This window comes from Notolepis coatsorum (assembly GCF_963971535.1).
Source record: "Notolepis coatsorum genome assembly, chromosome: 11".
Lineage (NCBI taxonomy): Eukaryota > Metazoa > Chordata > Actinopteri > Aulopiformes > Paralepididae > Notolepis > Notolepis coatsorum.
In genome coordinates this window covers 101063035-101135123 of record NC_140175.1, presented here as the reverse complement: position 1 = coordinate 101135123, position 72089 = coordinate 101063035, and the positions used below count along the sequence as shown (strand labels likewise).

The 72089-nt window shown below is 41.7% G+C and overlaps 3 protein-coding genes across 4 annotated transcripts in view; 1 reads left to right on the top strand and 2 right to left on the bottom strand.

Annotated features, from left to right (window-relative positions):
- Positions 1-11457: 11457 nt before the first annotated feature.
- kctd9b (potassium channel tetramerization domain containing 9b) lies at positions 11458-36427 on the bottom strand. 2 transcript variants are annotated; one of them, XM_084325495.1, is made up of 12 exons: positions 36279-36427; positions 34650-34771; positions 34475-34518; positions 31355-31448; positions 31200-31258; positions 30354-30482; positions 27021-27088; positions 21748-21843; positions 16044-16193; positions 15670-15775; positions 14133-14266; positions 11458-12824 (listed from the first exon to the last, which is right to left on the bottom strand). In XM_084325495.1, the coding sequence occupies exons 1-12, from the start codon at positions 36327-36329 to the stop codon at positions 12708-12710; spliced, it is 1170 nt and encodes a 389-aa protein (XP_084181621.1). In that variant the 5' UTR covers positions 36330-36427; the 3' UTR covers positions 11458-12707. The 2 variants fall into 2 exon arrangements, with proteins under 2 accessions (XP_084181621.1, XP_084181622.1); XM_084325496.1 differs by lacking the exon at positions 16044-16193.
- A 590-nt stretch (positions 36428-37017) lies between these two features.
- marchf5l (membrane-associated ring finger (C3HC4) 5, like) lies at positions 37018-52780 on the bottom strand. Its single transcript, XM_084325153.1, has 7 exons — positions 52663-52780; positions 51909-52000; positions 50119-50321; positions 44707-44837; positions 43078-43252; positions 40370-40536; positions 37018-37742 (listed from the first exon to the last, which is right to left on the bottom strand). The coding sequence occupies exons 2-7, from the start codon at positions 51935-51937 to the stop codon at positions 37563-37565; spliced, it is 885 nt and encodes a 294-aa protein (XP_084181279.1). The 5' UTR covers positions 51938-52000; positions 52663-52780; the 3' UTR covers positions 37018-37562.
- A 2577-nt stretch (positions 52781-55357) lies between these two features.
- actr1b (actin related protein 1B) overlaps positions 55358-72089 on the top strand; it is a 17907-nt gene continuing 1175 nt past the window's right edge. Inside the window, exons 1-11 of the mRNA XM_084324201.1 lie at positions 55358-55544; positions 57925-57989; positions 58128-58203; positions 60665-60790; positions 61659-61783; positions 64934-65150; positions 65901-65993; positions 69855-70029; positions 70713-70774; positions 71207-71247; positions 71708-72089. The exon at positions 71708-72089 is cut by the window's right edge and continues 1175 nt beyond it. Of these exons, the coding sequence (XP_084180327.1) occupies positions 55497-55544; positions 57925-57989; positions 58128-58203; positions 60665-60790; positions 61659-61783; positions 64934-65150; positions 65901-65993; positions 69855-70029; positions 70713-70774; positions 71207-71247; positions 71708-71810 (1131 nt within the window). The 5' untranslated portion in view covers positions 55358-55496 and the 3' untranslated portion in view covers positions 71811-72089. The remainder of the gene's footprint in view (positions 55545-57924; positions 57990-58127; positions 58204-60664; positions 60791-61658; positions 61784-64933; positions 65151-65900; positions 65994-69854; positions 70030-70712; positions 70775-71206; positions 71248-71707) is intronic.

Here is a 72089-nt window from a genome sequence, read left to right as displayed (position 1 = left end):
GCTTGATTGTGATTGGTCAATAGCCCATGACAGCGGTGAATTATTTTTCGATAACCACCGGTGATTATTGTTTTTCGCAGCTGGAGTAATCAAGCCCACTGACACACACTGTTTCAGTGCAATCAGACACAACTGCCGGCTGCCGGCGATAATAATAATCACTTTATTTGTTTGGGCTGACAGAGCCACAGAACAACTGCGTCTGCATTTGATCTCGTCTTGTCGATGGTGTAAAATGAATTAGGTATATTGTTAGTAAGTTAGCCTAGCCATGTAATAAGCGGGATAATGTATAGCTATACTCGGTCATTGTCGCAAAATAATTGACCTTCACTGACGTTTAAAACAGTTCTAAACTCTGTGTCGTCAATTATTTTGCGACAATGGCAGAGTATAGCTATACATTATCCCTTACATAGTGTGGTAGTGAAAGTGTTAACCTTCTATAGTGTGGTAGTAAAAGTGTTAACCTTCTATAGTGTGGCAGTGAAAGGGTTAACCTTCTATAGTGTGATAGTAAAAGGGTTAACCTATAATGTGGTAGTGAAAGGGTTAACATTCTATATTGTGGTAGTGAAAGGGTTAACCTATAGAGCGGTAGTGAAAGGGTTAACACAGTTACAGTGATCTCTATTCCTTTATAAAATAAACGTTCTTCCTTTCTTGCACATTACTGGACACTTGAAGGCCGAACACATTAACTGCTTAACTGCCACGCTTATATCCATCAATGTATGATCACTGCCACCAGTCTAAGCCTATGGAGATGTTTACCTTCTTTGCAGGGCTATAACTTTTTAAATTGTATTGCTAAATTGACATTACTATGGCCCATTCAACATCAATTATCTATCGTTCAGCATGTAGGAACGTTTTACTTTTTCATTCATAGATTCATACGAAAATACCTTCTAGAATATAAATATGTTTTTATCGTTTTCTGCAGTAATTCCTAGAACACTAGTTATAGGCATAAACGCATATAGATTATCAACTGCCGTTTGTTGGCGATACACGCTATATAAAAAATTTCAACTGTACATGATCCTAAACGTTATGACTTATCATGCGCGGATGAACGGGGGGGGGGGGGTCGTTTATAATTCCGTGATCGTCAGTAAATGCTTTATGTAGTATGGGTGATATATTGATCAGAGCAGTTTGCATGAATAATAATAAACAAACTTGCTGAAAATGACATCTGTGTCCTCTTACCGTTCGCCGATGAGACTAGAGGAAAAAGATCCCACTTATTTGACGGTGATCTCCTAGATCCTTTTCCGGTTTGTATAATCATAATAAACGCCCAAATCATATCGATTATTGTGTTATGGCAGCGATCGCTACACACGGACGTCTGTCTAGAGTCCCGCAACAATATGTGAGTGGCGGACGCATTTGCCAGATGCACGGAGATCTCCAGAGATCCATTTCCGGTTGCAACTCGCCGATCATCCACCAGGCGGCAGTATTGAAGCGTTGCAGAGTTGTGCAGGCTCCCACTGTATCAGACCAGGCTCCGTGAGGGAATAATGAATACCATGGCGAAAAAATGAAATATGATCTCAATAACGTTGTACGCCGTGGAATGGCAGAATTAGCATGAAATTGAATCACGTTGTACAACGTTTTTGGCGCAGGATGTGTTAACAATATAGATGTTCTCTTGGCATCCATACTGCTCCCTGCAAACAGAACCATTAATTACAGAGCCATCATCATCGTCAACAACAACAGCAATGCCACAGTGAGACTTGAGCGGGAATTCAGTCAGGGTCCAATTAGTTGGGTCAAGAACCTCAATTCTGTGACCATTCTCTGGCTAAGATGTTAGGTCTATTCTTAGGATGGCTCTCCCCCACTGTGTCAATATCTATTAGTGCTGGGTGTGAGTCTCTCTCTCTCTCTCTCTCTCTCTCTCTCTCTCTCTCTCTCTCTCTCTCTCTCTCTCTCTCTCTCTCTCTCTCTCTCTCTCTCTCTCTCGATTAATTTGACTTCTATGGACCTTTTATAAAAGATTTAGCCCCTGTGTCCATACATCGCTCTTGTCGACATGGGAATGATCAGGAGGATGGCAACTCCATCAGCAGAAGATCGGCAGACGCAAGATGGCACCCCATACAAGTGGTTGGACTATATCCACAAGGTGTCATCCATCATCCTTGCCCGCCATGGTGATGTTGACGGTATCCTCTGTGTAAATGACCCGTACGAAGCAGCATACTAGTCTAAAGATGACAGACGAGACCCCAACACCTACATGGAACTGGGCAACCCCTTCCCCTCTGCCAGAGTTCAAAACACTGCTGTGTAAAAGGTCATGTGCAGCTATCTCACCGACCTTGTTGCACAGGATGTAGATACAGAGATCATTAAATTAATCATAAAAATTCAAAAGCGAGCCATCAAATTTTATACACACCTCCAATCAAGTGACCCCCACTCCTACCACTACAAAGTCCTTCAGAGCCAAGAGATGAACCCAGATAAGAGTCCCCTCTGCCAGCTAGTCAGAAATCTCTGCCCACAAACACCAGGCTTCAGGACAGACACCAAGCAATCTGGCCCAACCAAATAATCTCAAAACAAAAAGAAAATTATATAGAATATTGGAACAAATCAACCAAATCTCAAAGTAAATTAGAATTCTATTTGACCCTAAACAGAGAGTACACAGTGGCAGAATACCTGACCATTGTGAATTATATAAAATTAAGAAAGACATTGACATGGTACAGACTGAGTGGACACAGTCTAGCCATAGAAACAGGCCGTCACAGGCAGAACTGGCTGCCCAGAGAGGCCAGGCTGTGTTCACTTTGTCATCAGGGGGATGTTGAGACAGAACCTCACTTCCTACTATACTGTGAGAAATATAAGGATCTAAGAGAAGTTTTCTTTGATAAAATAAATAAAATGTATCCACAGTTTATCCATCTCCCTGATCATCAAATGCTGTTATATATGTGTGGGGAGAAAAGTCAGTGTACAGCATTAGCTGCAAAATATGTAGATGGTTGTCACACAATAAGAGAACAAGCTTTGTAAATACATGTATCTGAGTGGCTACACTTGTAAAATGACTACCCGATTGTATGATTATTTTGTAATTGAATATGTTTATGTTGATTGTCTTTACTGTTATTACTAATATTATGGTATGTTATTGCTTAATATTAATATATATGTTATTGTTTGTATGTTGAACTTGCTTTGGCAATAATTAAGTATGTTAATATTTCATGCCAATAAAGCCTATTTGAATTGAATTGATCCTCTACTCCAGGGGTGGCCAACCCGCGGCTCGGTTGTTTATTTTATTTTTTTTTCCTTTTTTTTTTTTATGTCACTCATTCCATAAGGACGTAGAATAAACATTTACAATTTTTTTTTAAATGGTCCATTTGCATGTTCTTGGTATCTGAATCTAGGGACATATATGGATCAGTGTCAGAAATAGTGTGTCTGTTACTAGGCTTGAGTAAATTGTAATGAACCAAAGGAGAATATCAATTCTATTTAATTTTTTTTTTTATCTTTGACTGTAAATAACACCATGCTAAAATTGACCAGACCTGAAAAATCTAAGAAAATGAATAAAGGGAAGATGATTAAACAGAAGGTTTTGTAGATACAGTACTGAATTCTGCCATCTTTTTTATAATGTAAATTTCTCCACCATTTTTCATCATATTGCAACACCGTTTTTTGCAAGACGTTCACAGAAAGGTAGAGAAACTAACTACGTTCTGTTTTATGGCAATAACGTTCAGGTTTGTGGGAGATAATCCCAAAAAATAAGAGAAATTAAAAAGTAAATCCAGAAGTCAGATGATTGACAGGGGCTGGTGTGAGCTGGGTAGGGTAGTTTTTCAAAATTTGAAAGCCCTGAGTCTCTTCCTTCAAAAGACTACACTCACTTTTGGCTGTGCCACTTCCTCCTGTCAATATGCACCGGTTTCCGACTCAATGCCCTGAGATTTCTATAATCTTATATTTCACTAATAACAGTTAAAATAATTGGTAAACAAACGTAATGCTGAAAATATACACTTTTACTGTATATCTCGGGCTTAAGAGGTTAACCCTGTGAGGCCCAAATTAAAAATAAATTAGCAACTTCAGAGGCCAGAGGGTGGGACATATAAACACATTTACTATCAAATAGCATTGTGAGGCTGAACAACAGGACCAATTGACTATACATGTGCTTAAAGGGGAACTATCTTATAAATGGCTTTTTTCAGTGTTTACCATTGTTTCTTAGCTATGTGGACTTATATTAATAGGATATATGTCTCTAATTCTCATATTGGCGAATTCTTCCAATTCTCCTCTCACAATATTCACCCTCACTGAAGTGAGTCATCTGAAAATGTGCATATCTGTGATGTCAGAGATTTCTCAGCTGCATAATAATGTGGCAGTTGATGTGGCAGTTGGCACCAGGCCACACAGTGGTTGGAGCCCAGCCTCAAAACGGCTTAAGATCTTGAGGTAGAAAAATGCGGTTTTTAGTACTTGATTAGAAATACAAAACAATGCATTTTTTTTTTTTTTTAAACCTAGGTGTTCCATAGACTCACAGGAATTGTGTAAAAGTGCCCAAATAGTTAAAGAAATAGTAAAATAGTTCCCCTTTAACATTTTTTAAATAAACATTATTTTTTTAAATGGCTAAAAGTGATTTTGTAATTTTGCAACCGTGGGTCTCACAGGGTACTTTTAACCCTGTGAGGCCCAAATAAAAAAGACATTAGCAACTTCAGAGGCCAGAGGGTGAGACCTATAAACACATGAAGGGTGCCGTGACTGAAAAAAAAGGTTGAGAAACGCTGGTATATGGTGTGGCTCTTTGTGGTACCACAGTCATTTTTGTGGCTCTTAGTCTCTGACTGGTTGGCCACCCCTGCTCTACTCTGTTGGCTCTACTACAGCTTTGACCAGTCCGAGGCTGACACCATCTTCTTTTCTGCTTACACAGTTCTATGTGAGTCAGGCTACAGTGGCCCTGTTGTCATTGATGGAGCCGACGCCGATGCCTGTCGCGGCAGCGGTCATCTTGCAACATCTGCCCGGTATGCGCTGTATCAAGAGAAAGCAGGAGACTGTCTTCTGCTGTGGCCTGGTTACTGAGGAGATGGCAGACTGTATTGTGCCAGCTACATTGTATTACAGGCTTCTATGGCAGGGTAAGTTGTCGGTGTGTGACAAGGTGGCATAGAGCCCTGTGGCACGGCGGCTGCTCTCGCGGTGTGGCGATGGCCTTGACCTTGAGGAGGAGGTGGTAGAGGAGCTCTTTGAGTTCACATGACATGTTATGGCGACAAGAAGAGTAGCACCATGGCTGAGGCCCGTGCCACAAGGTGGAAGAGAATGAAGAACGCCACTCGGACATGGCTGGGAGCTGGTGGTTGGTCGCTGTCGTCCTGTCTGCCACACACAACCTGCTCTCCCAACACATCTACCTGCACCAGGGCCAGAGGAGGATGGTGATGAGGAGGGAGATGATGATGTACAGAGGAGGAGGAGGGGGGATTCATTGGAATCTGATGATTCAGAATCTAGTGAGGCAGAATGCTCTGATTCGGACTGATCATGACATGTTTAAAGTGGTTTCATTCTTAACCTGTTCAAGTTACAGCTATTAAAGAGAGTGCATTTAGAAGTATAATTAGTTATCTTGTCATACTGTACATTCATCAATTATTTTACTGAGGCCCTTATGAAGGGAGTTTGTTTAAAGTACAGCAGTACCATGGTACATTCGGTTTTGACATTAAAAGTTACAATTTCACTCTACTGGCTAAGATGTTAGGTCTATTCTTAGGATGGCTCTCCCCCACTGTGTCAATATCTATTAGTTCTGGGTGTGAGTCTCTCTCTCTCTCTCTCTCATCTTGGATTTATGGGTCAAAATTATGTCATAACGTCAAACTGAGAATCGGAATCCTCATGGTCGACTTACACAAAAAAGTGTATTCATACATGATTCTAGGTGCTCTGGTTAAAAAGGAATTTTTTCAAGATGGCGCCAGCAGGTATTTTTGATTTGGCCATCTGACAAAAAATGCCTGGCTTTTTGGGAGGGACACAGGGGCAAAATCTTTTATAAAAGGTCCATAGAAGTCAAATCAATAATCAAAACATCTTAGCCAGAGGATGGTCACGGAATTGAGGTTCTTGACCAAACTAAGTTAATGGCATAATCACTGATCTCATTGTAATGCAAGATTGCTGTTTTACTTTCAAAGCTTGTTTTACAGCCCCTATGAAAGTCTAAAGAGTAAATCAGGTGGAGAAGATTGTGAGATGGCAGCCAAGTCGGAAATGTCCCATGTTGGTTCGCTTATGATTTGATCAGCAGACACTGGTCTGGCAAAGCTTTAAGCCTGAGGAGAAAGATGGAGCACAAACTAAATTCTACAGAACACAGTCGCTTTGATTCACGGCCATACTGCCATCTAGTGGCTAGTTGTTTAAACTACAGTGAAAATAGTTTATTTTTTATTTGCCACATGGAAGCAATACAAATTATACAATCATACAGTTTTCATACAAAATCATAAATACAGTTCTACCATGGGCAAAAGGAGCAGGAAGAAGAATAAATCGTATGGTTACCTGCCCCCTATTCCTAAACTAAACAAGTGTCAGTTTCAGTTTAATTTATTCATTTCAAACCATACAATACAAGACAACCACAAAACAGCTCAACAACCACCACAAAACAGCAACAACAGACAACACCCAATGGTCCGAAAAGGGGGATGGAAGAAGCCAAGCCTTTTTCAGGGGGTGGTTCAAATGTCAAGGTCAGCAGTAGCCTACTAGGTAGGGCTGACCTTCGAATTCTTTTTTTGGCATTTGAAGCTTCGGGCTGAGATTCGATTTTAATTCAAAGCTTCGAGATAAAAAGAAAAATATATATATATATATATTTAATGTTGTGGGATTTGTACAGCACTTTGTTCAACGATTTTGCAGGTAAAAAAAGAATATATAGATTTTTTTTTTAATATATATTAGAATTCTTTTCCCCCATTCGAATCCCATGCCTATCGAACGAAGCATTTAAGACAGCCCTACTACTAGGTCACACATACAATTGCCATACATCACTGGAAAACTGGGACCCTAAGGAATCATTTGAGATGCAGCTCAACACTATGTCAATCTTTTGTGTCTATTAGTATGCAATAAACATTGTGTTTAATCTCACCTATTCACATTGTGAAAATTCTGTGTTTAAGATCGAGTGTATAGAGACCTGGGACACCTGCTGATAGCCGTGCTTAATTTTGTCCAATAAATTAAATGCCTACTCAAGATCTTGATTGTTAATCCTACAAACATGAACATACAGTGTATGTAAAGACCTCTGCAAGGCAGAATGTTATTCAACATATCAATGACCGAAGAGCAAAACCTCCTATCTGCATACAAAAGTGGGGGAAAACCTCCAATCTGTGAGGCACTAATAATACCTGGTCATTATTGTTAACACATAATATAGTAATATAGTCCAAAAACAGTGTATTGTATAGGGTATCCTTAAAATATAACATTCTGCAAGAAAACAACACGAAAACAACACTTTTGCTCTTCAGCCATCGATATAAAGTTCTGAAGGTATTTATGCATGTGCCTGCCTGTGTATTACCTGTATGACTAGTGCTGCATGAAAAAGCAGTGCTGTCCACTACCGCCATCTGTAGGATGTGGAAGGACACAAGGAGAGGGGGGGGGGGGGGGGCGGTATGCTTTCCGCAACGCAGTTGTGTTTCCACGTTCCCGTTTTGCGCTCCGATTGGCCGAGCGTGCGCATGCGCATGAGCCGCGGTAAACCTCTCAGCCAGGCAGGAATACTAAACTCCGTTTAACGCAATTTATACAAATGGAAGTATTGATTTCGCCGTAACGAATCATTAAAAAAATATACCGTTAACTGGAATATGTTGTTTCTTTACACATATGTTGGATTATGTAATTGGTTTGTCATGACAAACCAATAAAAAATCACGAATTAACCGGTGGCTACAACAACACACAGTAACTACATGCATCATTGTTTACAATGAACGGTGGGGCTAATCGAAAGGACTGGACACGGACGCGTTAAACAGCAATCAATTAATTTAATATAACAGTCCGGTTCTGTGTTTGTTTGTGTCTGTAGATTGTTGGTGAACTAACTTTAGGTTAGTTTAACTTGTCCGTGTCCAGTCCTTTCGATTAGCCCCACCGTTCATTGTAAACAATGATGCATGTAGTTACTGTGTGTTGTTGTAGCCACCGGTTAATTCGCAATGTTTTATTGGTTTGTCATGACAAACCAATTACATAATCCAACATATGTGTAAAGAAACAACATATTCCAGTTAACGGTATATTTTTTTAATGATTCGTTACGGCGAAATCAATACTCCCATTTGTATAAATTTAGTATTCCTGCCTGGCTGAGAGGCTTACCGCGGCTCATGCACATGCGCTCGCTCGGCCAATCAGAGCGCAAAACGGGAACGCGGAAACACAACTGCGTTGCGGAAAGCATACACGCGCGGGGGAAAGGCTTCTGGAAAAACGTTTATTGTACATCATGATTTGGTGCTACAACAACAACAGCAGCAAAAGAAAGGACAAAGTCAGACACAAGGTTTCACGTCCACCATCATGGCCGTTTTGAAGGTGGTCCCACATAGACCAGTCTACACGTAGACCCAACCCCCTCCAATGTACAGTTTCCCCCCCACCCCACCTACCCAACCGCCTCCAATGTAGTTGCTTCCCCATCAAATGTTATACTCTTTTTAGAAACTCTGTCTATTAATCAGAGTTTCCAACGCCAGGGTCTATATGACAGGCTTGTACTCTTAAACAGTACTGTATATTTGTAGATCTGGTATGTCGTAAATGTCTGGATGTAACAGTACTGTCTATCTGTATGTCATGTATGTCATATATGTCATTATGAATTGAAAATGGGGGACCCTGATGTAAACAAGACGAAGGTCTTTGTCTGGTCTGCATTCCCTTAACAATTGTGTGTATTGAGCCGTACTGTATTGTACCCATTCTGCAATCTGTTAATAACGTTTTCAATCAATCAATTCAATCAATCACATTCATACGAGGCTCCTCCTGAGCCCCACTGGAGCGTGGATATACAGTACATTACTGGGACCAGATGGTAAAGAGAGTATTTACCTATAAAAGATGTGTACACCACGTTCCAGACATAGCTTTAGAATTGATAGAAAACAGAAGAATCACCTACAATAATGTGCTTTAGCTCAGCATCCACTACACTACAGTACACAGTGTACAGACGTCATCTGAAGTGAATGCACAACGGAAGAACAATGTGAGATATTGGTAACGGTTGGGAATGATTATTGATGAGGAAAAGAGGACTTCTATATGAGGGACATGGACCGGTGCCAGCAGCTGGAGAACTAACTAAAGCTCCAGAACGTTGGCAATGTCCGACTCGAAAACCTTGCAGACTCCAGCAGTGCGTTTGCACCTTTTTGTCTACGGTTTACTTTTATTGATATTTTATATTGTAATATGTCGTTCCCCGGAGGGGCAGGAACTAAAACAATGACATCGAATCAAATGAACGACCAAGTCAAATGATTGGAACGAGCAAGCTGTCTATCAAACCCTCTAGTGCAGCGTTTCCCAAACTCTGGGTCGCGACCAAAAATGGGTCGCGGACCCGTTTTTATTGGGTCACCAATAATTTTTTTTTTTTTTTAATTAATAAAAAAAACTGTAGATGTGTTGATTCAGTTTGGCACCACATACTTATGTGAATCTGGGTTTTCTACTCTAGCATACCTGAAAAACAAATACAGAAACAGACTAAATGCTCAGCATGACCTCAGAATAGCACTTTCAAAAACCAAGCCCAGAATAGATCTGCTGGTTGAAAACTTCAACCAGCCACATACCTCTCATTAGATTTCATTGTGCCATAGATGAAATATTATACCCCTTCTATCATGATGTCAGGTCAGTAGAATTTTAAAATAAGTCAGTACAAATTAATCAGAATGTTGCTCAATGTTGGGGTTTAAGGTTGAGGGACTGAGGGAGGGGGTAAGAAATGGAGAGTTGAAAAAGGGGTGAGAAATAGAAAGGAGAGTAGAACATGTTTGTTCATTTAAAAGTGTTACAAAATTGTATGTTATGAGGTGGTGAGCAACTTAACATTACACTCTGATTATTGCTGTGATGTACTTTTATAATTAAATAAATACATTTCATATAGATTTGAAATGCATGGTTTGTTGTGTTCTTTATCAGTAGTTTATATGTATGTTATGGCAATTCATGCTGTATTTTTGTAAGTTTGGGTCCCGGGGAAACACCAAATTTCGCTTTTGGGTCTCGAGCTGAAAAAGTTTGGGAACCCCTGCTCTAGTGACATGTTATGTGTAACGGTTGCACAAAGGCCTGCTGCGAACACATAGCTGCCTGCTAGCAGAAGCTGATGTGTTCTGATTGGGAAGGGCACTGTTGAATTCTGCCCCAAATCAACGGCCGCCTATAGGTTTATCACTAAATACTTTTGAAGCTGAATAATTTGAAGCTTCGGAGCCGAGATTCGATTTTAATTCGAAGCTTCGAGATAAAAAAATAAATAATTATAAGTATATATATATATATATTTTTTTTTTAATGTTGTGGAACTTGTACAGCACTCTGTTCAACTTTGTCAGTGCTGTAAAGTTTAAACCTTTTAAAATCTTAGACAAACGAAACACTTTGCTTTCATGAAATATTGTAAGCCATCATTTGAGGCTTTATAAAAGCAGCACAATGAACACAAATCTGTCAGTGCCGAGTCCGACCTCATCTTAAATAACAAACAGCATTGCTTGTTGTAGTTAACAAAGAGAGGCAGAGTTGATTTTGCCAATAATTTTTTTCGGTTTTTTTGTCTCTTGTGCCCCCGTAACAAGTTAGCAGAGTTATAATGCTAAGCAGGAAAGTGTTGCGTCAAGTTCAAGGACATATCATTTTTAATTTTTAATATTTAAAAAGAAAAAAATCTTTTCAGGAAGAGCACTAAGAGCATAACCTCAATATATCTGTAAAATATTACAAATATTTCCGAATTTTAACCACTTATCTTCCCGTTTGTTTGATAGTAAATCCCTTTTTATGACAAAAAAAACGCAGAAATGTGCATTTATTTCATATTTATACAAGTTTTCAACCCCATATTGCAGCGTGGAAAACATGCACCAAGTCCTTGTGAAAAAGAATCTGTCTTTATATTTACAAATGAATGACTAATTCGGTCAGAAATAGCTGAGACGCTAACGTTAGTAAGCACTGCTTATTGATTATTATATCCGCGGGGTTACAGTACACGTTCTCCCGGTACATTCTGAAGACATTTAACATAATGGATATATATCGAAAATGACCAAACTGACACAATTTCATGACATAATAATCAACACAGCCATCGTTGTACACAGAAACACAAAAGAATAGGCAAAAAACACAAAATAGTTGCTAAGGGAGCAGAAGAGTTCCAATTTTATTTTCATATTGGAATCCCATGCCCATCGAACGAAGCTTTGAAGTATTTAAGACAGCCCTACTAAATACAAAGAAAACAAACCAACAATAGCAATGTGAATTGACCTATCTCAAAAATTATTACCTATATTTATTGTCCTCCTACTACCCTGCCTGTACCCCACCCTGTGCTGCTATGACAACTGAATTGTCCCAAGGGGATCAATAAAGGAATATCTTATCTTTCTTGCAACCTAAGTTAGTTAATCTTATTTCAGAATGTTCCAGAAGTTCCAACATATATTCTCTAGCGTGTGTGCACTCCTCACGGTCATTTCACACTAGATGTCTTGTACTTCTCCTACCAGACAACGTTGGAAATGTGTTGTAGCCGTTTTGTTTAGCTTCAGACGCTCTCAGACACTGAAACATTCAATAATAGTCTCATGGCACATTAAATGCTTGAGGGGAGAATAAAGGCCAGTGAGAAGAATCTTCTTCATGCAACCATCAAATGAAGCATGATATCATGCGATTTGAGTCTGTAACCTTGTTGGTACATTTGTGAATCAGGTCGTTATATAACTGCAAAACATATAAAACAGCATGTTTACAGGGGGGACAGTGGTTTAAGGAACGGTTCAGACCAGCATGTTTACAGGGGGGACAGTGGTTTAAGGAACGGTTCAGACCAGCATGTTTACAGGGAGGACAGTGGTTTAAGGAACGGTTCAGACCAGCATGTTTACAGGGGGGACAGTGGTTTAAGGAACGGTTCAGACCAGCATGTTTACAGGGGGGACAGTGGTTTAAGGAACGGTTCAGACCAGCATGTTTACAGGGAGGACAGTGGTTTAAGGAACGGTTCAGACCAGCATGTTTACAGGGAGGACAGTGGTTTAAGGAACGGTTCAGACCAGCATGTTTACAGGGAGGACAGTGGTTTAAGGAACGGTTCAGACCAGCATGTTTACAGGGAGGACAGCGGCTCAGCGGACGCTCTGGGGGACAGGGAGGACTCAGCGGACGCTCTGGGACACAGGGAGGACTCAGCGGACGCTCTGGGGGACAGGGAGGACTCAGCGGACGCTGTGGGACACAGGGAGGACTCAGCGGACGCTCTGGGGGACAGGGAGGACTCAGCGGATGCTCTGGGACACAGGGAGGACTCAGCGGACGCTCTGGGACATGTGCAGGGGGGTCAGCATCTCCTCGAAGATGGCTCCCTTCACGTTGGAGCCGCGCAGATTAGCCTCCTGCAGGTCGCACCCCGACAGGTCACAGTTCTGGGGGACAGAGGACATCCGATCATCATCATCTCCCGTCCCACAGAGAGAGAGAGAGAGAGAGAGAGAGAGAGAGACACCCTCTTAACCCGTCCCACAGAGAGAGACACCCTCTTAACCCGTCCCACAGAGAGAGAGACACCCTCTTAACCCGTCCCACAGAGAGAGAGAGAGAGAGAGAGACACCCTCTTAACCCGTCCCACAGAGAGAGAGAGACACCCTCTTAACCCGTCCCACAGAGAGAGAGAGAGAGAGAGAGAGAGACACCCTCTTAACCCGTCCCAGAGAGAGAGAGAGAGAGAGAGAGAGACCCTCTTAACCCGTCCCACAGAGAGAGAGAGAGACACCCTCTTAACCCGTCCCACAGAGAGAGAGAGACACCCTCTTAACCCGTCCCACAGAGAGAGAGAGAGACACCCTCTTAACCCGTCCCACAGAGAGAGAGAGACACCCTCTTAACCCGTCCCACAGAGAGAGAGAGAGAGAGAGAGAGAGACACCCTCTTAACCCGTCCCACAGAGAGAGAGAGAGCAACCCTCTTAACCCGTCCCACAGAGAGAGAGAGAGAGACACCCTCTTAACCCGTCCCACAGAGAGAGAGAGACACCCTCTTAACCCGTCCCACAGAGAGAGAGAGACACCCTCTTAACCCGTCCCACAGAGAGAGAGAGAGAGAGAGAGAGAGAGACACCCTCTTAACCCGTCCCACAGAGAGAGAGAGACACCCTCTTAACCCGTCCCACAGAGAGAGAGAGACACCCTCTTAACCCGTCCCACAGAGAGAGAGAGACACCCTCTTAACCCGTCCCACAGAGAGAGAGAGACACCCTCTTAACCCGTCCCACAGAGAGAGAGACACCCTCTTAAAAGGACAGTGATTATTAACTACTCAGGGTTCCCACAGACATTGCTAAATGAAATTCAAGGACTTTTAAGTACTTTCCCAAGCACTATTTAAAAATGTTAAGGATACAATTCACTTTTAAATGCAGTCTTCTTTTTTTTATATATAAAAAAAAAATCTGATCCAATATTTAGGGCTTATAACCAATTTCCGACAATTATTTACCCTTTAGATACAAACATTTCATTTCTTGATTCAGAACAATTTAATCATGGATGAACAAAACTTTCAATGCGAATGGTTGATTTGAATTCCAAGGACTTTTTAAGCACCTTGTAATTATTTTTGCTGTTTTCAAGGAATTCCAGGCATCGACTTTTTCCCCTCACAAATCAAGCACTTTAAGGACCACGTGCCGAACCCTGTTAACTACTGTACGTGGATGTCTGTGCCATGCGTTCACCTCTAGATCCGTGCCCGCCAGGGTGGCTCCCCTCAGGTTGCAGTTCTTCAGCGTGGCGTTCTTCAGCGTGGCGACTCTCAGGTTGATGCCGGTCATCTGACTCCCCTCCATGTCGACGCCCTTCAGGTTGGCTCCTGAGAACAGACAGACGGACGGACTATGAGACGATGCTTACATTCAATTACTACTAGGGATGTCCCGATCCGATCACGTGATTTTCCGAAGATCGGGATCGGCAAAAAATAAATAAATAAAAAAGGGATTTTTTTTTATTCAACAAACATGACCATGTTCACGTTTTAAACTCATACTGAGGCCTTCGTTTTGGTTTTAAATTGCATATCATCATTCATTTATTTATTGTCACACAGAGCAGAAGAATTTTGCCAAAACAAACGCATTTCCTTTGATTTAATTATACATCAAATGATTTATGTCAAGGATTGCAATGCCTCGCTTGAATGAAGTTAACTTTTCACCTGGATAACGTCAACATTCAGGGTGAATTTAATGTGAGAAATTGGGATTAAAAAAAATAATAATAATACATTTAAATGTATGTAAAATTTGATCTGGACATCCCTAATTACTACCCCTCACCAAAAACAGAGCCATCACCACCCTGAACTCTAACATGCACTAATAATTCACCTTCCCTCTCCTCCCACACAGTGCAATACCCACCCACTACCGTCTGACACTGTGATTGTTACTATTGTGTATTGTTATTCTGTATATTGTTGTTATTTTGTATATTGTACAGGACTGTAAGATTGTCTTATTGTATTAGTATTTTATGTTTCTGTATAGTATTTTAAGTTTCTCTTTTATTACTTGTGATTTTATTACTGCACCTTAAGTTTGAGTCACAAATCTCTTATGCAAATATGACAATAAAGTACAATCTAATCTAACAATCTTAACCCTAATCCAGTCAACTATGTATGATAGCATGTACAATAATGCTGTATATATTTACTGCACATAGATATATATATATATCTGTCAGAATATACCTGCATATAATTCTTCTATATACCTACTTAATATACACCAGTATGACTTACTACCATAGTGTCTTTATATACCTGTATCGCTGTACATATTAATACTACAACTCTACATACATATGATTAGTACTATTACTCTGTAGTACCAATTTATATATTTTATACCCAGTTTAAATCACCTGTACATTGTACTTTACAGTTACATTTGCACTCTGGTTGGATGCCAAACTTATTTTCATTGTACTGTACTTGTGGTTTGTAGTCCGAGATGTGTCTCCATTGTCAAGTATAGTCAGGACACACACACACACACACACACACACACACACACACACACACACACACACACACACACACACACACACACACACACACACACACACACACACACACACACACACACACACACACACACACACACACACACACACACACACACACACACACACACACACACACACACACACACACACACACACACAATCCCTCTCTCTCCTATGAGAAGCTGAATGGTGTCTGTGCCTCACCCTCCAGGTTGGCCTTGACTCCAGCAGGGTCCTCAAAGTTACAGCCCCTCAGAGACGCGCCCTCAGCGTTAGTGCACAGCATCTTCACACCCTGCAGGTTGGCACCCTGGGAGACACACACACACACACACACGATCAAGTCTCAGGTCTTTAAAACACACACACACGATCAAGTCTCAGGTCTTTAAAACACACACACACAGACAGACACACACACATTAATGATCAAGTCTTAGGTCTTTAACACACACACACACACACACACACACACCTACACACACACACACACACACACACACACACACAAATGATCAAGTCTGAGGAGTCTGAGGTCTTTAAAACACACAAAACTCTCTCACACACAAACAGCTCACATCGAGGCATGCCAAGGACAGGTCTGCCCTCTCCAAGTTGGCACCGCTGAGATTAGCGTGGGTGAGGTTGGCAGCTCTGAGGTTGGCCATCTTAAAGTTGATATAGCGTAGATCCAGACGAGATAGATCCGCTCCGTTAAAGTTCAGGCCCTGTTATTAAAGACCATAAGCGGCACATTATGGTCTTTGTTTGCATCCTTCCGAGTGGTGACTGTGACTTGATTGAAAATTGTATTAACATATTTCAGAATGGGTACAGTACAGTACAGCTCAATACACACAATTGTTAAGGGGATGCAGACCAGAGAAAGACTTTCGTCTTGTTTACATCAGGGTCCCCCATTTTCAATTCATAACATTTATGACATACACAACATACAAATATACAGTACTGTTTCTTTACAGACAGAGTTTATTTTTTGTATCCACTTTTTCTCCTATTTTTAAATGTTTTCTCCCATCCCAATTTCGCTATGCCAATTCTCCCCTCCCCTGTCTTGAACGTTGCTCGCATATGCCCCCCACTGGCTGGTTGTAGGGAGGATAGAAGCCTTGCATCACGTGTCCCCTCCAATACACGAGGAGGCAGCCTGTCACATCTTTTCACCTGCCAGCAGACTCTCATTGGCGAGGTGTAACATGTGGGAGGCTCACACTACCCCCGCCATTTCCTGTCTCTGCTGTGCAGGCGTCCCCCAACCGACCTGTAGGAGTCGCTGTCCACAACGTCCAGATTACCACCCATCGACTTCCACCCGCTAACTCTGCCAATTGAGTTAGTATGACGGCCGGCCCAAGCCGGAGGCAACACAGACAGCCGGATTCGAACAGTCTCTTGGTGACAAGCGCAATGTCCGCTGCGCCACCCAGCCGCCCTACAGACAGAGTTTCTAAAAGGGAATATACATTTGAGGGGGAGGAAACTGTACATTGGGGGGGGGTGGGGGGGGTTGGACATTTACCGGGGCCAGTTTCGAATTGCGGCCTCCCGTAGGTGCTCTTTTAGAGCGGTTTTGGAGGTGGGTAGGGATTCACATTCCTTTATGGCTGTGGTTAGGGCGTTCCACATTGTTGTGGCATAATTGCGAAACGTGTTCAACTTCAGTGCTCAACAAGCACAAATTCACAATAGGATAGATAGATAGAGATCATTATTGATAATGAACATATACAAATATACATATAGAGAGGCCCACCATTATCAAAAGGATAAAAACACAAGAAAGCTTACAGCTTATTTCCATTGCGTCCTTCAGATGTCTGAGTAATATGTACTGGTGAGTGTCTGCCTGAATGTGTGTAGGTGTATGAGAGTAAGAGTGCACTTGTCAGAGCCTGTGGGTAAAGCGAGGGTGTGCCCACCACGCAGGGGGGGGGGGGGGGGGGGGGTACATAGGGAGATAAAATACAGTAAAAAATCAAATAAGACAATACAATAAAAGAATATACCCCTCAAAACCTAATAAAATACCTTAAAAATAAATAAAATCAACTAAGATAAATCAAATATAACCCCCTAAGATAAATTAAATATAACACCCCCTTTTAGCCAATTGGCATGAATGAACACACACACTTGACATTCATGCCAAATTTCAGCATCCTAGGGCAAAAACTGTGGTCGCTAGAGGGTGGAGACATTTTGTCGACTGACTGACTGACTGACTGACTGACTGACTGACTGACTGACAGAGTGACCTGGTTGCAGCCAAATAAAAAAGTGTGTTCTTCTGGACGGCATGAAGCTGGAGCTTGTCGTCGCCATAATGAAGCCCAGTCTGACGTCTGAAAAGGTGCAGTATATCGACAGTGCCACCACATGGATTCAAATGGAACTGCAGGAGAGATAGATCAGGTGAGGCGTTTCTCTAACCTTAACACTTCCAGTGCCACTGGTTAACATGGTAAAACGTGGTTGAATGCCGGCACCCACTTTAATGATAGCTGTTTTAAATTATGGCTATGTGTCTAATCTGCCTGTCGTTTATCAATGACTTGTTTGCAGTCAACATTGTCTAAACGGATTTTTTTTTTTTTTTTTTTTTTTTTTTTTTTTTATAATCGCTTCATTTCCGTTTTATAGCATTTTGAAAAGCCCTCGTTTTCAAGGGAAATATAAAGATTCCATGATAATCTGCATTTACTGGAATATTCTGGCATACACAAAAACTGAAATTTTTCGGCCTATTTATGAATCGTTTTCAAATAAACGCTAGATTATTGATAGTATGGCTATCGATATAATATACTATAATATACTATCGATAATCTAGCGTTTATTTGAAAACGATTAAGTGTACATATTATGTGTACTTATGCACGCTATAGAAGCGGGCTGAAATATCGATTCTCTCATTTCCTGATCGCACACACACACACGCATAGGGCAAACGCTGATATCTCTGTAAAAATAGCTCTGATTATCCTAAGACCAGGGGCGTATCTAGACCCAGCACTTCAGTAGGGCACAGAAGGGCACCAAAAACTATGAAGCGGCGAGCGTGTAGCGCGACCGCGAAAAAAATTTGGCCGGTTTTGGCCGGTTTGTGGGCGAAAATGGGTGGATTTTGTAACAATTTTTTTTTAACTTTATTTCGGTTTTAGGGTTAGGTTAGGGTTATGTTATTTAATTATTTTGGGGAGCCAGCCCCCCAAACTCCTGAAATGCATAGAAATCTATGAAATAAATAAAACAATCTGACATTTATATTAAAAAGAGCTAGCCACCCAAACCCCTAAAATACATAGAAATCTATGCATTTTGGAACAGTTACTATATATATAGTCAAGAAAGCATTTAGTCATACTTAAAGTTTAAAGTGCTTTACTTGCATTGAACATTGCATTGAACATTGAACATTGAGGAGACATCATTAGAAAGCACAATGTATGTTTCCATAGTTACGCAGATGACACACAATTGTACATCTCCGCTGAACCAAATGATCACACAGCTATAAACTCCATTTCCGCCTGTCTCTTAGCAATAAACAAATGGATGACGAACAACTTCCTAAAATTAAATGAGGGCAAAACTGAAATCCTACTAGTCGGTCCTATAACAAAAAGAGAAATGTTACAGAGCAATATGGGGCAATTTACTCCTTGGATCAAACCCGAAGTTACAAGTAAGTAACCTACACTGGCTTCTGGTAACATTTAGAATTGATTTCAAGGTCCTCCTCCTTATATACAAAGTATAAACATTGCGATCATCTACTACTGGTCTATTGAAGGTTCCAAGCCACAGTCTAAAGAAAATCAGGGATGCAGCCTTTGCTAACTATGCACCAAAGTTATGGAACACACTACCTATGGACATTAGGGAAGCTAGATCTCTTAATATTTTCAGAAATAAGCTAAAAACGTACCTCTTCACCATAGCCTTCTAATACACCCCGCTGTTGATTGTACTGTAGCACTATTTTACTCTGGCCATTCTATTGCATAATTTTACTATCTATTCTACTATTCTATTATTGCACTGTATTATTGGTGTGCAAACCAGTCAACTTACAAAAAAGAGCCTGTTGGAGGATTTCAACAAGATAAATGCAGTGTAAAATATTTCACTATAATATTTCAAAGCGAAGTAAAAAATATTAGAATAATTATTTGATCATGTTAAATGATCATTTGATCATGTTAAAAAAGGGAAAATAAAAAACATTTGTTAAAAAGATTTTTTTTTTTTTTTTTATCACTGGGGCACAGATGATCATCAGTAGGGCACGTGCCCTACTGATAGTGGTCTAAATACGCCGATGCCTAAGACTGGTAAAATAAATTCCTTACCTCAGATCAGATGTTATCCAAAAAGATTATTCCAATTCCTGATCGGCATTCCAAATATCGATCGCGTTTATTGATTCAGCGTTGGGTACTGTAAATACATAATCCACACGTTTTCCGGGCTGGCGATCACAATGGATTCTTCAGTTGGCTTGACGGAAAAGTAAAATGAGGAAACTGGCCCGCCCCCCCACCATCAGTCTAAACTAAAGGGGTGCAGTTACACAGGGAGAGACGATAGGGGGCGGTATCTTCCCAATTGAGCTCAGAGAGAGTCTGCAACACTAACCTGAGGCTCGATTGATGAAATATGAATTCAAATCGGCAATAAAAAAAAATACGACAAACAAACGCTATATAGCGTTGGCGGCACTCAACGGTCGGCATGAACTAACGACAAAACGCGTCGCTGGCACTCAGTGTTAATGTGAATTTAGAACCTGTGAATTTATTTTTCCGGTTTTCATCTCAGACAAAACTAAATCCACACAGGAATTTTGCTTAAGTCTTTCACTAGTAGAGTAGGCGGCAACTTACCCAAACGAGTGCCCATCCCTAATTTCTGTGTATGTTTATCAGTATGTTTATCTCAGAAACTCGGAAGCTCTCGTTAGAAACAGTGAAGTCAGGGGAGGAAGTTTGGGAGGGAAGTTTGACAGGAAGTCAAAGGTTGACATCATTGACGACACACTGATCATCATTTGGACTGAGTTGGTGACTTTTTTCTAGTGATGCACCGATCCGACTTTTTCAGTGCCGATACCGATACCTGGGTTTGGGTATCGGCCGATCCGATACCCATTGTCCAATTTGTTTTCTCCAAAAAAGTAAAAAAAAAAATAATAATTTAATCCACGTTTTTTTTTTATATATTAAAATATATATAGTTTTTAAGAATTGTAAAGGATCACAAGTGTGTTTTTGATTTGTTGTAAACAAAGACAGAAAATAAACTTCATTCATTCAATTAATAAACTGTATGCCTCACTGTCACATTCTTTTGTGCAAGGCAACATCAGGCTTGACTTATAACATTACTTTCCTAACTTAGTGAAACTAAATGTAACAAATTAACACAGATATAAATGTACTGAATGGTTTTTTTTTTTTTTTTTTTTATTTCCGATATATATATATTTTTTACCGATACCCGATCCAGCTATTTTACTGATATCGGCGGCCGATACCGATATCGGATCGGTGCATCCCTACTTTTTTCTCCCACAAGATGTTTGTTTTTGTTTTTTTAACAGGGTTCCCACAGACATTGCAAAATTTAATTCAAGGACTTTCAAGTACTTTTCCAAACACTATTTTTCATTTTAAAAGGGCATTTAATTAACTTTTAAATGCAATTTCTTGATTCAGAACATTTTATCATTAACAAAACTTTCAATGCGAATGGTTGATTTAAATTCAAGAACCTTTTAAGCACCTTGTTAAAAAAAATCTGTTTTCAAGGAATTCCAGGCATTGCCTTTTTTTTGTCAAAAATCAAGCACTTTAAGCACTTCAAGGACCTTGTGCGAACACTGTTTTAATCTGCAAGTGTCTGGGTGGTTTGTCGTTTCCGGTAAGTCGCTGCACGCCGAACGGGACCAAACTAAATCGGTTGGGTTTTCAAATGCCATGAAATCGGGGCACCTCATTCTTCGCAGTTTTTAACCCTTTCACTGCCACACTACAACAGGTTAACCCTTTACTATCACACTGCCACACGGTTACCGTCGGTAGTGTGACAGTAAAGGGTTAACCTTCTGTAGTGTGGCAGTGAAAGGGTTAACCTTCTGTGTATTGTCGCAGTGAAAGGGTTAACCGTTTGGTAGTGCGGCAGTGAAAGGGTTAAGATACCTTGCCACCAGGCTGTTGATAAATACAAGAGTCTTGAGCAGGAGAGTCATCTGTTACGTACCTGACAGCGTAGTTCTGCCTTGGTAGTCGTGGCCAACAGGAATCTGACGAACTCCTTCCGGGTCAGAGGGGAGTGGTCGTCCGCGGGCTGAGATGTCTGAGGTTATAGGAGACGGGTCATGAGGTCAGATACGAGGTCGCAACAGAAATTCACATCATACTAGGGCTGACGTCGACTAGTCGAATAGTCGACTAATCGAGCCGTAGTCAACTGCCAACCTCTTAAAGGGGAACTCCAACATTTTGGGAAATTAGCTTATTTAACATCTTCCATGGAGTTAGACAAGAAGATACATACCTTTTTTGTCTCTGTGCGTGCATTTTAGCTTTGGGAATAGACACTCCGTTAGCATAGCTTAGCTTCATCACTGGAAGTGAGGCAGGACAGTAGCCTTACAGTGCCTTACAGTGTATTGCAAGGTCTGACATTGACCAAACTTGATATGCATGACCTTGGTGGGCTCTAGGTCAACTCCTGAACAGGGGGTCAATGTCAGACTTTGCAATCAAAAGTTAGGGGGCTAATAACCCTTGCCATAATTTCAGTGCGCCCCCTAACTTTTGATTGCAAGGTCTGACATTGACCCCCTTTTCAGGAGTTGACCTAGAGCCCACCAAGGTCATGCATATCAAGTTTGGTCAATGTCAGACCTTGTAAGGCACTGTAAGGCTACTGTCCTGCCTCACTTCCAGTGATGAAGCTAAGCTATGCTAACGGAGCGTCTATTCCCAAAGCTAAAATGCACGCACAGAGACAAAAAAGGTATGTATCTTCTTGTCTAACTCCAGGGAAGATGTTAAATAAGCTAATTTCCCAAAATGTTGGAGTTCCCCTTTAAGTCGAATGCAACCAATTATAATATATAAAATTAAATATATATATATATATTAAAACATTTAAAAAAAATTATCATTCTTTCCAAAAGCAAGTCTAGAAGCGTGGCTAACGCTAATGGCGTGCATACCAGCGAGGCTAACTGCCTAAGAAAACGGGCACAGAGGCACTGAAAGAGGATTTCACCCGTCTAATGAACATACTACACAAATATCAAGATGTATCCATCAGTGGACCAATTGCATGCTTTCACAGAGGACAAGAAGCCTTCAGTCGACTCCTTCAGACATTAAGCACCCCCCACAGCCCAAATGGAATGATAAAAAAAAAATATATATATATATATATATTTATAATTATTTTTTCGACTAACTGCAAATTTTGGCCAATCAAAGTCGACTATCCAAATCTTTAGTCGGGGACAGGCCTACATCATACAGTATACTACATGTACATGACAGGCCTACATCATACAGTATACTACATGTACATGACAGGCCTACATCATACAGTATACTACATGTACATGACAGGCCTACATCATACAGTATACTACATGTACATGACAGGCCTACATCATACAGTATACTACATGTATAACAGGCCTACATCATACAGTATACTACATGTATACAGGCCTACATCATACAGTATACTACATGTACATGACAGGCCTACATCATACAGTATACTACATGTATAACAGGCCTACATCATACAGTATACTACATGTATAACAGGCCTACATCATACAGTATACTACATGTACATGACAGGCCTACATCATACAGTATACTACATGTATACAGGCCTACATCATACAGTATACTACATGTACATGACAGGCCTACATCATACAGTATACTACATGTATAACAGGCCTACATCATACAGTATACTACATGTATAACAGGCCTACATCATACAGTATACTACATGTATACAGGCCTACATCATACAGTATACTACATGTATACAGGCCTACATCATACAGTATACTACATGTATACAGGCCTACATCATACAGTATACTACATGTACATGACAGGCCTACATCATACAGTATACTACATGTACTTTCCCCACCGAGGAAATGTTCTAGTCAAGGTGCCACAGCTTCTGTCTGGATGCTTCATACACAAATTCACCAATTTACCTATCTCAAACCGTGCCCCCTTTCTTGATCCTCAAATCACACTTGTGGCTGAGAGAAGCAACAGTTGTGATTGGAGGATCAAGAAAAGAGGGCAGGGTTTGAGATAGGTCAATTCACATTGCTATTGTTGGTTTGTTTTCTTTGTATTTATAGTGATAAAACCCATTAGCGGCCGTTGGTTTGGGGCAGAATTCAACAGTGCCCTTCCTAATCAGAACGCATCAGCTTCTGCTAGCAGGCAGCTATGTGTTCGCAGCAGGCCTTTGTGTACGTGTGCAGCCGTTATGCGCATAACATGCACGTGTGTCACTAGAGGGTTTGATAGACGGCTCGCTCGTTCCAATCATTTGACTTATGACCAGTGATGCCACAGATTACTTGTAAAAGTAATCCGATTACTGATTACTGATTACTCCTTTAAAAAGTAATCCAAGTTACTTTACTGATTACTTGATTATCAGAGTAACTTAGTTACTTTGAAAGTAACTAGGTTACGAAGTCGTCGTCGTTCCCCCAACAGTTTTTTTTTAAACGCTTTATTGAAAGTGCATAAATTGTTTTTAACTTGTTTCTCTGCACATAACGTAAATTGTTAAACTAGTGCTTCAGCTTCTGTACCATCAAGTATGGTAAAGCAACAGTCTATGATGCTCACAGCATTAGAGCAGCCAGCCAGTGGTTTTACAAAACCAGTGTATCCATTCACATCTAACAAATGCAGGCTGAACTATTCAATTATAACAACTGTAACTATTAAATTGTTTTTATAAATGTCTCTCTATAAACATACAATCAGTCTCTCTTTAACATGTAAATTAACTGTAAATCTGGCAAATAAGAGCTTTTGCTCTGCCACCATCAAATATACATTAATCAAAAGGGAAAGAAACAATCTCTCTCTTTTGCTGTTTGGCTGGCCTCCGAGTCCTCCTGTACCTAGTCGAAGCGTCGGCTAGTGTTGTGATTCCAGATGCTTTCAATGCAATTGGATGTGCTGTTTTTAGCGGTAGACAGTATTTTGTTTCCTCCGCATATGCATAGACGAGCGTTTTGGGGTGGAAGTCTGAACAGAAACCGCAAAAGTCTTCTTTTAATTTTGCGTTTAGACAAGCGTTTTGGGGTGGAATTCTCAGACGAATGCAACGGAGCCCTGCTGTCACACGATTGGCGCATATGTCACATGACGTGCTGTGAAGACCCGCCCTACTCTGCCTCTGATTCGCAGACTGTGGATGGGGAATGTGATTGTACCAAAGCAGAGTCACTCACAGACAGAGTGTCCAGTCACGCCGCGGGACACATTCTTGTGTAACCCTTTCACTGCCACACTACGTCACTCCCAAATAAGAAAAACAGCTCAACATGTATTTTTGACTGTCGAAAACGAAATAAAATACTGCATTCCGCCTGCATTATGAATTTATGATGAGATAGTAACGAAATAGTAACGCACAGCCACTTGGACAAGTAACTGCAATCAGATTACTGGCTTTTAAAGATTAACGCGTTAGATTACTATTTTCGGGGGAAAGTAATCAGATTACAATAACGCGTTACTTAGTAACGCGTTACCGGCATCACTGCTTATGACATATGATGAAATGAAAATGGGGGACCCTGATGTAAACAAGATGAAAGTCTTTCTCTGGTCTGCATCCCCTTAACAATTGTGTGTATTGAGCCGTACTGTATTGTACCCCTTCTGCAATCTGTTAATCAAATGTTCAATCAATCAGTCGTTCATTTGATTCGATGTCATTGTTTTAGTTCCCGCCCCTCCGGGGAACATCATTTCGGTCTCAGAAGTCTTGTTTTTTTTTAGTACTATTGATTACTGTCGAGATCTAAGAAATCTAAACTGTTGCCAAAAACCTTTAATGTTATTGTGACCTGCTGTCGCTTCATCTCTAAATACAAATGTAATGTACTGTAATAGTAAACCTATTAAAAAAAAAATATATATATATATATACATTTTATATATATATATATATATATATATATATATATATATATATATATATATATATATATATATATATATATATATATATGTATAAATTATATTTATATATAACAAGAATGACACCATTCTTAGACAAGGTGCTGGAGTTCTTCTGGCAAGGTGTCACACCCAGCTCTGCTAATAAAGAACTAAATACCCAGCTCTGCTAATAAAGAACTAAATACCCAGCTCTGCTAATAAAGTACTAAACACCCAGCTCTGCTAATAAAGAACTAAATACCCAGCTCTGTAATAAAGAACTAAATACCCAGCTCTGTAATAAAGAACTAAATACCCAGCTCTGCTAATAAAGAACTAAACACCCAGCTCTGCTAATAAAGTACTAAACACCCAGCTCTGCTAATAAAGAACTAAACACCCAGCTCTGCTAATAAAGTACTAAACACCCAGCTCTGTAATAAAGTACTAAATACCCAGCTCTGCTAATAAAGAACTAAATACCCAGCTCTGCTAATAAAGAACTAAATACCCAGCTCTGCTAATAAAGAACTAAATACCCAGCTCTGTAATAAAGAACTAAATACCCAGCTCTGCTAATAGAGAACTAAACACCCAGCTCTGCTAATAAAGTACTAAACACCCAGCTCTGCTAATAAAGTACTAAACACACAGCTCTGCTAATAAAGTACTAAACACCCAGCTCTGCTAATAAAGAACTAAATACCCAGCTCTGCTAATAAAGAACTAAACACCCAGCTCTGCTAATAAAGTACTAAACACCCAGCTCTGCTAATAAAGAACTAAACACCCAGCTCTGCTAATAAAGAACTAAACACCCAGCTCTGCTAATAAAGTACTAAATACCCAGCTCTGCTAATAAAGTACTAAACACCCAGCTCTGTAATAAAGAACTAAACACCCAGCTCTGCTAATAAAGAACTAAACACCCAGCTCTGCTAATAAAGTACTAAATACCCAGCTCTGCTAATAAAGTACTAAATACCCAGTTCTGTAATAAAGTACTAAATACCCAGCTCTGCTAATAAAGTACTAAATACCCAGCTCTGCTAATAAAGTACTAAACACCCAGCTCTGTAATAAAGAACTAAACACCCAGTTCTGTAATAAAGTACTAAATACCCAGCTCTGCTAATAAAGAACTAAACACCCAGCTCTGCTAATAAAGAACTAAACACCCAGCTCTGCTAATAAAGTACTAAATACCCAGCTCTGTAATAAAGTACTAAATACCCAGTTCTGTAATAAAATACTAAACACCCAGTTCTGCAACAAACAAACGCCATAATGTAAACACACCTTTATGAGCACCTCCAGCTGTTCTGCCAACTGTTCAATACCAAAGAATCGAGCCTCTTCCAGCACACCTAGAGGGCGATGAGAGCAGCGCATCATGCATGGATCAATAATATGAATATGGAAATTCAACTGCATTGGATCTGTAAAGATCGAATCATTGATGATATGAATACAAATGTATATGTGTACTTATTCAAGTAATTCATTGATAAACATAATGGGTGTGAACTTGGTGGAAGGTTTTCATGGGGTATATTCAGCTCTTGCTAACTGAATTAGTCCCGTCATGTTTATAAGTCCGATTCATTTTTTAAGAGGCATCGCAATTTAGCATTGTTTCGTTAAACCCCTATTACAGTATGTTCAGATACAACACAAAACTACTAGTGTACGCAAATGCATACAAAGTCAATGGAAAGACGCTAACAGATGATGGCTAAACCTGTTCAGATGCAGACCGGTGCTGCTCAGATAGAGCTTTCACCAGGAGGCTCAGATAGACAACGTGCAGCATCACCATGACAACATGCAGCATCACCATGACAACATGCAGCATCACCATGACAACATGCAGCATCACCATGACAACATGTCAGCATCACACCATGACAACATGCAGCATCACCATGACAACATGCAGCATCACCATGACAACATGCAGCATCACCATGACAACATGCCAGCATCACCATGACAACATGTCAGCATCACCATGACAACATGTCAGCATCACCATGACAACATGCAGCATCACCATGACAACATGCAGCATCACCATGACAACATGCAGCATCACCATGACAACATGCAGCATCACCATGACAACATGCAGCATCACCATGACAACATGCCAGCATCACCATGACAACATGCAGCATCACCATGACAACATGCAGCATCACCATGACAACATGCAGCGTCACCATGACAACATGCAGCATCACCATGACAACATGCAGCATCACCATGACAACATGCAGCATCACCATGACAATGTGCCAGCATCACCATGACAATGTGCCAGCATCACCATGACAACATGCAGCGTCACCATGACAACATGCAGCATCACCATGACAACATGCAGCATCACCATGACAACATGCAGCATCACCATGACAATGTGCCAGCATCACCATGACAACAGCATCACCATGACAACATGCAGCATCACCATGACAACATGTCAGCATCACCATGGCAACATGTCAGCATCACCATGACAACATGCAGCATCACCATGACAACGTGCAGCATCACCATGACAACAGCATCACCATGACAACATGCAGCATCACCATGACAACATGCAGCATCACCATGACAACATGCAGCATCACCATGACAACATGCAGCATCACCATGACAACATGCAGCATCACCATGACAACATGTCAGCATCACCATGACAACATGTCAGCATCACCATGTGTATTTTTGCAGTAAAAGTTTGGGGCCAGCTTAGAAACAGACACATCACTGTCTAATATGCGATTGCTCTGTCCTCTGTTCCACTGTGTGCATCTGTGTGTGTTTTCGTGTTCAATGTTAAACTATTATGCAACCGTATACACTGTACTTAAATAAAAACTTGTTTGCTATTTTATTGAAATTGTGTTTTTAAGTTGCCAATTGTTTTGCCTCCTGGACCACCACCTAGTTGAAACTCAGCACCATCTAGTGTGAAGATCCTGGGGTTATGCCCTGTGCAGCTTGGAGAGGGTTCTCAGGGGTCCCAGACATTGCACAATGAAATTCAAGGACTTTCAAGTACTTTCCCCAAGCACTATTTTTCATTTTAAAAAGGGCATATAAAAGGATACAATTCACTTTTAAATGCTGTTTTAATTAGTGCTGTCAGGCGATTAAAAAAATGTATCTAATTAATTACAGGATTTGTAATTAATTAATCTAATTAATCGCATTTTAATCGCATAACCATTTTATGCCTGATATTCTATATTCATATTTCAAATGGCATGTGTCCAGATGGCAGAATTCAGTACTGCATCTACAAAACCTTCTGTTTAATCATCTTCCATCTATTAATTTGCTTAGATTTTTCAGGTCTGGTCAATTATTCACAGTCAAAGATAAAAAAATATTTATTGATATTCTCATTTGGTTCATTACAATTGACTCAAAATAAGATTTTCATTCAATCAATCACCGCGCAGATTGATTGATTGAATGAAAATGTTATTAACAGATTGCAGAATGGGTACAATACAGTACGGCTCAATACACACAATTGTTAAGGGGATGCAGACCAGAGAAAGACTTTCGTCTTGTTTACATCAGGGTCCCCCATTTTCAATTCATAATGAATTGTAAGTAAGGGTGCAACTTGCACCGTGCAATCCATTCTTTGTGGATCTAGCCCACAGTATTTCTGACACTGGGAATACATTCCCTGAGATTCATAGATGTCCCTAGAATCAGATACCAAGAACATGCAAGTGGACCATATTAAAAAAAAGTCTGTAAATGTGTATTCTACATTCTCATGGAATGAATGATACAAAAAAAATTATATATATATATTTTTAGTAATTAATTTTGAGTTAATTTTCATAATGCGATAATTTGCTGTGTAATTAATTAATCTAATTAACGTGATAAACTGACAGCCCTAGTTTTAATATAATATAATAATCAGATCCAATATGTATAGCTTAAAACCAATTTCCGACAATTAGTTACACTTTAGATAAAAAGAAAAAGTATTACTTGATTCAGACATTTTTGTCATGGATGAACAAAACTTTCAATGCGAATGGTTGATTTGAATTTCAAGGACTTTTTCCCCTCAAAATTAGCTGTTTAAGGATTTCCAGGCCTTGACTTTTTTTCGTCAAAATTCAAGCACTTCAAGGACCTTGTGCGAACCCTGGGGTTCTACTCTCTGACTCGTTAGCTCTACGGCTGTGTCCTGTGGGTGTGTGTCCTGTGGGTGTGTGTCCGTGTGTCCTGTGGGTGTGTGTCCGTGTGTCCTGTGGGTGTGTGTCCGTGTGTCCTGTGGGTGTGTGTCCTGTGGGTGTGTGTCCTGTGGGTGTGTGTCCTGTGTCCGTGTGTCCTGTGTCCGTGTGTCCTGTGGGTGTGTGTCCTGTGGGTGTGTGTCCTGTGGTTGTGTGTCCGTGTGTCCTGTGGGTGTGTGTCCTGTGGGTGTGTGTCCTGTGGGTGTGTGTCCTGTGGGTGTGTGTCCTGTGGTTGTGTGTCCGTGTGTCCTGTGGGTGTGTGTCCTGTGGGTGTGTGTCCTGTGGGTGTGTGTCCTGTGGGTGTGTGTCCTGTGGGTGTGTGTCCGTGTGTCCTGTGGGTGTGTGTCCAGTTTACCCAGCGGGTTGATGCCTTCGTTGATGATGAGCTGCCCGTGTCTCAGGTAGTTGAGAATGGGTTCAAAGTAGTCAGGACTGCGATCTATCAGGTAGGCTCCATGAGAATCCTGCTTGTTCCCCCAAACATCTAATCTCACACACACACACACACACATATATATATATATATATATATATATATATATATATATATATATATATATATATATATATATATATATAAAAACTAAAAAGATTAGGTAATGTGAGAGCATGATACATATAAGCGAAAAGGAGCATCAGAAGAGAAGAGTGGCAGGGGTGACAATAGCTCAGGAGGTAGAGCGGTCGTCTGGTAATCAGAAGGTTCTCGGTTCGATTCCGGCTCCTCCAGGGAACTGTGTTGAAGTGTCCTTGAGCAAGACACTTAAACCCCCAACTGCTCCAGATGAGCAGGTTGGCACCGTGAATGTGTGGCGAGTGATTCTGTGAATGTGAGGAATATGTTGCAAAACGCTTTGGATAAAAGCATTATATAAATGCAGTCCATCTATAAAAAAAGGCAGTCCATCTATATACATTTAGTCATTTAGCTGACGCTTTTATCCAAAGCGACTTACAAGTTCTGTACGACAAGTCATCAGGAAGGGCACAACTCTATCAGCTGAGTAACAATGTGCATCAAAGTGTTGAGCGGTAGAATATTAGGACAAGTGCATGACAGTAAGGTTAGTTCGGTTTAATTTTTATTTTTATAAATGGTTGAAGAAGTGTGTCTTTAGTCGACGGCGAAAGATTGGACGGGTTTCGGCTGTCCTGACTGTGGTGGGAAATGCAGTCCATCTATTCAGAAGGGAATGATCACCTTTGTCCTGGAACATGTGGGCCAGCATACTCTCCGGCTCCTTACTAACCAGCGTGCTCCTGGGAAGAGAACACCAACACACCAACACACACACAGTTAAAACTAAATACTCAACAAAGTGCTTGCAACAACTTCAAAGGGATCGTCATAGTTACCGTGTGGTGGTAAAGCAGTGGCCTCCGACGTTGAGCGTCAGCCAATCGGTGTGTGTCTGGCACTTTTCAGGGTCACAGGGGTCATCCTGAGGATCTACATACAGGCCAGGTCAAAAACAAACTGTTACTGGTGGGTTACTGGGAGGGCTCAGTTTGTTTATTGTATTTTCATTCAGCATTTATTTAATTAGTGTATCTGTATTACGTACCGAAGATGTGAGTTACATTTATTTAAAGTCATGTTTGTTTATTAATTTTAAATTTTTTTTGCATTTTTGTAATCCATCAGAGATGTAAGCCTTGGTCCTCTACACAGAATACTTTGTGCCTGTTTGTGTTGCTTTATATTTTTGTAATTTTTATTATTATTTTTTTTTGTATTCGTATTTCAATGTCAATCTTTCAATTTCAATGTATTTTTGTCGTTTGTTGTTTGTGTAAAAAAGGGGGAAAAAACAATAAAAATATCTTTAAGAAAATCTAAATAAAAACTGTTCACACACACCATTCCTGTATTGGACTAAAATGGCCACACTCAAAGAGATAGCGGAACCTTGTGGTTTGTACAAAGGCTTTATCATAGCCTATGACAACTTATTCAAAAGGGGAACTACACACAGTTTAAGAATTCCGATTATTTCTACGGACAAAGACAGACCAACATATTACTAGTGAACAAACAACTCTCTACCAAACTCGCACTCTTCATTTGTGATGTAATTCTGTATAAAGTCTGAAGTTGCTTCATAAACAATGAATTGGGAGAGATGGGTGAAGATGACACAGAGGGCACCCAGGGGAATGTTCCGAGTACGAGTACATTTTCTGTTTCAGAACTGAGAATGCTACTATAGAATAAAGCTAATTTGGGTATAAAAAAATCAAGGGTCCACAAAATTGAACAGTGACATCTCCTTAGCAAATGACCTCAATACCTTCTATGCGAGGTTTGATGCTGGTAATAACAACACCAGCTCACAAGCCACGGCAATGGGGGGGGGGGGGGTCGGCTGCTGATGGAGGCGCAGTGTTCAGGGTAACAGAGCATGAGGTGAGGCGGACCTTTAAAAAAGTAAATATCAGGAAGGCAGCAGGTCCGGACGGCATCCCCGGCCGCGTCCTAAAAGTCTGTGCCGACCAACTGGCCCCAGTATTCACTGACATATTTAACCTGTCCTTAAAACAGGCTGTCATCCCCACCTGCCTGAAGAAGTCCACTATTATCCCTGTACCCAAAAAATCCAAGCCTGCTTGCCTCAACGACTACCGCCCTGTAGCTCTCACCTCCATAGCCATGAAGTGCTTTGAGAAGCTAGTAAAGGGCTACATCTGCTCCTCCCTCCCCATCAACATGGACCCCCTGCAATTTGCATACCGCCCCAACAGGTCCACGGAGGACGCCATAGCCCATGTGCTGCACACAGCAGCATCACACCTGGACAAGAGGCAGGGGAACTATGTGAGAATGCTATTCATCGACTACAGCTCGGCATTCAATACCATAGTCCCCTCCATACTCATAGCCAAGCTCAGGGACCTGGGCTTGGGCTATGACCTCTGCCAGTGGGTCTTGGACTTCCTGACTGGCAGACCCCAGGTGGTGAGAGCAGGCAACTGCACCTCCTCATCCATCACCCTCAACATAGGGGCCCCCCAGGGCTGTGTTCTGAGTCCCCTCCTCTACTCCCTGTACACACACGACTGTGTGGCTCAGCGGAGTAGCAATACAATCATCAAATTTGCTGACGACACAGTGGTGGTGGGCCTGATCTCTGCCAACGACGAGAGGGCCTACCTGGAAGAGGTCAAGGTCCTGGCGGGATGGTGCCAGGAAAACAGCCTCTCCCTGAACGTCAGCAAAACAAAGGAGATGATTGTGGACTTCAGGAGGTCGGGGGTCAAGGACTACAGCCCCCTCAGCATCGACGGGGCACCGGTTGAGAGAGTCAACAGCTTTAAGTACCTCGGAGCCTACATATCCGAGGACTTGACATGGACCACACACATTGACAGTGTTGTGAAGAAGGCACGACAACGCCTCTACTTCCTCAGGCGCCTAAGGAAGTTCCAAGTCAGCCAGAAGATCCTTAAGAACTTCTACTCATGTACAATAGAGAGCATCTTGACCGGCAACATCACCTCCTGGTTTTGGAATAGCACTGCACAAGACCGAAGCAGACTACAAAGAGTGACACGTTCAGCCGAACGCACAATTGGAGGGGGGCTCCCCACCCTCCAGAACATTTACATCAAGCGTTGCAAGGGCAAGGCTAAGAGAATCATTAAAGACTCCAGTCACCCGAACAACTGCCTCTTTGAACTGCTGCGGTCAGGCAAGCGATACCGGAGTCTCAAGGCGAGCACAGAAAGACTCAGAAGAAGCTTCTATCCCCAGGCCATCAGGCTGCTAAACGAACAATGAATGAACACTACACAACAACAACCACCAAACGCACATAGCACACACATCCACACGCACACACTCACTTTAAACAAACACACTGTAGCACCCACTCCACACACTTTATAGCACACACCCACTTTAAACAAACACACTGTAGCACCCACTCCCCACACTTTATATTTATGGATGAAGGATTGCACTACAACTCGTACACCTTACTGTAAATTGTACCTAAAATTGTACCTCATCCCATTTCTGCTTTGCACTAGATAGTACTGTACATTAGTACACTGCATAGTATTGTGTATTGTATATTATATGGTAACTCAGAACATTGTACATATGTCTATACCGAACACTGTGACCTCATTTTTCTTCTTCTAAATTCATGCTATATTATGTTATTATGTTATTTGATACTATCTTGTCTAGCACAGTCTCTGGAGCGTAACAGTAAGAAGCATTTTGTATGAAAGTATTCTGTACTTCTGTATGACAACTATTAAAGAAACTTGAAACTTGAACTTGAACTTGAACTTGAATTAAGTTTCAGTGTTGCTTCTCTAGTTTGTGGCTTTGGGACATAGTAGCTGATGATCACAAATACTGACTGAACTTTCCTAATTTAAGACATGGAAATAACATTAGAATTCTTAATTTGGATGGAGTTCCCCCGTTAGTCCGTTTCCTTAGGGAGTAGGGACAAGCAAACGTACCTTCAAATGAGTCTCCCTCTGATATGTACAGCACGTCATCATCTCTAGAGAGAGAGATAGAGATTTTGAATGTGGGGGGGGGGGGGGGGGGGGTCCATAGATTATATATAGGGGGGGGGGGGGGGGGGGGGGGGGTCGGTCTGTAACGTTAAAGTGTGTCTGGCTACTACGTCACCTGATCAAGGCTATGTCGTCTATGAGGCCACCGTTCCCATTATAGACACTAGAGGCTCGTATTCCCAGCTTCGAACTGGCGACAGCAAGCAGGTCATCCAGAGAGCCATAAACGGCCACCACCTGTGATATCAGACAGAAGAACACCCCGTCGGTCACAACAACACATACAGTAGGTCACAAATGTAACAGTACTCTATACCTGTTGTTTCTATTCTTACCTAGAATCACTACCCACTTTCAAAACCACTCTCAAAGAACACCTCCTACGGGAGACTGCAATTCGAAACTGGCCCCTGTAAATGTCCTAACCCAACCCCCTCCAATGTACAGTAAATGACCAAGTATGGTTGTCAATATTCCAATGTACAGTTTTGCTTGTAGTTGTACAGTGTCCCCCCGCCCCAACCTCCAATGTACAGCCCCCACCCCACCTACCCAACCTCCTCCAATGTAGTTTCTACGTCAAATGTATATACTCTTTTCTGGACTCTTTTTGTATCACAAACAATACTGTATTTGCAAATCTGGTATGTCATAAATGTATAGATGTAGCAGTACTGTCTATCTGTATGTCATAATATGTTATGATGAATTGAAAATGGGGGACCCTGATGTAAACAAGACGAAAGTCTTTCTGTCAATAGTTCAATGTACAATTGTGTTTGTTTGTACAGTGTCTCCTCCCCCCCCCCCCTCAATGTACAGTGTTACTTGTTTATACAGTATGCCCCCCGCCCCCCCCCCCCCCCCCAACCACCTCCAATGTAAATTACCCAGTATGGTTGTCAATATCCCAATGTACCCAACCCCCCCCACCCAACCTCCAATGTACAGTTTCTACGTCAAATGTATATACTCCCTTTTCTTGACTCCTTCTGTATCACAAACAGTACTGTATTTGCAAATCTGGTATGTCATAAATGTATAGATGTAGCAGTACTGACTATCTGTATGTCATGTATGTCATATATGTCTATATGAATTGAAAATGGGGGACCCTGATGGAAACAAGACAAACGTCTTTCTCAGGTCTGCATCCCCTTAACAATTGTATGTATTGAGCCGTACTGTATTGTACCCATTCTGCAATCTGTTAAATAAAGTTTTCATTCATTCATTCATTCATTTCTCGGGTCTGCATCCCCTTAACAATTGTGTGTATTGAGCTGTAGCCTACTGTACTGTACCCATTCTGCAATCTGTTAATAAAGTTTTCATTAATTCATCATTCACACTAAAGCACACCACATCCGACTAGGCTAGTTATTGTGTGCGGATGTCAAACAGCGGGGACTTTGATAAAAGGTGCAATAATCAACGTTAGCATGATGTTACTGAACTCAGCTTGGTAGCTAGCGAACTGTTAACCCTTTCACTGCAGCACTAATACCAAACTGTTAACCCTTTCACTGCGACGATACACAGAAAGTTAACCCCTTCACTGCCGCACGACAGCAGGTTAATTGAAAATGGGGGACCCTGATGTAAACAAGACGATGGGGACCCTGATGTAAACAAGACGAAAGTCTTTCTCTGGTTTGCATCCCCTTAACAATTGTGTGTATTGAGCCGTACTGTACTGTACCCATTCTGCAATCTGTTAATAGTTTTCATTCATTCAGCATACCTTTCCGTTTGAGGACGTCCCGTTGACAAACAGCGTAACTCGTCTCATCATTGCCAGAGATTAATATAATTATATGTTTACCCTTTTCAATGCATTTCAAAGACACAGAATAATGCGTTGGCCTGCGAACTCGCTTCACACACTCTTCCCTTTCCTGGCAACACCGAGCTAAAAAAAATAATAAAAAAAACCATAACATCCAAATTCCGCGTCACAATGAAAAGAACTAATCAGAAACCTAGATTGAAATATATAACGTCCAATCAGCGAGTAGGGTGGGCGGACACTTAGTCGTCGAACTCTCTGCATAGGAGTGTGCGGGTGACTACGTCTAGGCCACACCCACTTATGTCTGCCGCTTGTTGAACCCATAGAATAGAATTATATATAAAGGATTATTTTGTCTATACAAGTAATCTTATAGCCAGGGAGTAGGTAGGACTAATAGCAGCTGGGGAGTCCATTGTTCCTGGTAAAGAGGGCAACAGTGGATCAGGAGGTGGAGAGGTCGTCTGGTAATCTGAAAGTTCCTGGTTCGACTCTGGCTCCTCCCGGCAGTGTGTCGAAGTGCCCTTGAGCCGCCGTCGGTGTGTGAATGTGTAGAAGTTGCAAAGCGCTTTGGATAAAAAGCCGTTATATAAATGCAGTCCATTTTAAAGACTCTGGAGTCTAAAGCCAGTTAAGATTGTATTGTCGTTTCCTCTCACCAAGAGTAAGAACGTTTGAGAGTTGACACTAAAACAATCAAATTGCTTTATTACTATACCGTTCCTTCATTCAGACAAAACTAAATAGAAGCTCTACGACATACACACTCACTCGTAGTACTGGATGGATACGCTGCGATGCAAATAGTGTCACATGTGGCGAGAGGCAAGAACAAGAAGACAACGAGAATTTTTTTTCAAACTAAAAAGATGTTTGTATATGAAATTAAAAAGGCCAACTGAATTACACCGTAGATGTTCCCGTTGCGATGAATCTATTTTACACACTTTGATTGGTTGGTTGGTTAGTGTTAGTTCTGTGTCAGTTTGAAGATAAAAAGGCCAGTTTCTCCTGTGAAAACAGGACTTATCCATAATCATCCTGTACTAAATCCCATTTAATCAACAGGTCCCATCTCTATGAAGATAGAGCACATACAGTGTGTATCATCCCGTCATCATGGAAGGTAATGTTAGCTATAATACAGTCAGTGTTGCATACTGCTAGTAACCACTCCTCTCTTCACGTCCCCCTCCGCTTCTCTTCATCCCCCAAACGTCCTTGCCCCCGCCGCAACTATTCATTCCCACTGTCTTCTTCGGTGTCCTCTTCTCCTTCTTCACCCTGTCCGTCTCTCTCCCCGTCCCTGTCCCTCTCGGGGTAGTCGAGGATGTGTCTGTTGGCCTGAATGAGGTACTGCTGCTGTTTGAAATACACCTTCAGCACTCCCTTGATCATCACAAACGCTATGCCACCCTGGAGGGAGAGAGAGATAGAGGGGTAGAGAGAGGGAGAGAGAGAGAGATAGAGGGGTAGAAAAAGAGAGAGAGAGGGGGGGCTTATGTTATTGATAAGTTGAATGGACCACCGATACACAGGAAGAGAGTAAAGCATCTTACAAAGCATAAGCAATTGACCCAACTCTCAAAGCCCACCCTCTTTTCTTGATCCTCCAATCACAACTGTCGCTTCCCTCGGACAAACAACGTTTTGTGATTGGTGGTTGGAAGATCAAGAAGAGAGGGTCAAGAGATGAGGTGATCTAAACGAATTGAACTCATAATACACACACAGCTACATTTCACAAGAACCAAACTGGCCCTAATGTGATATATTATAAAGTGGTTGTGAGTTTTATCTTGATTCTTGTGCATATCAACAGTTAACATGTTTCACCCGGGTGGGTAGAGATGCTCTCCACTTCCAGATGCAGCACACGCAGAAGACCATACTGACCAGTACGGTGTACAACAAGATACAACCAGATACTTTAATGCCACACAACTATGGTTGGTGGTAATCATTTGCGGTACAGCATGTTATTTAAGCACTGGGACATCAACATGGAACATCAAACGCCCCCCCCCCCCCCCCCCCTCCCAATCCCCACAATAAATACATACAGGACGGTCACATACAACAAGTGTCAGTTAGTGTCGGTTCAATTCAGTTCATGTTCACTTCAGTTCGGATGCTTGCCCGTCTGTGCAGGGGGGGGGGGGGGGGGGGGGGGCAGGGTGTTTAGTGTTCGGACTGCTGTGGGGGAAAAAGCTGTTTGTCAAGCGTGTGTGTCTGGTTGAAATGGACCTGTAGCGACCTGAGGGCATGCGCTGGAATAAGTGGTGACTGTGCGTGAGGTGTAGATGGAGTCCAGAGAGGGGAGGGTGTAGACTGGAGGATAAACACTGACCAGTACAGTGTAGACTGGAGGATAAACACTGACCAGTACAGTGTAGACTGGAGGATAAACACTGACCAGTACGCTGTAGACTGGAGGATAAACATACTGACCAGTACAGTGTAGACTGGAGGATAAACACTGACCAGTACAGTGTAGACTGGAGGATAAACACTGACCAGTACGCTGTAGACTGGAGGATAAACACTGACCAGTACAGTGTAGACTGGAGGATAAACACTGACCAATAAAGTGTAGACTGGAGGATAAACATACTGACCAGTACAGTGTAGACTGGAGGATAAACACTGACCAATAAAGTGTAGACTGGAGGATAAACATACTGACCAGTATGCTGTAGACTGAAGGATAAACATACTGACCAATACAGTGTAGACTGGAGGATAAACATACTGACCAGTACGCTGTAGACTGAAGGATAAACACTGACCAGTACGCTGTAGACTGGAGGATAAACACTGACCAGTACAGTGTAGACTGGAGGATAAACACTGACCAGTACGCTGTAGACTGGAGGATAAACACTGACCAGTACGCTGTAGACTGGAGGATAAACATACTGACCAGTACAGTGTAGACTGGAGGATAAACATACTGACCAGTACAGTGTAGACTGGAGGATAAACACTGACCAGTACAGTGTAGACTGGAGGATAAACATACTGACCAGTACAGTGTAGACTGGAGGATAAACACTGACCAGTACGCTGTAGACTGGAGGATAAACATACTGACCAGTACAGTGTAGACTGGAGGATAAACACTGACCAGTACGCTGTAGACTGGAGGATAAACATACTGACCAGTACAGTGTAGACTGGAGGATAAACACTGACCAGTACAGTGTAGACTGGAGGATAAACATACTGACCAGTACAGTGTAGACTGGAGGATAAACACTGACCAGTACAGTGTAGACTGGAGGATAAACATACTGACCAGTACAGTGTAGACTGGAGGATAAACACTGACCAGTACGCTGTAGACTGGAGGATAAACACTGACCAGTACAGTGTAGACTGGAGGATAAACACTGACCAGTACGCTGTAGACTGGAGGATAAACACTGATTAGTACAGTGTAGACTGGAGGATAAACACTGACCAGTACGCTGTAGACTGGAGGATAAACATACTGACCAGTACAGTGTAGACTGGAGGATAAACATACTGACCAGTACAGTGTAGACTGGAGGATAAACATACTGACCAGTACAGTGTAGACTGGAGGATAAACATACTGACCAGTACAGTGTAGACTGGAGGATAAACATACTGACCAGTACATTGTATTTTTTATTTAGCCTTTATTTAACCAGGTTTGTCTCAATTGAGATCCAGGATCTCTTTTACAAGGGAGACCTGGCCAAGAAATAGCAGCAACACAAAGTTTCAACATACACACATAGACATTACAGATAAAAGTAACGTTACAAAATGGTCAAATAAAACATTTGCACACAGAAAATGCGGCTACAATAGGCTTCACCATAGCCTTAAATACATTTAGTGTTACCAAGCTTTGGATCTTCAGATCGGACTGGAGATTGTCCCATGCAGTAGGTGCAGAAAACCTAAAATCTTTCTTTCCCATTTCTGTTCGGACATTGGGAACAACAAAGTGCATAAAATCCTTCGAACGGAGATTGAAATTTCCACCAGGACTGGAGGATAAACATACTGACCAGCACGGTGCGCTGTAGACTAGATGGCACCCGTCGGAACAGCAGCCTCCCCACCAGACTGGCGATGGAGGGGAATATGAGAGCTCCACACAGCGTCCGCGACACGGAGAGGTGGTCCCCTGCGCTGCCCGCCTCTGCAGGGACACGGGGCAGAGGGCGCCCTATACCTGCAGGGGAGACGACCGGGTCAAACCAACGACACCCATAATAACCAGTAACCAGGGTGGAAACATCTCTAAAACAATATTTTAACACCATGTGGCACTAAATATACAAATTACATTATTCTAGCCTCACCTTCGCCACAGGGCAACACTGATCCACACTTTATACAGACCTAACTAACATCTCCAGAAAAAAATGTGTAGGGGACCAGGTTTACGTTGTATGTGTGTACGTGTAGTTCGATACATACATTTAAGAAATGATTCAAATATAAGGTGATGCATAAATATAAAACCTTATTATTATCCTAATTATATTATAACATAACTGTATTAACACTTTGATCGCCGGGGTTAAATTCATAATTTACCATCCCTCGCCAGCCCTATTTAACATGGAGAAGTTCCCCTTCTTTGCAGGGCTATAACCTTTTAATTTTTTTTGCTAAATTGACATTACTATGGCCCATTCAACGTCCTATATCTATTGTTCAGGGTGTAGCAACGTTATACTTTTTCATTCACATATTCATACTAAAATACGGTCTAAAGTATAAGTATGTTTTTATCGTTTTCTGCAGCTTTCTCCAGAACTTGATTTATAGCCCTAAATGCATTATATTGATGATCAATTACAGTTTGGTAGGAATCTGTGCGAGATAAAAAATGTCAAATGGACGTACTTCTACGATCTGATGATGACCGGATGGGGGGGGGGGGGGTCGTTTACAATTCCGTGGGCAACGTTATATCATTCATCTAGTGTGGGTGATATGATCATTAGAGCAGTTAGTATCGAAGACATTAAAAAATAACGCTGAAACTCACCGTAGCTTCCTCACGCCGTTGGGAGATGAGCATGGAACAGAATTTTTTCTATTATGGGACGTCGAAATATCCCATCCATTTCCAGGTTGTATAATAGTATATACGTTCAAATCATGTTGTTTATCGAGTTATTGGTAACGGATCACTATCCGTTGTGATCAGCTCGAGTCCTGGGACTATTAGCGAGTGATCGGACCGAATTGAAATGAGCACCAGCTTCCACATCCTGTTTCTTCCCTGGGCGATCCGCCGATCGGCCACCAGATGGCGCTCTTGAACCGTTAGAGTTGAGAGGGGCTCACCAGTACATCTCATGTCTCCGGGGGAGAAATATGATTTCGATCACAGATTTTTGAAATATTGATATCAAAGACGCTGTCCAGCGTCTTCGGCAGAATAAGCATGGCGGGGAAAGACGTGTTTCAGCGGCAACGGCGATTAACACTTTAATCGCTGGAAACGCCGAAACTCGTCATTCCCTGCCATGCTCATTCTGCCGAAGACGCCGTAACACGTCTTTGATATCAATATTTCAAAAATCTGTGATCGAAATCATATTTCTCCCCCGGGGACCTGAGATATACTGCTGAGCTCCACTCAACTCTCTAACGGTTCAAGAGCGCCATCTGGTGGCCGATCGGCAGATCGCCCAACAGGAAGTCATGTGGATGAAGTGGTGCTCACCCATATTTCGTCCGGGCACTCGCTATCATTAGCAGGACTCCATCTTGACACAGTGAACACCGATCGGTGCAAATAACTCGACAAACAACATGATTTGGACGTATATACTATTATAAACCTGGAAATGGATTGGGTATTTATACATCCCATAATAGGAATATCTCTGCTCCACGCTCATCGCCCAACGGCGCGAGGAAGATACGGTGAGTTTCAGCGTTATTTTCTAATGTCTGCTATACTAACTGCTCTGATGATCATATCACCCACACTAGATGAATGATATAACGTTGCCCACGGAATTATAAGCGACCCATCCGGTCAACATCAGATCATACGTAGTAACTCCTAGAAGCACATCCAGTTGACATTTTTTATCTCGCACAGATTCCTACCAAACTGTATTTGATCATCAATATAATGCATTTAGGGCTATAAATCAAGTTCTGGAGAAAGCTGCAGAAAACGATAAAAACATACTTATACTTTAGACCGTATTTTAGTATGAATATGTGAATGAAAAAGTATAACGTTGCTACACCCTGAACAATAGATATAGGACATTGAATGGGCCATAATAATGTCAATTTAGCAATACAATTTAAAAAGTTATAGCCCTGCAAAGAAGGGGAACTTCTCCATAGACAAATAGAGATGGCGAGGGATGGTAAATTATGAATTTAACCATGGCGATCAAAGTGTTAAAGTGTTAAAATCGTGACATAAATAAATAAATAAAAACAAATAAATAAATGTGTATACGTTTTGTATATAAAACTATGAAACTTTTGTAACCTTTTGTTTTTGCAAAATGATGTACTGAAGTGTGTTTTTTTGTTTGTAAATAATGTAATGTAAAAAGGGTAGGCAATTATAAGCCTTGGCTTCAGCCTACACCTTTTCGGTCATTTTCTTTCTTTTATACATTTTCTACTACTGTACATTGCTTTGTAAAAGAAGACAGAAATAAAATCATTTATTCATTCATGTGTACGTGTACAGTGTGCGTGTGTGTGTGTGTGTGTGTGTGTGTACCAGGCATAAGTAGCTGCAGTTTGGAGGAGTGCCGTTGCCACAGCCTCAGTATGTAGTCTTCCCAGCGAATCATCTTGCCCAGGACCAGCATGACAGGAATAGTTGGCAGGCCCATTAGAAGGAAGAGGGGGTCCGCTCGCTCCATCACATCCAGACCCTTCTTATGGCCCACAACCTGGGAAACAAAACCATACCATGGGACGGGTGGAACTACCCATTCTGATCATCACACAAGCATGGTAAATGGTAAATGGCTGCTTTTTTTATATAGCGCTTTATCCAAAGCGCTTTACAATTTGTTACTCACATTTTACCCATTCACTCACACATTCACTCACACACCGACGGCGGAGGCAACCATGCAAGGTGCCGACCTGCTCATCGGGAGCAATTAGGGGGGGTTAAGTGTCTTGCTCAAGGACACATCGACACGCTGCCCAGGGGGAGCGGGAATCAAACCGGGAACCTCCGGATTGCCAGATGACTGCTCTACCTCCTGAGCCACTGTCGCACCTTAGAGACTTGCACAACACACAAGCACACTTATTACACGCACACACTGCTGCTAACGGATACCTTGCGTTGTATGAATGTGTATATGCGTTTAGTTCTATAGTTTATTTATAACCTATCTAGTTTATATTTATAGCTTATAGTTATAGTTTGTATAGAAATATATGTTGTGTACCATGTTTACAAATCTACTACGGTTGAGGAGCTGGGAAAAACTAGCATCTCACGTTTTTCTGAATGCATGTACATTTTAAAAACTGTGACGATAAAATAATCTGAATTTAGTTTCATTTTTCTTTTTAGCTGGAACCACCAGGGCCAGCCTGCAGGAGAGAAGGCGCCTGACTGTCTGAGTCAGCAGTTTAAATGCGTGACTGTGTAGAATCAAGTTGGTTCTACGCGGTTCGGATGTCATTTGGCTTTGCCACCATAAGGCCTGCTGCTTCACAACCACCGGTCACTGGTGCCAGTGAAAATGAGCCTGCAAGCTAACTTTATGCTAGCAAGCCTTTCCGTCAATACAAGTGCCTGCCAATAACAGTAAATATGATCTGACAAGTGTGTTTGACAATAAGGCTGGCTAGCTATCCAGACATCTCATTGTCCCCCAAATCAATAACTCTTTCCACAAACAAATATGCAAATTATATCACAAGATATTTGTCAAACTGAATATAAATAAAATCACAGCAGTAAAATATTACAACAGTTGATACCAAGTGCATCACATTAGCTGCATGCTAACAGCTAGATCAGCCGAGGCAAACACAAACAAAGTAATAGTTAGGTGGATACATTGTATGCTGTGACAGAGCATCATAACTGTCAAGGAATGATTTCAGTAATCTTTCATTACTAGGTACAAAGTACTGAAGTTGCTCCTTAGACAGTGGGTATATGGGTATGTTTTTTGTTTCACAGTCTAGAATAAATCTCATTTGAATATAAAAACATTCTGCAGATTTGCCAAATCTGCCAGTCTCTAATTCATTGTCATAGTACTAGCAGCTCTCTGTTTCTTTCGTTTTTTCTTCCAAAAACCAGATTCTCTGCTGGGTCCAGATGTACCAGGCAAGCCTAATCTTGTTTATACGTGGTATGTTGTTAGCCCCGTACCTGCATAACAGTCACAGCTCCATAGGTGACAGCTGACCAGTACACAGTTCCAACGACCACCCCCGCAGCAGCAAATGGACTGGCCCGTGACAGAGCCCTGTCTACCTGCTGGAGGAAATATACCACTGGACCTGGGGGAGTAAAGCAGCAAGTTACTAACCATTCCTTATCACCATGTTCTACTGCAGGGTAGTGGGACAGGAGTTTATTTTCAACCTAGATCCTATTTTTCTACAAGCTTCCATCATACTGATCAATTTCTGACCAAAATATCTTCCAAATGTATGGCAAGGACCATAGGAACCCCCTGGACCAGGGGTTCTCAAACTTTTTTATACCACAACCCATTTAATTTAGGAATTTTTTTGGCGACCCCACACTAAATGTATTGCGTAATTTCAATGTGGAATTAAGGAATATCAAACTAAAAGCACACGTTGTTGAACTTGATCATGCATATTTATTAGAAAATGTTATTACAACACTATGTTATCAATACACATTTATAAAACGAGGCATATTTAGCCAAAATATGTTGCCAGAACATTAAAAATAATTTGAAAAATTGCCAATGCACTGTCACCTACCCACGACCCCACTTTGGGTCACGACCCGTAGTTTGAGAACCGCTGCCCTAGACACATCTCAAATGGGTTTGCATGGCGTTGTAGCTTCAAACTACATAAGACGTGAAGGATAAGGTCAGTGTTGTTTAATTATTTTTCCTATTGTAATCAACATAGCCCACGAAAAGACCAAACCCTAGTACAATGCATTTGTTCTACTTACTAGTACTGTGTGTGTGGTGCATCCAGCCAACAACAGACCACATCTCCATGCAGTAACCCTAACCCTTACTAGTACTGTGTGTGTGGTGCATCCAGCCAACACCAGACCACATCTCCATGCAGTAACCCTAACCCTTACTAGTACTGTGTGCCGTGGTGCATCCAGCCAACACCAGACCACATCTCCATGCAGTAACCCTAACCCTTACTAGTACTGTGTGTGTGGTGCATCCAGCCAACACCAGATCACATCTCCATGCAGTAACCCTAACCCTTACTAGTACTGTGTGTGTGGTGCATCCAGCCAACACCAGACCACATCTCCATGCAGTAACCCTAACCCTTACTAGTACTGTGTGTGTGGTGCATCCAGCCAACAACAGACCACATCTCCATGCAGTAACCCTAACCCTTACTAGTACTGTGTGCCGTGGTGCATCCAGCCAACACCAGACCACATCTCCATGCAGTAACCCTAACCCTTACTAGTACTGTGTGTGTGGTGCATCCAGCCAACACCAGATCACATCTCCATGAAGTGGCAGCGATTGCTTCAGAAGTAGTTCCGTTTCAGGCAGACTCCAAGCAATCACTGCCAATATCATTTTGACACAGGGTTCCCACAGACATTGGAAAATGAAATTCAAAGACTTTCCAGTACTTTTCCAAGCACTATTTTTCTTTTAACCCATTCTCTGTCGGAGCTTATATTCATCCTTGTAGCCTCTCTGCCAGCACTATTTGTCAATGGAGATGTTCACCTTCTTTGCAGGGCTATAACTTTTTTAATTGTATTGCTAAATTGACATTACTATGGCCCATTCAACATCAATTATCTATCGTTCAGGATGTAGGAACGTTTTACTTTTTCATTCACACATTCATACTAAAATACCTCCAGAGTATAAATATGTTTTTATCGTTTTCTGCTGTATTTCATAGAACGTGAGATATAGCCATAAATGCATATATTAGATGATCAAAGTTTGATACCGATCAACGTTATATTAAAAATGTCACATGTACATGATCCTAAACGTCATGACTGGTCATCTGCGGGTGAACAGAGGGGGGGGGGGGGGGGGGTCGTTTATAATGCAATGACCGACGTTAAATGATTCATGTAGTATGGGTGATATATAGATCAGAGCAGTTTGTATGGATAATAATAATCAAAAACGCTATAACTCACGGCAGCTTCCTCGTAGCGATGGGGGATGATACTGGAGCAAAAAGATCGCTATTATGGGATGTTGATCTAGGTGATCCAGTTCCAGTTTGTATAATACTAATATACGTCCAATCATGTTGTTTATTGAGTTATGGCAACGGATCGATATGCACGGTGTCTGGATAGAGTCCCGCGAGCGATAGCGAGTGGCCGGACGGAATAGCGGACGGACTAAGCACTTCCGGCCACTTCCGGTTTTGGCAACTCGCCGATCGGCCACCAGGTGGCGGTATTAAAGTGTTGGAGAGTTGAGCGGAGATCTACAGCACCAGTCAAGACTCCGTGGGTGAAATGTGAATACCATGACAATATTGATCTCAATGACGTCGTAATCAGTCATTGGCAGACAACGCATGGCGGAGAATGACGTGGTAATCAGTCATTGGCGGGAGATGGGTTAGATTATTATAATAAATATAGAAATATTTATGCTTGTAATGTGTAATGTATGTAATGTTGGAGAAAACTGTCCCTGTGATAGATGTATGTATACTAGGGGTGTAAAGGTATACGTATCCGTACCGAACCGAACAAGTTTCAGTGTGTACTAGTGGTCTGCAAGGGCCTTGAAATAAAGCCCGAGCCCTGCCCGAGCCCGTGAACTTCAGGCCCTGCCCAAAAATAAGCCAGACTGTAAATAATATTTTAAGCCCTAGCCCGCGTGAAAACCAGAAAAAAATTATTATTATTATTATTATTAAAATATAATTTTTTTTGTATTTGTTTTAAATATTCGAAACACGGTTTTATATGAACGTAATAAATAAACAAAACTAAGAAGCATTTACATAGCCTGTTTCGCAATGCCGTCTCTCCCAGTGCTCGCTTATAGACTGACTCACACATCAGCCTCGTAAAACGTATTGAAGGCTATAGAATCTTCTTTGACACACACACACACACACACACACACACACACACACACACACGACACACGACACACAATAGCCTACTCAGTCAAACAAACAAACAGAAAACAGAAATCAGATTTCGAGCAGAGCAACGTAATGAAAAGCACAACAAAACAGGTAGCGAGTCACGACCCAGCAAATAATAAACATCACTCACCACAACGTCAGCAACGCGTTGAACACCGTTAACAAAACCGGCTACATACATCCCAAGAACAAATTAAAACGTTCGCCAACTGGCTATATTCCAACACAACCAATCGAGTTGAACTTGTCCCCTGAGTTCTCCCTGCGCGCTGCGGTAATTACATCCAAATGTTTCTCTGGCGCAGAAGAGAAAACGAATCTTAAAACGAAGGTTATCCTATAACCCTAGTTATATGAAAAAAAAGAAGAAAAAAAAAACGGCGGTGCCCAGGCCCGAATTATTTATTTAAAAAAAAGCCCTACCCAGCCCAAACCCGCCGGGCCGGGCCCCGTCGGGCCTGGGCAAGGTTGCAGTGCACTAGTGTGTACCGTACCATACCAAACGGCTGTGTAGTGTACCGAACGAATACAACGGTATGTTAACCACTAACGACCGCCCACCGGGGGCTGTTTTTTTCACAATCTAATATAATTATTATTGTTTTTATTTTATTTATTTTATTTACAAGTCGATTATTAATTTCAATATAGAATAATCGTTGACAGCCCTACAAGTACAATTAGTTACTGCACACTACATCACCCCTGAGTGGAACATGGAAAGCCAAACTTTCCCCCACTGTACCGAAAACCGTACCAAACCTTGACTTCAAAAGCGAGGTACGTACCGTACCGTGGTTTTTGTGTACCGTTACACCCCTAATGTATACCAACCGTATACACACACAAAATCTGTTCGAAAAAGTTTATTTCCTCCACTATTCGATTTGGAGGAAATGATGGGACTGATATATTATTGGCTGTTTGAGAGGCTGATTAACGGACACGGCTACAGACTCTGCATCAGATGTATTGATTTGTGATGAGGTGGAAGACGAAAGATGAATCTCATAATTATTATACTGTTCCTTAGAGGCGAATCATTTTAGGAATTTGCACATGTACCCCTCCTCCCCACCGGGAGGCGCTACAGGAGCCTCCGCTCCAAGTCAAGCAGACTCGGGAACAGCTGACTCAGCCGGCATCTCCCTGGACACTGTATCACGATGATAGCCCCTCCCCCTCCCCATACCATATAAACTTTAATCTAATCTAATGTAATGTGATTCATGTGCCCCAGGACAGGTCAGTCAGTGTTTGTGAACACGCACAACTTTCTCCTAAAGCTCATTTACTCTCAAATAACTGTCATGAACCAAATTAACGTGTGCAAATCTGCTTTGAGTTTCTGAATGTGTGTGGGATTATGTTCTCTGCCCCCTTTTTGGGGGGGGGGGGGTGAAGTGCCCCTTTAAGAGCACACTGAAAACCATGTGTGTTATTAGTGGTGTATTTTTAGATTAGATTAGATTAAAATGTATTGTCATTATACAGCACAAGTACAGTACAACGAAAATACGTTTGGCATCCAACCAGAGTGCAAATGTAACAGTAAAGTGCAGCAGAAATATATACAATGTACAGGTGGTTAATTAAACTGGGTACAAAATATACAAATGAGTACTACTGTGTAGTGCTAATCAGATTAGGGCTGCACGATTTTGGGAAATAATCTAATTGCGATTTTTCGGACAGATATTGCGATTGCGATTAAATTTGCGATTATAAAAAAATAAAAATTAAGCAGCCCCACAGAGGTTTATTGTAAAATGCAGCTTGCATCTGGCCTACGCATGGGTCTTTTCGGGACACCGAGCCTGATAATTTTTCTTTTTACCTGGGAATCGATACCGGTACCCAACGGTACTTTTTTTTCTGTACTTTACTCTCCCTCTTTGAAGTCTAAACTTCACAACACACAATCTAAAACCCCTTACCTCCCTCTCCAAAACAGATCTTGTATCTCAATGGGACTTCCTGGTTAAACAAATTAAAAAAAAAAGAAGTTAAAAAATTTATAATAATAAATGCGATTTTTATTTTTTTTGTGATTTTAATTGCATCATTCCAAATCGCTATTTCGATTTAAAATCGATTAATCGTGCAGCCCTAAATCAGATGTATACAGAGTTGTGGTATAATAAATAAAGACAGTATGACTACTACTGGCCAGCAGCAGTTGAGAACTAGAGACTCATATCACTGGACTATCTTGTATTTTCTTATATTATATTATTGTATTGTATTGAATTTTATTTTGTATTTATATATTATATCTATAGTGTATATAGAATAGATACTGGACTGTATAGGAATGTGAAGCTCTGTATCCCCCCCCCCCCCCCCCCATGCTGCTTTGACACCTGAATTTCCCCAATGGGATTAATAAAGGATCATCTTATCTTATTTTACTAGTAAGAGTAGGATATGCATGCGAGGGGGGGTTGCCGCTCACCCATGGTGGGGAAGACGATGCTGTACTCTGTGCCACACTGTGGACAGCTGACCACCCCTCCGCTGTTGCCCTTTTGTTTCTCGTCCAGCCATCGCTGCAGACAGGCCTGGTGGATCCACTTGGTGCACCCTTTACACCTGCAGGGGCTCACCCACTCTGCCACGCGGTCCTCCCTCTCCGTGGCAAAACACACCCAACAGTGCCTGAGAAACACAAAAGTGAGCGTCAACAAAATCACCCAAAAAAAAACAATGTTGATTTATTTGACACATAATCTCACACACATAGAAAAACTCTAAAGCAACTTTTGCACATGTTCATTTAGTTTGACTGTTATTGAGAGTAAGTGTGTTTGAATATAGCCACCGGTGACCGTTGAATCCACAGCGTTGTGTTGCGTTGATCACAGCGATATCTTGTCTTATGGACAGTTTCATCTTGACAACATAAACATCTAAAACAGACCCAAGTTGATGTCCTGTTCAAATGTTGGCTAATGCAATAACTTTATGAATTGAAATTGGGGGACCCTGACGTAAACAAGACGAATATCGTTTTATTAGCGATCTGAAATCATATTTCATCAACCGAGTCTCCCGTTGGTACACCAGCCCCTACAGGAGCTCAGAATGGAAAAAAGCGCCCCCTATCGTCTATCCCTGTGTAACTGCAGGTCAGTCGCTTAGACTGGGATCTGTAGATATGTAGAGGCAAAGCCAGCTGGCTCCTTGTGCTGGCAAGAAGTCTGATCAACATGGAAGTCATCGCGGGACGGGAATCAGCCTGGAATATATATTCACAGCAGCCAATACTCAATCAATAAGCGTGATCGATATTTGGAATGGCGATCAGGAATTGGAATAATCTTTTTGGAGAACATCTGATCTGAGGTAAGGAATCTATTTGACCAGTCTTGGGATAATCAGAGTTGTATTCGCTGAGATCTCAGCGTTTGCCCTATGTGTGATGTGTCTGTGTGTGTGCGATCGCTGATGAGGAAATAAGAGAATCGTTTTTTCAGCTCGCGTCTATAGCGTGCATACGTACACATATACTATCGATAATCTAGCGTTTATTTGAAAACGATTCATAAATAGGCCGAAAAATGACAATGTTTTTGTGTATTCTAGAATATTCCAGTAAATGTCTTTTATCATGGCATCTTTATATTTTCCTTGAAAACGAGGGCTTTTCAAAATGCTATAAAACGAAAATGAACCCATTGATAAAGCGACACATAGCCATAATTTAAAACATAGATTCTGCGTTTTTAACGCTAACATTGAAGTGGATGGTGGCATTCAACGGGTAAATCAAGGTTAAGCAAGGGCTCTGAAAGTGTTAACAATTGTGTGTATTGAGCTGTACTGTATTGTACCCATTCTGCAATCTGTTAATACAATTTTCAATCAATCAATCAGGAAACACACTTGTGTCCAAACGGTTCCCTAGCAACAGCATTCCAGTGAAACCGTCTACTACGCTATCTCATTATCATTACATTGAGCTGTAACAGAAGGATTCAAAGTCCAGCGATGACATAACTCAGGTGGCCATATTTCAAACGGATGTACTCTCAATAACTGTCAAACAAAATCAATGTGTGCAAAAAAAAAAAATGTTTATATATAATGTTTTTGGATGTGTGTGAGGTGAGGTTATGTGCAAAATAAATCGGCATTGTTTTTCGGCGAAGTGCCCCTTTATTAACCGAGTATTTGCAGTGATCACTACTAGGGTTATAACACAAGTTATACTAACTACCTAACAGAGACAAAACACGTTCTTACTTCTCAGGCGGCTCCTCTACGCAAGCCATGATGTCGATTCAGCTCTGACCCCTTCTTCTGATCATAGAGGCCAGGCAGCCTACATTCAGCACCTAACACACACACACACACACACACACACACAGTGGACACAGTTTTTATTTTCAAATGTATATACTCTCTTTTCTGGACTCTTTGTATCACAAACAGTACTGTATTTGCAAATCTGGTATGTCATAAATGTATAGATGTAGCAGTACTGTCTTCTATCTGTATGTCATGTATGTCATAAATGTCACTATGAATTGAAAATGGGGGACCCTGATGTAAACAAGACGAAAGACTTTCTCGGGTCTGCATCCCCTTAACAATTGTATGTATTGAGCCGTACTGTACCCATTCTGCAATCTGTTAATAAAGTTATCAATCAATCAATCACACACAGCACATCTGTTGTTGAAAGTGAAACCGATCCCTAAAGGGAGGAGATCATACAATGACACTTAACATTTCTAGAACTAGGCAGGTACACGTTATCCAAACTAGTAACCACACACAACTTAAGAAGTTTACATAATAACGTTAGAGAGCTTTTACTTTCGCATTGACAATGTATCTAAACTTAGCTGCGCTAACGTTAGCTAGCTCTAGCATTTTGACATTGCTAATGCTAAGTTTAGCTTTAAGACAGTCACTTTGCTAGCAAATGACACGGCTGAGCCAATCGATTAGCTGTGTGTCTGCGTCCTAGGCATCGTGCGAAAACGTGTCTTACCTTAAAAAACGAGTCTATATTATTAAAACCCGTAGCTAGTTTCTAATGTTAAGAATGTAACAACCACTCATCTGAACACCTTCAATATAGCCTACACTTCCGGTGTTATGACTCCGCCTCCTACCCGTCTGTGCGCGTGCGTGCGCGCGCTGTATGGCACTGAATGGGTACAGTACAGTACAGCTCAATACACACAATATTGTTAAGGGGATGCAGACCAGAGAAAGACTTTCGTCTTGTTTACATCAGGGTCCCCCATTTTCAATTCATCATAACATACATGACATACAGATAGACAGTACTGCTGGCTGCTACATCTATACATTTATGACATACCAGATTTGCAAATACAGTACTGTTTGTGATACAAAAAGAGTCTAAAAAAGAGAGTATATACATTTGACGTAGAAACTGTACATTGGAGGAGGTTGGGTAGGTAGGGTGGGGGGGGGGGGGGTAACTGTACATTGGAGGGGGTTGGGTGGGGGGGTAACTGTACATTGGAGGAGGTTGGGTAGGTAGGGTGGGGGGGGAGTAACTGTACATTGGAGGGGGTTGGGTGGGGGGGGTAACTGTACATTGGAGGAGGTGGGTAGGTAGGGTGGGGGGGGGGGGGGAGTAACTGTACATTGGAGGGGGTTGGGTGGGGGGGTAACTGTACATTGGAGGGGGTTGGGTTAGGACATTTACAGGGGCCAGTTTGGAATTGCAGTCTCCAGTAGGTGCTCTTTGAGAGTGGTTTTGAAGGTGGGCAGTATCTAACATGACAGATATTTGCTGCTCACTCGGTTATTTTCTATAGCATCTAGTTCAAGTTCAAGTTTTGTTTTATTTGTCACATGTAATGTACATTACAGTGAAATGCTTGGTTCCGTATGAGCCCCCTGAGATTGTAATTCATACAGTAAAAAAGTCAAAAGAATAAAGGCCAAACACTACAAAATATACAATATACAAACTAAAGTACAACCTAAAGTACAAAATGCAAACAATAAAGTACAAATCTACTTTCTAGCAATGAAGCCTAACATCAAAGCAATGCAATCAGCTACTTACTTATTGTCCATGGACGTTTTGCTATTTTGCTTCAATGTGGCCTCTGAAAAAATCAAACCAAAAGAGTAATTAGAGTGTCTCTGCCTGGAGTTTGAATGCACACTTTCAGCTAATAATAAAAAGCAAAAAAAATAAAATAAAAAATAAACACTTTTGTTTTGAGACATCTGCGTGCACGCGCTCGTCGTAGGGGTTAAGTAGGGTCCAGCTGCAGCGCCGGAGAATCCTCTCAAAGGGCAAGCCTGTGGCAGCCACAGAGAGCGTGCTGATTGGCGGAAAGTACGGAAGTTTCTTGAATGAATGAATGAATGAATGAAAACTTTATTTAACAGATTGCAGAATGGGTACAATACAGTACGGCTCAATACATACAATTGTTAAGGGGATGCAGACCTGAGAAAGACGTTTGTCTTGTTTCCATCAGGGTCCCCCATTTTCAATTCATATATAGTAGAAGTACTCGGAGCGGAGGTGCATGCATGCTATCTAAGAATTAAGTGAGCGTGTGTTATTGGAATGATTGATTGATTGATTGAACATTTGATTAATGTCCGCCTTGTTTCGAACTGGTTATGCTTAATAATAAAATAATAATGGATTGGATTTATATAGCGCTCATCCCAGTGACCCCAGAGCGCTTACAGAGTCCATTATTAGTTCATACACAGTCATACCGGTGGTGGTAAGCTACAATTGCAGCCGTGGCGAATAATCATCGCCTACGGCCCCTCCGACCACCACCAACATTCTAGGCCCTCTTTCGAAGTCGGTTATGCTTAGAGTTTATCTTTAGAGCAGGACGATAGACCACCAGCCCTGATTCCAAACTCTAAGCATAACCGACTTCGAAAGAGGGCGACTTCGAAAGAGGGCCTAAGCATAACCAGTTCGAAACAAGGCGGACATTAATACAATTTTCAATCAATCAATCAATCAATCCAATAACACACGCTCACTTAGTACTTTGAGTGCTAGCGACGTGTTATGTCGTCTTTTCATGCCCCCCGTTGAGTGCCGACGACGCAAATTGTCGTTTGATTTTTTTATTAGCGATCTGAATTCATATTTCATCAACCGAGTCTCCCGTTGGTACAGCAGCCCCTCTAGGAGCTCCGATGGGAAAATACCGCCCCCTATCGTCTATCCCTGTGTAACTGCAGGCCATTCGATTATACTGGTGGATCTGTGGAGGGGGAGCCTCCTCGCTCCACTATGCTGGCGAGGGATCTGATGACGAGGGAAGTGATCGCGAGACGGAAAGCAGCCTGGAATATATATTTACAGCAGCCAATAATCAATCAATAAACGCGATCGAATGGCGCGATCAGGAATTGGAGAACATCTGATCTAAGGTAAGGAGTCTATGTGTTACCAGTCTTGGGATAATCAGAGTTGTATTCGCTGAGATCTCAGCGTTTGCCCTATGTGTGATGTGGCTGCCACAGGCTTGCCCAGTGAGAGGATTTACCGGCGCCGCAGCTGGACCCTATTGTGCGGCTCTGCAGATATACCCTACTCGGTTTGACAGTGTAGGCACGTGGCTTCCAGCCGAGGCCACTGTGATTGGATGTTTGTGCTGTCCGTCACCCGTCCGTCCAGGCTGCAGGGGGGCGGGGTTTAGGTTGCCGTGAACCCACAGCGCAAAGAAGGAGCGGCGACGACTCGTCTGAGGAGCCCAGAGTGACGGGGCGTTATTGATATTATAAACACCTTAAACGAGGATCAACATAGCTAACAACAACGCCTGCAAGCAACCTGGAACCAACTATTAGTTCGTCATGGAGTCCTATGACATTATAGCTAACCAGCCGGTTGTGATTGATAATGTAAGTATGATGATGTCACACTCATCCACACCCTAACCGCTAGCTAGCAGCAGCTAACGTTGTCAACTATTGTGTTGTTGTGCTGTTAGCGCAGACAGTGTCGCCAAAACCGCATTAGTATAAATTATTACCGTATACATTAGCCGTATTCTAAAGACACAGTGGTTTCTTATTAATTATAGTCCCACAGTGGATAGCTAACTAACGTTACTGGCTACCCAGCGGCCAGAACAGTGTCTAGCTGTTAGCTTCCCCTGTAGCTGCTAGGGTGGCTGGCTGCATTGATTGATTGATTGATTGAAAACTTTATTAACAGATTGCAGAATGGGTCCAATACAGTACGGCTCAATATACACAATTGTTAAGGGGATGCAGACCAGAGAAAGACTTTCATTTTGTTTACATCAGGGTCCCCCATTTTCAATTCATCATAACATTTATGACATACCAGATTTGCAAATACAGTACTGTTTGCAGGAGTTTAACTTGAGCCATTGTCTCTGGGATACCAATCCAGCGGTTCTTCCAAAACATAGCTAGCAATGCATATTAATTTACTGTAATAATGAGTGATATCATGTGTACTATGAACCAAGCATCCTTGACTCCAGGGACAACGATGGAAATAAGTCTTGTTGGCTTTTCGTTTCTATCCCTGACAAAGCAAATACTCATGATTGATTGAAAACTGTATTAACAGATTGCAGAATGGGTACAGTACAGCTCAATACACACAATTGTTAAGGGGATGCAGACCAGAGAGAGACTTTTGTCTTGTTTACATCAGGGTCCCCCATTTTCAATTCATCATAATAACATATATGACATACAGATAGACAGTACTGCTACATCTATACATTTATAGTGAATTTATACATTGATCTGTATTATGTTTGTTGTCTAAATAAAACCTACTTACCTACCTAGCATTTCTCCACGCAGAGAAATAACATTACATTGAAAATTAAACGAATCAACCCTGACTGACACCCATATTTTGTATTTATAAAAAAAAAGGTGGGGGGGGCGGGGCTTTATGGGGGAATAGCAGGTCAACAGTAGATATGCCACATAGAAATGGTATAGTCATAAATCTGTAATAAACGTTGTGTTTTGCCTAGGAGCCCATAATACTCAATTATGTCTCGTAAGTTGTTGTAGACATTTCTGGGTTGATGCCATTTGTTACACACAGATTTGGTGCAAAATCGAACCCTTTTTTATATAGAAAGGCTTGCGCTCTTGCCTCAAGGCTTTCCAAGGAGTGGGCCAGGTGCAAGAGAAGCCAGCATCCCATTTGCATTTTTTTTTTGGCGATTGGATGGCGAGCACTTCTGTTCTGGAAATTGCTCAGAAATGCCATAGCTCTCTAGTTTGTGACTGTAAGGTTTCATGAGACTCTGATTGTCCTAGTGGTCACAATATGTCATTGTATACAGTGACATCAGGTAAAATAAATAATGGTCTCACTCTCACTACAATGAAATGGCTACTATGGGGACTAACATCATCACACATTAATACAATTGGGCTCATTGGATCCACAAGAGTCTCAAATTTCCAGTCATACCCAATTTTATTTATGTAAATGTAAGGCACCCCACTGCCCCAGTATACAGAAATCGTCAAATACACAATTTTTAGAATAGGCGAAAATAACACATTTGTACTGCATAGTTCTTGCCCAAAACTGCATTGGATTAGCATAACGTTGGCATTTCTGTAAATGGGAGACTTGTATCCATAGAACCAATTTTCCAACCAATTTCAGAGGTCAAAGGTACCCCTTTGAAAATGGCCATGGCAGTTTTTCCCTTGCCAAAATGTAGCCTAACATTGGAGCATTATTTAGTCTCCTTCCAGATGAGCTAGCATGACACGGTACCTATCTTTACCGTAGCTTCAAAAGCTAGCCCGCTACAGCCTCTGAAAGATGCTAATATCGGCCGATAATCGCTTGCAGGTCTTGCATGACTGAAATTTCAAATTTGCCCTCTCGATTTAACATTGCCAGCAATTATTTGATCGTGTTGTGAAAATGTTGTGCTGTGTTAAGCGATGTATTGACCTATCTCTCAAACCCTGTATTATTTCAATCTGATTGGAGTATCAATGAAAGAGGGTTTGAGATAGGTCAATTCATGTAAGCAACAAGAGCCTTCTCCATTACTGCAGACAGACGGGCGGGCTAAAGTTGTGTGGTTCTGTTAGCACTGCAGAAAGAAGTGTGATGGGGATGATCACTACTGTTGGCCTCAAGCTGCGTCTTATGACCCCTCAGACTCACACAGACACCCTGTTCAAAGCAGGATGCACTACATGCATGCCAAATTGCCAATTGCATCTATCCTCTACATTATTTTTATTCTTCTCTCTTCAGGGTTCAGGGGTTGTCAAAGCTGGATTTGCAGGTGACCAGATCCCCAAATACTGTTTTCCCAATTAGTAAGTACCCCCCCCCCCCAATCCTAAACACAACTTTCTCCACATTAAACGTAGCTATCGTTTGTCTGATGTTTTCAGCTTTGCCCCTTTATGCCTGTTATTCTGAAATGTGCCGTGTTTATTGTCTGTGTGATCTAGCGTGGGCCGTCCCAAGCATGTGCGCGTGATGGCAGGAGCCCTGGAGGGGGATCTATTCATCGGACCCAAGGCAGAGGTACCACACCCTCAACACGGGTCTTATTCTTCAAATCTGTCTTCCTCTCAAGCTTTTATTTTTAACGTTTTACTTGTTTGTCCTTGTTTGATATAAACGTTCAGTGTCAAACCTAGCTTGAAATCAACCGCAGTCCCTGCTAACATCCACGACCCAGATAAGAAGACGTCCATGTGACGAGAAAACAGCCAGTGATTAATTTCTGCCCCTGTTCATTTCCTATGGGTAGTGATGAATTGCAGTGCAGGACAAACAAGGGAAACGTAGAAAATTGTCAACTTCATGCAATTTAATATGACGGTTGACGTCTGATGAACCAGTCACAACTGACCCAGTCACAACTTACCCAACCAGGCAGGACGAAAGACCACAGCTGAAATATGACACCTTCTTACAACCAGGAAATGGCCATGTGGGAAAATTCCTCAAAAATACTGTACCTGGGGCGCCCCAGGGTGGCGCACCACGTAACGCACTGCAGTGCAACGCGGCCGTCCCAGGTTCGACTCCCGGACCCAGCGACCTTTGCCTAATGTCTCCTCCCCATATCTTCTCCCATCCTTCCTCTCTGCCGGGTCTGTCCAATAAAGCAATAAAATGCAAACAAATATATATATTAGAGGTGGGCATAGATTAATTTTTTTAATCTAGATTAATCTATCTGCAATCCTGGGATTAAAATGGCTCAAAAAAAAAAAAAAAAACCTGACGAAGGCATTCAAAATATGTGTGTTCTACCCAAATAATGACCAGAAGTAAGTCCTTACTTTTTCTTTCCTCCTTATGTTTCTCAGGCCAGGTGGCCCATTACACCATGAGCCCATCATCTCCCGTTTCCAAAATGCATTACAGACTGATTTTTTATTTTATTTTTTAAGATTAATGCGTTAATTATATTATCGCGCGATACTAGTATAGCGTTAACGGCCCAGCTCTAATATATATATTTAAAAAATACTGTACCTGGATAAATCTGTATTAAAAAAAATTATCCGTCAACAAAGCTCTTTAGTAACCGTACAATATGAATGAACCGGCATTTTTGTGTTTTATAGGTGAAGTATTTAAAAAGTATGTCCGTTTTTAGATTTAGCTCTCAACCCCTGTAACACCCACAGGCGGCAAGTTTGGTGAGAGCAAAGTGGGGCTTTTCAAGGTCAGCTGTGTTTTCTCCTTAGGCTGTCCGTCTAAAACTAAAAAAGTTCTTTGTCGACTCATAATCAAGAACTTTGTCAACTAATTGATTAGTTGATTGAGGCATATCAACAGATTTGTTGAGATATTTTTTTTTATTCATGTTTAATTGACCCCGCCCCCTCTTTTCATAATGCTCCAATCACAACCATTGGACAAATGTGTCCATGGGAAGCAACAGTCGTGATTGGAGGAGGAAGAAAAAGAGGTCGGGGTTTGAGATATGTCAATTCAAAAGCACCTCTTTAAATCTTGTATTTACCAATAACTAAAATAAATAAATAAATAAAAACAACGGACTAATAGACTGAGGGAGCAAAAGTTTGTAATGCAACATAATGTTTTAGAGGGAGACGTTGTGGCGGACACAACCTAGAAATAGTCTGGCTAAATAACCTAGGAATATGAATGGGTGATTAAAAGATCGCCCCCTAGCTTTCTCTGTGGTTCATGCAGGCATTTGAGCTTGAACACGTTTTTTTTATATTGATTTCTCCTTCTGTTTAAGCAGGGGATTTAATCAATTTAATCGCTAGCCAGAACTAGCTTGGCATTGCAGATCAGGTCACTGGGGAGCCTAACGACACTTCAATGTCTGGTCATTTAGTGACTCTTAAAAATGACATGCTGTACATACCGTATACATTTATTTAGTCTTACCATATATATCTATCTATCCACAACTGTATGTAAATACCTGCATAGAATACCTTTTACATGTCTGTTGGAACTATGTATATCTATATCTGTACATATCCCTTACCTACTTTTACTAGTTATGCTGCTGGCCAGTATGACTTCTACCATAGTGTCTTTATACCTGTATCACTGTACATATTAATTCTACAACTTTCTACATACATCTGATTAGCACTATTACTCAGTAATTTATATATTTTATACCCAGCTTGAATTACCTGTACATTGTATATTACTGTTGTGCTTTACTGTTACATTTACACCAGTTGGATGTCAAACTTATTTTCGTTGTACTGTACTGCAAATTTGAATCTAATCTAAAAAAAATAATAATAATAATAATTAATAAATTAGACTAGTTGGCGAAAACATCTAATCCTCCAGTAAAACGTCACTCGACCTCTCTCTCCAAATGCAGTTTCAAGGACAAAATTAATGGGAAATGAAAAAGCTATTTTCGCCATAAGGAGCTGGAACTTTATTTTTTTGACACAGGACATGAGATATCTGGGTTTGAGTGACATGTTAGTTTCTCCTTTGCCCCGCCCCCTCTCTCTACCCCTGCCAGGAGCATCGAGGCTTGTTGTCAGTGCGGTATCCGATGGAACACGGCATAGTGAAGGACTGGAACGACATGGAGAGGATCTGGCAGTATGTCTACTCTAAGGAGCAACTGCAAACGTTCTCAGAAGAGGTGGGTTCTTCACATTTATCTCCCCTCCTCCTACTCTGTAATTCCCATAGTTCAGCTCTCTCTAAAGTGACTCTTATTTATATAGTGCTTTTATCCAAAGCGCTTTGCGACTCACACATTCACACACCGACAGCGGAGGTGACCATGCGAGGTGCCGACCTGCTCATTGGGAGCAGTTGTGGATTAAGTTTCTTGCTCAAGGACACTTTGAGGAGCCGGAATTGAACTGGGGAACCTTCAGATGAGATAAGATATTCCTTTATTGATCCCCTTGGGGAAATTCATAGTAGAAAGACATAATTTTAGGCAATAAAATGTAAATATGAATATAAAGATATGAGAACAAAATAAACGGTGTAAAGAAAGGTGCAGATGAGGGTCTGTATGCCCTTATCGGTTCTCCAGATGACCAGACGACCGCTCTACCTCCACTGTCACCCCTCTAGTCCTTTGATGTCCTGTTCATCCGCGTGATTACGAAACCAAGCCGCATTTCTCGGAGACGCTCTCTGATTGGCCGACGCCTGTTTCTACACTGGTTAAGCTTAGGCACTCTTTTGAAGTTGGTTAAGGTTAGAGTTTGTCTTAGAGCATGGCGATAGAACGCCAGGTAGTTTGCAGGCTGTTTGGCGTGGAAATGGGCAAAGACACAGCTCGTCACAGATTGGGCAAACGCGTCAGTGGCCAATCAGAGAGCGTCAGTCAGTGCCAATCAGAGAGCGTCTTCGAGAAATGCGGCTTGGTTTCGTAAGCACGCTGTTCATCCCCATGCCTTTTCCTCTCTTCCCCTTTCCTTTTACATAATGAAAACGCCTCACGTTTTGTACATCTGTTGATGTCCCAGTGTTGGTATATTCTCTCTCTGCAGCATCCTGTACTGTTAACCGAGGCTCCTCTCAACCCCAGCAAGAACCGGGAGAAGGCAGCGGAGGTGTTCTTCGAGACCTTCAACGTCCCCGCCCTCTTCATCTCCATGCAGGCCGTCCTCAGCTTGTAAGTGCCCCCGTGTTCCGCACGTGCCATAAATGCACGTTAGTAAGACAGCGATGGCTAATTACCCGCTAATTCTGAAGGAAAACAATAGCGCAAGTGTCGGTTAACCCTTTCACTACCACACTACAGAAGGTTAACCCTTTCACTACCACACTACATAAGGTTAACCCTTTCACTACCACACTACAGACGGTTGTAGTGAAAGGGTTAACCTTCTGTAGTGAAAGGGTTAACCTTCTGTAATTTGGTAGTGAAAGCAGGGCTCGAAATAAAAAAATGTACTTTGTAGCACTGGTGCTCCCAACTTCAAAAAGTTGGGAGCACCAGCAAAAATGTAGGAGCACCCACCAAAATGTAAGGAGCACCAACAATATACCGGTATGTAATATAGTTTTTTTATTGATAAAAAAAATGACAATATAACAGTACTGTAATGCAGTAAAACAGTGAAAGTAGCCTTAAACTATAGTATAGTGTAGACCTAGTTAGGGGTGGGAATCACCAGTTTCATCACGATACGATACAATATCGATTCTTTGGACAACGATACGATATTTGCCGATATCACAAAGTCTGCCACGATACGATACGAGTTTGATTCAGGTGCCTGCGATCGATATGAGACGATATTATATGACCATTTAACACAATCGGTAACATTTAGATCAACTCAAAAAAGGCAACGGAAATATCATTTGACATTTTTATTTTTGAGCTCTTCCAGACATTTAAATGAAAAATAATATTGTTTTTAATACAAATAGACTTCCTGTTCACTGTAAAGTGCCACGTTTTGATATATTGAGCTTTAAACTTTAAGTAAATCTTTTGGAACACGCAACCTAAAACCCCTTCCTCTCCCAAACCGTTTCTGCAATAGACCTATTGCTAAGCCACGCCCCCTTTTAAAAGTCGGACAAACGAAGTCGACCGTGAATGACTGTTGACGATGGCCGCAGGTAGCCCCTTTCCTGACTGTGATGCAAGCCTTGCTTCACAGTCACAAAAGGGGCTAGGCCGCGGGAGATTTACCACAGCAGGTAATAGACCTGTTTTTTAAAGATAACACAAATATTTCATCTAGAAGCAGACAGAGAGGGTTACAATATGCAGTGGAAAAGTATGTTCATGAGAGATACATTTACCTTAGACCTCCATGGTGATGCAAGCATTAGCTATATATAACGTTAGCTAGCTACTCTCAAGCATTACTTACAGTTGACTTGATTGAAGATTACAAGAACTATGACGATAATCCATGATTACTACTATTGCTGATACATTTTAGTGGAGAGGGGAGCTATATTCAAGTAGCAGCTAGTACGAGCAGTGTTCTCAAACAGTAGCCTATTTCTTTTCTCCCCTTCTCATTTCTGTTGAAACCATAGGGCACCAGGGTACTGTGCACACCTCATTGGGCTCATGTACAGTTTAGACATTTCTCGTGCATAAAATGAAGACACTGCCTCCTGTACAAGTCAGCCCCAGCAGTGGCATAAACCCAGAGGGAAGAAGGTAGCAGGCCAGCCTATGCAGTGGTGGCAAAAGTGATCCCCACCTACACTCCTAACAGGTAGTTTCAAAGCACAATAAAAACACAGATACATTTGGTAATAAAGGCAAAATGGTGCTCATTCACAGTTTATTGAAAAAAAAAATGTGCACCGTCATGCAGTTTGATGTGAAAGAATAATAGCCCATTGGTTGTGGCTTGAGCTATCGGGTAATGGTATTCTTGGCTGGAAGTTAGACAGCATGCTCACAACATACCAGATCTGGTTGATGTTTGTCAACCTTATGTTAGGGATCCTCTCTGACACAATTTTAAACTTCTTTATCTTTGATATAGCACGTTCAACATGTGTCCTGTGTGTAGCCACTTTTTTTTGGGTATCGGCCGATACCGAGTACCGATCCCATACCCAGGGCTGTACGCTAAGCTTTTTCACTAGGGGCACAGTTGCCCCTAAATGAGAAATTTAGGGGCACAGAATATTTTTTAGGGGCACATTTTACCATTATAGTGCAAAAAAATATGTTCCTCCTGCCTCATTACTGTGGTCCTTTTATTTAACATTTAAGTGCTTTTGTTTTCAGGTTTGTATATTTTATAATGAACCAACTGAGAAAGTGTGTAAATCACTAATAGAACAAAAACAACAAACTGTGTGTGTGTGTGCGCGCTTGTAGTGCTCCTTGAATGAGATCATCACAACACACACACCATTGCATTAATCAGGAGGACAAGAAAGTTAAGAAACTATGCATACCTTTGTTTCACAATGAAAAGTGCTTTATAAATAAAATGAATTATTATTATTGTAAATAACCCCATGAAAGGTTTATTATTTTTATGGGTAATTACCCGCTTCATATTTGATGTTACTGGTTTCAGGGTGTGCCTTTTTTTTAAATAAGAATTGAGAGGCCTACTACGGTATTTGTATATGTGACCTTTATTTTGAAAACCGTGTTGCGACGCAACCTTGTTTACATTTGCGCTTTTGACAGTGAAATGTTCAGTTCAACTTAGCTCGAAGGAAAGACTCTAATCAAAAAGGTTGAATTGACCCGTATGAGGCTCTTACGGTAGGACTTTGATTGTTTATAGAAGAGGAATGTAATACTATGCAAAACGAGAAATAAACAGTGATATTGTCTCATTATTAGATAGATGGATAGGGGGGGGGGGGGGGGGTGCGTCTTGGATGGGGATGTGGTAGGGATTGATGTTGGTGTTCGGGGGACTGACTGTTCCGGAGGGCTTCACATGCCTTCGAATGTCATTGTACGATTGTACTTATTTTATGCCTATTCTTAAATCTGTCCCCATGTTTACATTGCACTACTTTTTTTGTCTTTTATACCTATTCTTATGTCTGAAATTTATGCAATTCTTTTATTTTGTCAATTTGTGTGCTGATCTTATGCCTAATGCCTATGTTAATTTTTTACTAATTGTTGCTGTGGTGCACTCTGGACTGCGGTCCATGTGTGAAGAGTACTATATAGATAGTTATTAATATTTATTATTGTAGAATTGTGTGCATTGAAATGTCTGAAAGGTCTCGACTACATTGAAAATGAGGGTGACCTCAATTGTAATTTCGAGAATAAATAAAGGTTGATGAGGTGACCCTCTCTGGTCAGGTACGCCACGGGCCGCACCACCGGGGTGGTGCTGGACTCCGGCGACGGCGTGACCCACGCGGTGCCCATCTACGAGGGCTTCGCCATCCCCCACTCCATCATGCGCGTGGACATCGCCGGCAGAGACGTGTCTCGCTACCTCCGCGTGCTGCTGCGCAAGGAGGGCTACGACTTCCACACCTCGGCGGAGTTCGAGGTGGTACGCACCATCAAAGAGGTAATGATAAACTTTATTTGTATTAGCGCCTTTCATACAGAAACTGCAGCTCTCTCAAAGTGCTTCACAGCAGAAAAAAGTCAGGCATAAAATTTGCACATAAAGTGCAGACATAAAATCACAGTTTTTCACATTTGGATCTAACATCCCAACAGGCCACCTTGTTTATAGTTTGATTCAGTTTTAAAAATAGACAATAATAAAAAGAGTAAGATAGAATAGACAGAGTAAAATAGTGTAATAAAGTAGTAGGACTTAAAACGTACCTCTTCACAAAAGCCTTCTTAGTCTGAACCTTTTTATACATGCCTTGTGTGTTTTATCCCTTTTTTCTATGTTTTTATGCCTTGTGTTTTTTATTGCCTATGTTTTTAAAGTCTGTTTTTACCCTGTAGCACTCTGAGATTTTGTTTCCAAATGTAGAGTGCACTATACATTTAATGTATTATTATTATTAGAATAGAATAGACATGAAATGAGCAATAAAATAGTTCTGGATTACTGTTTAACAGTTTAAAGTTGTCTTTAGGTAGAGAACGACAGTGAGCTGGTTCGTACCATCAAAGAGATGGGGAACGACAGTGAGCTGGTTCGTACCATCAAAGAGATGGGGAACGACAGTGAGCTGGTTCGTACCATCAAAGAGATGGGGAACGACAGTGAGCTGGTTCGTACCATCTCTGGGGGGGTTTCAAATGAATAGGGTTAGCTGACTGTCTAATTACTTGAATATGTGTCTTAACTCCACAGAGGGCCTGCTACCTGTCTCTTAACCCCCAAAAGGACGAGACTTTAGAGACGGAGAAGGCTCAGTACACACTCCCTGATGGAAGTACGCTAGATGTGAGTACAGCACACAATGATACATTAATCACACTCCCTGATGGAAGTACGCTAGATGTGAGTACAGCACACAATGAGACATTAATCACACTCCCTGATGGAAGTACACTAGATGTGAGTACAGCACACAATGAGACATTAATCACACTCCCTGATGGAAGTACACTAGATGTGAATACAACACACAGTAAGACATCAATCACACTCCCTGATGGAAGTACACTAGATGTGAATACAACACACAGTAAGACATCAATCACAGTCCCTGATGGAAGTACACTAGATGTGAATACAACACACAGTAAGACATCAATCACAGTCCCTGATGGAAGTACACTAGATGTGAATACAACACACAGTAAGACATCAATCACACTCCCTGATGGAAGTACACTAGATGTAAATACAACACACAATAATGTGTTAAACAAAAGTTTAAACAAGGTATACAGCGTACCAGATGGGGACGTGTGTGTCTTTTATTTGTTTGCTATATATCCTAGTCATTATGAGTTAGTGTTTATAATTGTGATACATGGGATTTATTCTTTTTAACAGTCCAGTGGAGTGCTTTAAGTCTTACAGTCTGAAATGGACGATTATGAAGCTCACAATCGAATAATCAAATAATTGATTATATGCACACCTTCCTGATGGATGGATGGATGGATAGATAGTAGGGCTGGGCGATTAATCGAGTTTCAATTTCAATTAGGATTTTGGCTTCTCACGATCACGAAAACAAGATAATCGAGATAAAACGATTATCTCATTTTGTGCTAATTTTGTCTTGTGTTGTAAATGCAGCGCACCCTTCCCTCACAGCGGTGTGCTCCGCCCCTCCCCCCTCAAGCCCAAACATAGCCCTTTTACACCAGCCAGGCTCCGTGCTGGAGCCGGTTCCCGAACGTAATCTCGCACCGGCCGGCGCGTTCAGACCGGGATTAATTGGTTCAGAACGTGACAAATCGGTGCTCAGCTGGCACCGGAAAATAGTTGTTTTTTCCTCGCGAACCGTGACATCATCAGTGGGCGTGTCATATTCTAGGCTGTGAAGACGGGGAAAGTAGACAGTCGGCATTGCACTCAACCGTTCATTCACTGGGGACCGTGGTGGAGAGCCGCACGCAGAGCAAGCTGCTGGCCATTATGGACAATACCAACCACCCTCTCCACCACACCCTGGTGGGGCAGAGCAGCAGTCGCAGCGGACGGCTAATCTCCCTCCACTCACGGACTGAGCGGCATAGGAGGTCCTTTGTCCCCACTGCCATCAGACTGTACAACAGCGTAATATAGTGCGGGAGACCTTGACCTCTGACTCACACACCTGTTTTTACACCTGTTTTTATACACACTTGTTTTATATACCTGCTTTTATCTCATCACGCTCTTATTGATATTGATAGATATGATTTAATTGAATTTGATCATGTGCTTATTTTTTATTCATGATGCAGACATAACGTGAAACAACTGAATGAGAACTGTCAATGTCTGTATACTGTGTGAGCTGCAAGATACCCTGAATTTCCCCAAGGGGATTAATAAAGTATCTATCTATCTATCCATCTATTCAACAGGAAGCGATTTGCGAGTACAATACACCATCCAACCAGAGTGGATAAAGAAATGCTCCAGAAATGAATATGCGTAGGGAAAGGCTTAACGAGTCAGCGCGAGAGCGCACACACAAAAGCACACACGCACACACCATGATATCTGATTTATTAACACATTCCCTGCCACGCTTCTATCCATCAATGTAGGCTCACTGCCACCATTCTAAGCCTATGGAGATGTTCACCTTCTTTGCAGGGCTATAACCTTTTTAATTGTATTGCTAAATTGACATTACTATGGCCCATTCAACATCGATTATCCATCGTTCAGGATGTAGGAACGTTATACTTTTTCATTCATAGATTCTTCCAAAAATACCTTCTAGAATATAAGTGTTTTTATCGTTTTCTGCAGTAATTCATAGAACGTGAGTTATAGGCATAAACGCATATATAGATTATCAACTGCCGTTTATTGCCGAATGCCGATACACGCTATATTAAAAAATTCAACTGTACATGATCGTATACGTTATGATTCATCATGCGCGGATGAAAGGGGGGGGGGCGTTTATAATTCCGTGATCATCAGTAAATGCTTTATGTAGTATGGGTGATATATTGATCAGAGCGGTTTGCAGTGAAAAGAATAAACAATCAAGCTGAAAGTAACGTTACTGTCCTCTTACCGTTCGCCGATCAGACTGGAGGAAAAAGATCCCACTTATTTGACGTCGATCTACTAGATCCATTTCCGGTTTGTATGGCGCAATAAACGCCCAAATCATATCGATTATTGAGTTATGGCAGCGGTCCATATGCACGCCAGTGTGTGTCTGTAGTCCCGCAACGATATGTGACTGCCGGACGGATTTCCCAGATGCACCGAGATCACCAGATCCACTTCCGGTTGTAACTCGCCCGATCATCCACCAGGCGGCGGTATTGAGGCGTTACACTGTTGTGCAGGGTCCCACTGTATCACCAGAGGCTGGGTGGCGGAATTATGAATGCCATGGTGAATTTTTTTTATATGATCTCAATATCGCTGTACAGCGTGGTTTGGCAGAATTCGCATGGCCGGCAAACACGCTGTACAACGGGATTGGTGGTGGATGTGTTAATGCCAAATAATGGACGACGACCGCAATTGGCACTTGAAAAAGTGTAAATGATGGATTAGTCAGTAGTAATTCATGACGGCCCGTTTAGCTCAGCTGGTTAGTGTGCTGCCTGTGGAGCGAAAGGTCCCGAGTTCGAATCTCTTGCTTACTTAATTTTTTTCCTGTAACATTAATTAATTTATCCACTCTTATCTTAAGATAAGATATTCCTTTATTGATCCCCTTGGGGAAATTCAGGCATCATAGCAGCATGGGGGGGGGGGGGGGGGGGGGGGTACAGGTAGGAAAAACAACACAAGCAGTGTAAACAAATAAGTCAATATAATTGACTATCTAACCAACTGAAATATACAGTATTCACAGTATCACAGTATTCACATAAGGTGCAGTATGCATAAGGTGGTGTTATTGTCCTTTTTGGGACACCAGAGTGGATAAATTATTTAACGTTACAAAAAAAAAAAAAGTAAGCAAGAGATTCGAACTCGGGGCCGGAGCTCCCTGGGTCTCCCTGGCACAGCTGTCTACGTTGGAATTGCAATGACTATCGGATCCCGCCAGGTGGCAGTATCGCCTACCTTTTGAACTAGGATAGTTTAGTGTGGGGCCACTTTAGTGTGGAGAGTGTCTGCAAGAACTCCCCCTCAGAGGGAATCAGCACAGAGCAATCACTCTTTCCTGTATACACATATACACGCGTAATTGCGATCGTGATGGGATTGCGGGATTATTCTTTTTGGAGTACCTTCTGGCTAAGGTTCGAGCAAGGTGAGCAACCCGAACGATTTGGGCATAATGCATATAACGCGTCATATCTCGCGATCTAGGAAAAAAGACTGGATTATTTGGGAAAGGGACGATGTTTAGCGGGTAATGGCACACAAACTAAAGTATGTAGAAATGAACTGGTTTGTCAATGTTGGACTATATGCCTGTCAAATGAGCCATACTATTGTCTCCATAGCTATAATTCAGAACACACGATGGGTCCGCAAACATCGCTAAAATGGTCAATAACGCTGGCGCCATCAAAATAATCGTGATCATGATTTCTTTCCATAATTGAGCAGCCCTAATAAATAGATGGATAGATAGATACTCATCATACCCTGTGTGGCACGACACACTGGCACATATCCTCTTGATAACATCTACGTTTCCATCCCCACGTGTAGATCGGTCCTGCCAGGTTCCGGGCTCCAGAGCTGCTGTTCAGGCCGGACCTGATCGGAGACGAGAGCGAGGGCATCCACGAGGTGCTGGCCTTCGCCATCCAGAAGTCTGACATGGACCTCCGACGCACCCTCTTCTCCAACATAGTCCTGTCTGGGGGCTCCACACTGCTCAAAGGTGGGTGTCAAGTTAGATAGTCCTGTCTGGGGGCTCCACACTGCTCAAAGGTGGGTGTCAAGTTAGATAGTCCTGTCTGGGGGCTCCACACTGCTCAAAGGTGGGTGTCAAGTTAGATAGTCCTGTCTGGGGGCTCCACACTGCTCAAAGGTGGGTGTCAAGTTAGATAGTCCTGTCTGGGGGCTCCACACTGCTCAAAGGTGGGTGTCAAGTTAGTGTGTGTGGGGCGTGTGAAGAAGTGTTGTGTGTTTTCTAGCGACGGGACGATATGCAAGTAAATGTATGGAATACAAAACGGTGACCACGCCTTATTTTTTTAAATAAAATGTTTTGATCTTTTTACCACTCCTTTTTCATCCGTTTTTCTCTCATCCCAATGTTAGTCGTTATGCCAATTCCCAATCCCCTTCCTGGTCGCTGCGCACCAACAACAAAAAAGTCGAGGCCTGGAATTCCTTGAAAACAGCCAATTTTTTTTAAACAAGGTGCTTAAAAAGTAATTGAAATTAAAATCAACCATTCGCATTGAAACTTTTGTTCATCCATGATAAAATTGTTGGGGCAAGTCATCTGATCTGTTCTTACTACTACAGCAGAATATGTTCCCATCCCTAGTGTTTTGTCTCTCACTCAGCGCTACATGGTTCTCTCTCACTCAGCTGTCTTCTCTTCTCTTCTCACAGGCTTTGGAGACAGGTTACTGAGTGAAGTAAAGAAACTTGCGCCCAAAGACGTGAAGATCAAGGTAGGCCTACGTCATACGCCAGCTTGTTAACTGGGTTCAGTCGGCAACCACGACGAGATCTAAACATAAAGTTTGGAAATTTGTGTTTGGTAGATTATTTCTCTGTTGTAACGATGCTTCTTGGCAATACATTTTATACCGTTGGAAAGCCTGTTTATTTACCTTTTTTAAATGGTGCCCCATTTGTAAGGAACATGCATTTGTGGGATGAGCAGCACAGCTGAGTAGCACCCTTACCAAGAGTCAATAGCAACAGCAGAATAAGCTGTTTGAATAAGATTGATCTGTTTAAGGAGAGGAGATTTAATCTCTTGTATGTTAGAGGAGATCTACATCTCTTGTCTGTTTGATCTTCATCTCTTGTTTGTTTTGTCGTTGACATTCAACCTACACGCGTGGTTTTTGTGAACTTTTTTTGTGTTTCCTGTCCAGATCTCTGCTCCCCAGGAGAGGCTTTATTCCACATGGATTGGGTAAGACTTGTCTTCAGGTTTATGTTCTATATATCTACATCTCGTCTGTTTTAATGAACCTCAGTAAATGTGCAATTTAACTGATGGATACACAAAATGTATTTATTTATGTTAATTTAATTGTGTTGATGTTTCCATTTCTGCAAAATATGTACATTTTGTTTGGTTTGGTAAAACGATGAACTATCGGTGTACTGTATGTGTGTAGGGGCAGGTACAATAAGAGTTTTCTTCTTCCTGTTCCTTTCGGCCATGGAATTTAGTGGATCATATTAAGTGAACTATATGTACTGCACTGTTGGACTGTAACAATTCCATGTACGAATAAATAAAAATGAATGAATATATATATATATATATATATATATATATATATATATATATATTGTGGGATGTGAGGCCTCCTATAATGGTAATCATCCCTCATGGACTCATCCCTTCCCTCCCGCTTGTCATCCAGTGGCTCTATCCTGGCGTCGCTGGACACGTTTAAGAAGATGTGGGTATCCAAGAAGGAGTACGAGGAGGACCGAGCACGTGCCATCCACAGGAAGACCTTCTAAGAAGGGGCAGGCGCCCCCCAGAACTGCCCTCAAATCCCTCCTATTATTATGCCCTCGGTTACCCCCCACCACCACCACTACATTATTACCCAGAAACCTGCCCCAATCATCTCTGTCCCATCGCATTCTCCCACATTCAACCCCCTGCTTCTACACCTGCCCTCCTACTACCCAGCTGGACACACATACTCTCGGGTGGGGCAGTTTTAGTGTTTTACCTCCTTTTTTTAGGCATGCTATTTGTTGCCCCCCCCCCTTTAGCCTGGTAGGCAGGTCTGG

What these genes read in the sequence shown, in the direction of transcription:
- marchf5l (XM_084325153.1), bottom strand. Translation starts at nt 51,937, where the DNA reads ATGGCTTGCGTAGAGGAGCCGCCTGAGAA. An exon ending in CATCGTCTTCCCCACCATGG is followed by an intron (nt 44,838 to 50,118) that starts GTGAGCGGCAAC and finishes TTACTCCCCCAG; the next exon opens with GTCCAGTGGTATATTTCCTC. An exon ending in ACTGCAGCTACTTATGCCTG is followed by an intron (nt 40,537 to 43,077) that starts GTACACACACAC and finishes TCTCCCCTGCAG; the next exon opens with GTATAGGGCGCCCTCTGCCC.
- kctd9b (XM_084325495.1), bottom strand. Translation starts at nt 36,329, where the DNA reads ATGATGAGACGAGTTACGCTGTTTGTCAACGGGACGTCCTCAAACGGA. An exon ending in AGAGGGAGACTCATTTGAAG is followed by an intron (nt 31,449 to 34,474) that starts GTACGTTTGCTT and finishes GCCTGTATGTAG; the next exon opens with ATCCTCAGGATGACCCCTGT. An exon ending in AGCTGGAGGTGCTCATAAAG is followed by an intron (nt 21,844 to 27,020) that starts GTGTGTTTACAT and finishes CTATAACCTCAG; the next exon opens with ACATCTCAGCCCGCGGACGA.